This window comes from Ranitomeya imitator, chromosome 2 (genome assembly GCF_032444005.1).
Source record: "Ranitomeya imitator isolate aRanImi1 chromosome 2, aRanImi1.pri, whole genome shotgun sequence".
Taxonomy (NCBI): Eukaryota; Metazoa; Chordata; class Amphibia; order Anura; family Dendrobatidae; genus Ranitomeya; species Ranitomeya imitator.
The window spans coordinates 490541839-490613927 of record NC_091283.1 but is presented as its reverse complement, the minus strand read 5'-3'; the positions used below and the strand labels follow the sequence as shown (position 1 = coordinate 490613927).

At 42.7% G+C, this 72089-nt stretch overlaps 1 protein-coding gene across 1 annotated transcript; it reads right to left on the bottom strand.

Moving 5' to 3' along the window:
* Window positions 1-17711: 17711 nt before the first annotated feature.
* DLX4 (distal-less homeobox 4) lies at window positions 17712-42750 on the bottom strand. The gene is made up of 3 exons (XM_069751442.1): window positions 42305-42750; window positions 19867-20060; window positions 17712-19405 (listed from the first exon to the last, which is right to left on the bottom strand). The coding sequence occupies exons 1-3, from the start codon at window positions 42627-42629 to the stop codon at window positions 19163-19165; spliced, it is 762 nt and encodes a 253-aa protein (XP_069607543.1). The 5' UTR covers window positions 42630-42750; the 3' UTR covers window positions 17712-19162.
* Between the last annotated feature and the right edge of the window lie 29339 nt (window positions 42751-72089).

The following is a 72089-nucleotide window of genomic DNA, read 5'->3' as shown; positions in this document are numbered from 1 at the left end:
GTTACTCCGAGGCAACGGATTTCCAGGACAGTGGAAAGTGTGATTTAATTTCTTGTGATAGATAGATCAGGTAAGGAAGGTATGTGAGATGGAGGAAAGATAATTAGTTTGGATTTGTCTGCATTGAGCTTGAGGAAGCGAGAGGAGAAGTAGGAAGATAAGGCTGATAGACACTCTGGGATTCTGGACAGCAGAGCGGTGACATCTGGGCCAGAGAGGTAGATCTGAGTGTCATCAGCATATAGATGTACTGGAAGCCATAGGACTTTATGAGTTGTCCCAGGCCAAGGGTATAGATTGAGAAGAGAAGGGGTCCTAAGACAGAGCCTTGAGGGACACCAACAGAGAGAGGTTGAGATGAGGAGGTAGTGTGGGAGTAGGAAACGCTAAATATGCAGTTGGTAAGGTATGACGAGATCCAAGATAGGGCAAGGTCTTTGACACCAAAGGAATAGAGGATCTGTAGTAGGAGGCAGTGGTCGACTGTGTCGAAGGCAGATGACAGGTCTAGAAGGAGGAGTATAAAGAATTGTCTGTTAGCTTTGGCTGTAAGTATGTCGTTAGTAAGTTTGGTCAGGGCTAGGGTTGAGCGACCTTCACTTTTATAGGATCGGGTCGGGTTTCACGAAACCCGACTTTTGGAAAAGTGGGGTCGAGTGAAATCGGCCGATCCTATAAAAAAGTCGGGGTCGGGGTCGGCCGAAACTCGAAACCCAATGCAGTGCATTGGGTTTCCATGGTTCCCAGGGTCTGAAGGAGCGGAAACTCTCCTTCAGGCCCTGGGATCCATATTTAAGTGTAAAATATAGAATTAAAATAAAAAATATTGCAATACTTACCCTCTGACGCGCCCTGGTACTAACCGGCAGCCTTCCTCCTTCGAATCCGCGCTTCTAGGACCTTGCCGTGACGTCGCGGTGACGTCGCGGCTTGTGATTGGCCGCGCGGCCGCCCATGTGACCGCTCGCGCGGCCAATCACAAGCCGCGACGTCACCCGCGACGTCACCGAAGGTCCTGGAAGGGCTGATTCTTAGGAAGGAAGGCTGTCTGAAGGAAGCAGGGCGCTTCCGAGGGTGAGTATATTCCTATTAGGTATATACTCACCCTCGGAAGCGCCCTGCTTCCTTCCGACAGCCTTCCTTCCTAAGAATCAGCCCTTCCAGGACCTTCGGTGACGTCGCGGGTGACGTCGCGGCTTGTGATTGGCCGCGCGAGCGGTCACATGGGCGGCCGCGCGGCCAATCACAAGCCGCGACGTCACCGCGACGTCACGGCAAGGTCCTAGAAGCGCGGATTCGAAGGAGGAAGGCTGCCGGTTAGTACCAGGGCGCGTCAGAGGGTAAGTATTGCAATATTTTTTATTTTAATTCTATATTTTACACTTTAATCTGAATTCCGATACCAATTCCCGATATCTTAAACATATCGGGAATCGGGATCGGAATTCCGATTCCAGATTCAAAAGATCGCCGACTTCATGGCCGACCCCCCACTGGGGTCGGGTCGGGTTTCATGAAACCCGACCTTGCCAAAAGTCGGCGACTTTTGAACAATTTCGACCCGTTTCGCTCAACCCTAGTCAGGGCAGTCTCAGTGGAATGGTGGAGATGAAAGCCAGATTGTAGGTTGTTGAAGAGCGCGTTAGATGCAAAGTGAGAGGAAAGTTCAGCGTGGACGTGCTGCTCAAGGAGTTTGGAAGCAAATAGGAGCAAAGGTATGGGGCAATAGCTGGACAGAATGCTCGAGTCAAGGGATGGCTTTTTGAGGATAGGTGTGATTGTAGCATGCTTGAAAGCAGAGGGTAAGGTACTAGAAGCTAATGATAGGTTGAAGAGATGGGTTAGAGATGCGATAAGTGTAGTGGTGAGGTTGGGGAGGAGGTAGGATGGGATGGGGTCAAGCACACAAGTGGGGAGGTGTGATTTGGAGAGAAGATGAACGAGCTCTCCTCCAGTAATTTTGGAGAGGGAAGTTATGGGGTTAGGGCATTGGTCTGGTATACAAAGGGGTTGTGGTGGTCGCAAAACAAAGACTTGCCTTGTTTGGTCTCTTATTTTTGAAGTGCATGACAAAGTTATCGGCAGAGATTAGGGAAGTTGGAGGGGGCAGTGGTGGGAGGAGGAGGGGGTTAAAAGTGTTGAACAACTGTTTGGGGTTGTGGGATAAGGAAGATACAAGGGATGTAAAGTAGGCCTGTTTAGCAGAGGTGAGAACTGATTTGAATGTGAGTGTTGCTTGTTTGAACGAGGTGACGTCGCCTTGCGAGTGCATTTTCTTCCAACGCCGCTCTGCAATTCTGGATACTTGCCGAAGCTTTTTAGTGATGTTATTGTGCCAGGGGTGCCTATTGATTTGTCGCACTCTGCTATGCATGACAGGGGCTACCGAGTCAAAGGCTGATGCAAGAGTGGCATTGTATAACTAGTGGCAGTGTCTGTGTGGTGGAGAGAAGCTATGGAGGACAGTGGTAGTCAGAGAGTGTGAGAGTGTCTAGATGTGTGAGGTTTCTGCGGGGGTACGCAAGTTGGTGTACATGGGTAACAGGTGGAGAGGACAGTGATGAAAACGTGAGTAGATGGTGGTTAGATAGAGGGAGAGGAGAGGTTGTGAAGTTGAATAGGGAGCAGGGACAGGTGAAGACTACAATGTACAGTTAGGGCCAGAAATATTTGGACAGTGACACAATTTTCGCGAGTTTGGCTCTGCATGCCACCACATTGGATTTGAAATGAAACCTCTACAACAGAATTCAAGTGCAGATTGTAACGTTTAATTTGAAGGGTTGAACAAAAATATCTGATAGAAAATGTAGGAATTGTACACATTTCTTTACAAACACTCCACATTTTAGGAGGTCAAAAGTAATTGGACAAATAAACATAACCCAAACAAAATATTTTTATTTTCAATATTTTGTTGCAAATCCTTTGGAGGCAATCACTGCCTTAAGTCTGGAACCCATGGACATCACCAAACGCTGGGTTTCCTCCTCCTTAATGCTTTGCCAGGCCTTTACAGCCGCAGCCTTCAGGTCTTGCTTGTTTGTGGGTCTTTCCGTCTTAAGTCTGGATTTGAGCAAGTAAAATGCATGCTCAATTGGGTTTAGATCTGGAGATTGACTTGGCCATTGCAGAATGTTCCACTTTTTGGCACTCATGAACTCCTGGGTAGCTTTGGATGTATGCTTGGGGTCATTGTCCATCTGTACTATGAAGCGCCGTCCAATCAACTTTGCAGCATTTGGCTGAATCTGGGCTGAAAGTATATCCCGGTACACTTCAGAATTCATCCGGCTACTCTTGTCTGCTCTTATGTCATCAATAAACACAAGTGACCAGTGCCATTGAAAGCCATGCATGCCCATGCCATCACGTTGCCTCCACCATGTTTTACAGAGGATATGGTGTGCCTTGGATCATGTGCCGTTCCCTTTCTTCTCCAAACTTTTTTCTTCCCATCATTCTGGTACAGGTTGATCTTTGTCTTATCTGTCCATAGAATACTTTTCCAGAACTGAGCTGGCTTCTTGAGGTGTTTTTCTGCAAATTTAACTCTGGCCTGTCTATTTTTGGTATTGATGAATGGTTTGCATCTAGATGTGAACCCTTTGTATTTACTGTCATGGAGTCTTGTCTTTACTGTTGACTTAGAGACAGATACACCTACTTCACTGAGAGTGTTCTGGACTTCAGTTGATGTTGTGAACGGGTTCTTCTTCACCAAATTAAGTATGCGGCGATCATCCACCACTGTTGTCATCCGTGGACGCCCAGGCCTTTTTGAGTTCCCAAGCTCACCAGTCAATTCCTTTTTTCTCAGAATGTATCCAACTGTTGATTTTGCTACTCCAAGCATGTCTGCTATCTCTCTGATGGATTTTTTCTTTTTTTTCAGCCTCAGGATGTTCTGCTTCACCTCAATTGAGAGTTCCTTTGACCGCATGTTGTCTGCTCACAGCAACAGCTTCCAAATACAAAACCACACACCTGGAATCCACCCCTGACCTTTTAACTACTTCATTGATTACAGGTTAACGAGGGAGACGCCTTCAGAGTTAATTGCAGCCCTTAGAGTCCATTGTCCAATTACTTTTGGTCCCTTGAAAAAGAGGACGCTATGCATTACAGAGCTATGATTCCTAAACCCTTTCTCCGATTTGGATGTGGAAACTATCATATTGCAGCTGGGAGTGTGCACTTTCAGCCCATATTGTATATATAATTGTATTTCTGAACATGTTTTTGTAAACAGCTAAAATAACAAAACTTGTGTCACTGTCCAAATATTTCTGGCCCTAACTGTATGTCCGTCTGTGTGGGTGGCTGAGGAGAACCACTGAATAAGTTCAAAAGATGAAGTAAGAGACAGGAGTTTGGAGGCTGCTGACTGGTGGGTATCAATGGGGATATTGAAGTCACCCATGATACTGGTGGGAATGTCAGCAGAGAGAAAGTGAAGAAGCCAGGTGGTGAAGTGGTCAATAAAGGCAGCAGTCGAGCCCGGAGGTCGGTATATGATGGCCACTTGGAGATGCGGACAGTGTGGACTTCAAAAGAGGGAAGGATAAGGGAGGGTTGAGGTAGGATTGGGTTAAAGGTACAGTTGGAAGAAAGGATAAGGCCCACTCCACCACCATGTCTGTTGCCAGAGTGAGGAGTGTGTGTGAAGTGGAGGCCGCCATAACATATCGCAGTAGGGAAGGCTGTGTTCGAGGGTGTCAGCCATGTTTCTGTGTTTTGGTGAGGCTCAGGAGGGAAACATTACAAGAGGTAAAGAGGTTGTGAATCACATGGAGTTCATTGCAGATGGAGTGGGCATTCCAGAATGATCCAGAGAGAAGGAGCAGAATGGTTGGCGTCAAAGGCACGGATTTGAAGTGGATGAGATTTCGGGAGTTTATATTGGATTGGGAGGGAGAAATAATGGAAGGGATGAGCTGTGGGGGTCCAGGATTGGGAGATATGTCGCCAGCAGTGAGGAGAAGCAGAGAGAGGGAGAGCAGGTGGGAGAAGGAGAAGGGCCAGCTTGTTTTATGTTTTAGTAGGAGAGATGTGATGTTGAGGAGGAGATCAGCAGAGGGGGTCAGGTGGGGAGGTAAGAGGGAAAGAGAGATTATTATTTGGTTTGATGGTTCTGGGTTATGCGGACAGCGAAGGAGAGTGAGGAGTAATGGAGCCAAAACTGTTAGAGCTTATGACAGCATGATGAGAGTAAGTGTGGAGGAAGGAGAAATAAATTAGTACATTTAATAGCAGTGGTTAGTCGTACCTTCTGTTCACTTTTGGCTCAATTCTGGCATATTTCTGTATATCCTAATAGGGCCATCCTTATAGGGAGGTTATATGGAGTAATAGGAGGAGATATACAATAGGAAGGTTATATGGAGTAATAGGAGGAAATAAAGGGAGGTTATACGGAATAATGGGAGTAGATATAGGGAGGATATACGGAGTAAAAGGAGGAAATATAGGAAGGTTATATGGGGTAATAGGAGGAGATATAGGGAGGTTATATGGAGTAAAAGGAGGAAATATAGGGAGGTTATATGGAGTAATAGGAGGAGATATAGGGAGGTTAGATGGAGTAATATGATGAGATATTATTATTTTATTATTATTATACATTTTTATAGCGCCATTTATTCCATGGCGCTTTACATGTGAGAAAGGGGGCTAATATAGTCAAATACATTAAACATGAGCAAAAAACAAGGCACAAAGGTACATAAGTAGGGAGGACCCTGCCCGCGAGGGCTCACAGTCTGCAGGGGATGGGTGAGGATACACTAGCAGAGGGTAGAGCTGGTTGTGTGGCAGTTCAGTAGGTTGAGGATCACTGCAGGCTGTAGGCTTGTCGGAAGAGGTGAGCCTTCAGGTTCTTTTTGAAGGTTTAAATGGTAGGCGAGAGTCTGATGTGTTGGGGTAGAGAGTTCCAGAGTATGGGGGAAGCACGGGAGAAGTCTTGGATGCGGTTGTGGGAAGAAGAGATGTGAGGGGAGTAGAGAAGGAGATCTTGAGAGGATCAGAGGTTGCTTGTGGGTAAGTACCAGGAGACTATGTCATAGATGGAGACAGGTTGTGGATGGCTTTGTATGTCATTGTAAGGGTTTTGAACTGGAGTCTCTGGGCGATAGTAAGCCAGTGAAGGGCTTGGCATAGGGGAGAGGCTGGGGAATAGCAGGGAGACAGGTAGATTAGTCGAGTAGCAGAGTGTAGGATGGATTGGAGTGGTGCCAGAGTGCTAGAGGGGAGGCAAGAGAAAAGGAGGTTGCAGTAGTCAAGACGGGAGATGATAAGCGCATGCACTAGTGTTTTTGTAATGCCGCAGTCAAGGAATGCTCGGATCCTGGAAATATTTTTGAGTTTGAGACGGCAGGAGGAGGCAAGGGCTTGGATATGTGGCTTGAAAGAGAGGGCTGAGTCAAGGATCACCCCGAGGCACCGAGCATGTGGGACTAGGGAAAGTGATCAGCCATTGACATTGATGGATAGGTCTGGTGGAGGGGTAGAGTGAGATGGGGGAAAGATGATGAATTCTGTTTTGTCCATGTTCAGTTTTAGAAAGCGAGCAGAAAAGAAGCCCGAGATAGCAGACAGACAGTGTGGGATTTTGTTAAGTAAGGAGGTAAGGTCAAGTCCAGATAGGTAGATCTCCGTGTCATTGGCGTAGAGATGATAGGGCCAAGTCTGTGATGCCAAGAGATGAGAGGATCTGTAGCAGAAGGGAATGGTCCACAGTGTCTATCACAATTCACACCGTGACTGCCAACAATAGGTCGCAGGTCCCACCAATATGTCAGGGATCCTGGGGAGGATATCTTTATCGTCCCCACTACTCACACCAATTTGTCAAGAACCGGGGTTGTTTGGTTGCCCCTGGTTCCTTCTGAAGGGTATTTATCTATATCCCATTTCCCAGTTCCAGTTTGGCACTTGCAGCTCTATGGCGCCCCCTTTACCTCAGGTCAGACTTGGTACTGCACCTAGGGTAATTAGTCACCAGAAAAGCTGCCTGCGATGTTCGGGCTATTGGGCACGATGCAGCGAGGGCGATACAACTACTCCCACTCAGGCAGGTACAATAATTATCAACGCCATCCGTAGCTACAACGATTCCCAATTGCATAGAACAAGTATGCTGCCACCAGCTCCGATTAAACGGGTTCGAAGCCAACCCAAATCAGTAGCACAATTCACTTCAGAGGACACAGTTCGTTTATAGAGCAGAAGAGACAAGCTTAGTAAAATTATATATTTTACCCATTAAAAAGATGGCAGTGTTTACAAAAAGATTAAAAAGGTATTATAAAGGAGACGATCATATGTACATTACAGATTACAAAATAAAATAGGGATTAAAATAGAAGATTACGCTCACATTTTGCTTAAGTCCTTGCCGGCTAACCATGCTGGCTGAGGATCCAGACATCACAGTGCATGACCAAGGCTCTTCATGGATTAAGCAAGAATGAAAGCTGGGCTAAGGGTAGGAACCTACACCTCTGAGCTAGTAACATCACTAAAGGGCCTGGTTAATAATATGCACTGATGGGACAGTTCTTTACATTTTCCAAGGTCTGAGACAAAATAAATTCCTGAGTGAGAAGGGAGGGACAACAGGTGGCTTTGCAGGATTGGTCACCTGCAGTTTAAAGCCACATCCTGCTCACACACTAGCTTCAAGTTACCCAGTGTCTGCCATAGGCTTTGTTTTGAGTAGGAGTGAAGCAGAGGGGGGGAAGAAGAACAAGGGGGGTCACAGCTGCCTTGTGAGTGTGTATGTAGAAAGCCATGTCTTTCAAACTAACCTCGCAATATGACATATTTTGGCATTATAGTGACAGTGTCAAAGGCAGAAGTCAGGTCCAGGAGAAGGAGGACAGAGTAGTGTCGCTTGCTCTTGGCGGTTAGTAGGTCACTGGTGACTTTAGTTAGGGCAGTTTCAGTTGAGTGATGGGTTCGGAAGCCAGATTGTAACCGGTCAAAGAGGGAGCAGGAGGAGAGGTGGGAGGACAGTTCAAGGTGGACGTTTTGTTCCAGTAATTTTGAGGCATAAGAGAGAATAGATATTGGGCGATAGCTAGACACAGAGGATGGGTCGAGGGAGGTCTTTTTGAGGATGGGTGTGATCTTGGCATGTTTGAAGGCTGAGGGGAAGACACCTGTTGTGAGTGAGAGGTTGAAGAGGTGTGTTAGGGTTGGAAGGAAGACCGTGGCAACGTTAGGAATGAGTTGGGATGGGAGCGGGTAAAGCGTGCAGGTGGGGAGGTGTGATCTTGACAGGAGGGTGGAAAGCTGATCTTCTGCCATGGTGGAGAAGCTGATTTTGGAGTAACAGGGTTGAGCAGCTAAGAGGAGCATTGGGCACTGTGGGCCAAAGCTTTCTCTGATCGTATCGATCTTCTGTTTAAAGAAGGAGGCAAAGGGCAAAGTCTTCAGCAGAAATGAGAGGGGAGGGGGTGCAGAGGGATGGAGTAGAGAATTAAAAGTGTTGAAAAGCTGTTTAGGGTTGTGAGACATGGAGGATATGAGAGATGAGAAGTAAGTTTGTTTTGAACGTGGACTTGAAGCTGGCGAGGGACTGCTTGTATGCAGTGAAGTGGTCGGCAGAGCGGGATCGCTTCCATCTCCGCTCAGCGATCCTGGAAGCCCATCTCAGTTCTATGGTCAGGCTGGTCAGCCAGGGCTGCCTGTTGAGTGTACGAGTTTTGCTATGCATGAGCGGGGCGGCCAAATCGAGTGTTGCTGTTATTGTGGTGTTATAAAAAGTGGCAGCAACACCTGTGTCATGAAGGGATGCTATGTCTGTAAGAGGGAGAAGGGACTCCGAGTGTGATTGTAAGTTGAGGTGTTTGAGATTTCTGGAGGGTGAGTGAGTTTGTGGAGTGGGGGTTGCACACTAGGAGAGGAGAGGGAAGAGAATGTCAGTAGGTTGTGGTCAGACAGGGGGAGGGGTGAGTTAGTGAGAAAAGTAAGGGAGCAGAGGTGGGTGAAGATGAGGTCAAATGTGTGGCCATCTTTGTGAGTGGCCTCAGAGGACCATTGAGTGAGGCCGAAGGAGGCAGTGAGTGATAAAAGTTTAGAGGCAGCTGAGGTGGAAGTGTCAATGGGGATATTGAAGTCACCCATGATGATAGTGGGGATGTCAGCAGAGAGGAAATGAAGTAGCCAGGTGGTGAAGTGGCTAAGAAAGGTGGAGATAGCTAGTTCTGGGGGGTGGTAGATGACAGCCACCTGGAGGTTGGAGGGGGAATAGATGTGGACAGAGTGCACCTCAAACAAGGGAAGATTAGCGGAGGGTGGTAGCGGGATTGGAGTAAAGGAGCAGGTGTCAGACAGGAGCAAGCCAACCCCTTCACCACATATAGGGAGGTTATATGGAGTAATAGGAGGAGATATCGGGGAGGTTATATGGAGTAATAGGAGGAGATATAGGGAGGTTATATGGAATAGTAGGAGGAGATATAGGGAGGTTATATGGAGTAATAGGAGGAGATATAGGGAGATTATATGGAGTAATAGGAGGAGATATAGGGAGGTTATATGGAGTAATGGGAGGAGATATAGGGAGGTTATATGGAATAGTAGGAGGAGATATAGGGAGGATATATGGAGTAATAGGAGGAGATATAGGGAGGTTATATGAAGTAATAGGAGGAGGTATAGGGAGGTTATATGAAGTTATAGGAGGAGATATAGGGAGGTTATATGAAGTAATAGGAGGAGATATATGGGAGGTTATATGGAGTAATAGAAGTCATTATTTGGGAGAGACAGTATTATAATCAATGCCTTGGTTACGTTGTGAATGAACCACCATGATGCTGTAACTAGACATTAGCATTACAAACATCATTTATTTTGATACTTTATCAGATATAGAGCTCATTTGAATTGAATTGAATTAAATTGAACTCACATCATCATAAGCAACCTATGAGTGAATGGTCCTCCATACTCAAAGGTACCTTCAAGAGAAGAAAAGAAACCTAGAAAGCCCACACCTGGTTGTGTGCACTTTGTTTTATGAGAGATAAGAGATGTTCACTGTCAGACATTCCACCTCCAGATGTGAGACAAGACTCCACTCATCTCTCTGTTGTTCCTGCTGATGAGAAGCTTTTGATGTGTTGACATCTAAGAGGGAGACTTGTGTTGCTATTCTCAGATCTTTTGTCTCGTGCAGTCTGTTAACTCTGTCTAATGTGATGACATTTATCACCCCAACATTTACCGATAGTCCTTTACTTTCACATAGTAAATTTTCACAGCGTTAAACTTGAGAAAATATGTTTCCCCTACTAGAATGTTGTATAATATGCCACGACTAATCTAGATTATGATGTTGACAACTTTCTTGTCTATTACTTTTCAACCATAATCTACACCATATCCCAAAGGCAACAAACCCAGTTATCTTATCCATACTCCTAGGAAAGAAGAGGAATACATAAATTGGGAAGGGTTGTGTGGTGGTCTTAAAAAAGACATTAATTCTAGAAGTCCCGGAAGAAGCTCATTAGGCTATTATGTTGTGTAGTCTACCATGTTTGTCCTTGTTGCCTACAGACAAAGCAATACTTGAGTTAAAGTTTTGAGAGGGTTCTCTGGTTTAAAAAAAAATATTTAAGGTTCAGTTGGTCATATTTCATGGCCTGCATATGGATCGGAATGTCCAGACTGATCGCAGGTCTCCTGATCTATGGGAATATAAGTTTGGGTTAGGAGACCCGAGATCAGCCCTATGATGGAGGTCTATGTATGTACTGTGAAATATGGTGATTTGAGCCTGGCATAACTAGCGGAATAAGGTTGTGCAGACATTAAAAGAGCACTTTATGCAAAGTATCGGGCCTGTGGAACAAAGCAAGATACATGGATGTAAAGTACAGCAAAAAAAAACAACCTACACTGTTGACAAGTACTCCATGCATTGATATTTCTGCCACCACTTCTCGTGTTCAGTTAAATTGTAAAATTTGACATGCCTACTTGCTTGCAGCTGGATCCCAACCTAATGTCATGTGAACAAGTCTATAATGATAGAATCTATAAAAATGTACTGAAACATTTAAAATAAAAATATACAGTACCCACCTATTATATAGTAACATAAAGGCATAGAAACTAATTTATAATCGAGAAATAGTTATTTAATAACAAATTTATTAAACCGTAAGTCATTCCATGCACACTAATGAAAACATAAAATAAAATTGTAGGGCAAACAAACAAAAAAATTATATATATACTGTGTATATTTATTTTGTATATACAGTATATACAGTATATATATATTTAAATATATATATATATATATATATATATATATATATATATATATATAACTCAGGAATGGATCTTCGTAAAGAATAGCAAATTTTGCTGATATGATTCATACATTATTAACATCTCTTTATAAATAAAATATTTTGACATTGTAACCATAATAAATTGGTTCATTAATAGTTATAATAAAAAAAGAATCATTTCAAAAGGACATGTACACATATCTGAGGCCATCAAATATCCCTGAAAAGATCTGTAAACATTTCATAGTCATAGTAAGAAAGAGTTAAAGGCATATGATAATATTGGGGATTTCAAATATTGGTAACATAGTTCTCTTAAAGCTGAGACTATGAGCTGAGACTTTGGGGCTTTTTTTTTAAGGGAATCTGTCGCCAGGTTTTTACTGTGTAATCTGAAAGTGTCATAATGTAGGGGGAGATCCTAATTCCAGCGATGTGTCACTTGTTAGTCTGCTTGCTATCATTTTGATGCAATCACTGTTTTCTCTGCTGCAGATCTAGCGGTGCACTGAATGCTGAGCCCTGTATAACCCTGCCCACACCACTGATCGGCAGCTTTCTTTGTACATTGTACATTGATAGAAATCTGCTAATCAGTGGTTGAGGCGGGATTACACAGAGCAGTTGAGGGGGAAAGAGACAGCTAGTCCTGTAATGATATTCTCCTGCTGATAAAACACTGATTTTATTGCAATGGCAACACACAGCATAGTAAGTGATACATCACTGGAATCAGGCTCACAGCTTCTACATCATGCTGCTCTAAGATTACATAGAAAAAATTCCCTTTAAGAGTAGAGTTTAGTCTTCAACTTGCTAAACTTTAAGAAAGCAGACAAGAAATAAAATCAATCTGTACATTATCATTAGTGACTGAACCTCTTGGTGTGTTAAGACCACAATACTGTTAGCTAAAACCTGAAAGCCCCACATAAAATTTTTGAGCACATTTCCTCAAGTAGCTCATAGACAAGTGATAGTCACAAAGGACAAAGAACGATGGAGGATAGGAGAGGGCTTTCTCTTACATGGGAGTCGGTGGATGGGCGAGAAACAAGTGGTGGTAGCCATTGACAGTATTAGAACATACCAGACGTTCATGGAACAAAATTTATAGAAATACACTCAATAAGTATATAAAAGTATAGAAGTAACTGACATCGTAACTGATATGTCAGCTATCAAGGTTTGACCAAAGGATCAAGGTTGGTTTTATATTAAGGCAGAACCTCTAGGAAATTTACAATTAATCACTTCACCATCGTAGACCGCCAGAGATACAACTTTGATGGGTCGACGGTCTGGAGTGACGTTGTGACTCCTCAATAAAAGAGGTTCATCATGTTTTCACGGTTAATGGACACTTACTGATCTGACTTTGCAATATAGCTTCTGTGTACCAAGGACCCCAAATTCTTGATTCTGAGACTGGCAGCTTCTGCAGTGCCCACCACCATTTACAACTGATCAACAATCAAAATGAATAATGCAGCAACGTGTTGGCTTATGAATAATGAAGGGAACAGAGGCAAAATGAACATGGGACCAAGGAAAGAAGAATGAAGTCCAAGATAATAAAATACGTGTTGGACGATCGCTTGTTAGACCAACAGCGACTTCTCTCAAAACCTCCCCATACACATGAATGCTTGCTTCGGTCAAGAATAAATGTGTTTTCAATGGAAGACTGGAGTGAGCCACCGCCAGACATCTCTGATGACTGTTCATCCTCCTAAAAGAACACAAGACTCTAAAAGTCAACATACCCACAACATCATCATCTCCTAAAATAGGATGCCAATTTTTATGGACACTAGTAGGAGGCAGCGGTTTCTTTATATGTACCCAAACATGATTCATAGTGACTGAAAAGTGATAAAGTGATGTAATTTGCCACCCAAAAAAACATGGTGAAGTTCCATGGACCAAATTATAATCTTTGGTCATACATGAAGGACAGACAGGTGCCATTAGACACCTGAAATTAAACTGTCCAATGCCTTGCGGATAGGGCAGCTGCCACCACTTGACCCCTTTTTAGGCAAAAGGTGGAAACTTAATAACTCATCCCTTCACTTCATGGATCATTTGTTCCATATAAGCAATTTTCCATGGCTAAGCCATTGTAAACTAGCAAAAAAAAAAGTTTAGTTTAGCTACAATTGTTTTTTGTGAAACTGGAACCATTTCAATGGTACTTATTGCTTAGATGTAGTGGAGGAAGCCATTTCATTCCGCCATAATGCCTCAAATATGAACTCTGTCTTCTTTACTGTGAATGTGGGCCGAAGATAAATTGTCATCATGACCCTATAATTTAAGATGCCCTATATATTTGCACATCCATCGATTGTGCCTGCTCATTACATAATCATAGGGTTGGTGACTGATGGACGTAGTCACCTACTGTAGATCTCATGCTGGCAACAAAATGTTAACGACGATTTTTAGGCGGATTGACTGTGTCTCCTAATATGTTTTTCAAAAGTTCTGAAAAAAAAAAGATCTAAAATGTCAAACAAATCTTACATATTAATTGGAGATGGTTTATACTATAGATTCGATTTAAAAAAAATGAATTTCCAGTTCGTAATTTGAGCCAATGTTCTGTGGTGATTTATTCCTTCATTTGTGGGCACTTGAGCTCTGAACAACAGTATTAAAAGGGGTTGTCCGGGACTTTTATATTGATGGATTATCATTAGGATAGGTCATGAATATCTGATCGGTGGGGGTGCACCACCCACCACCCCTACCAATCATTAGTTTATGATGCCGGCAGTGGCCAAATGTTTCTCAATTGCGGAGCTACACAGCTCCGTCAACTGTATAGTGGCCAGAGGCAGGTACTGCGCATCCACTGCCTATATGAATCACTGAGAACAGCTGATTAGCAGAGGGTGCTGAGTGTCGCACCCCCTCTGATCAGATATTAATGACTTATCCTAAGGATAGGCCATCAATATAAAAATTCCCCAGACAATCCTTTTAACGAGGCTTTGTGTCCACTCCACCTAATATTGTACCTTGGACATGCACAGCCTGTATTTTGTACAGATGCAGCACTGTAGCTGTCCTATGCACATGACATCATCAGCACCATTACATACATAAGGGGTGGAAATCACCCAGGACTGATCACATTTCAGATATACAGCATGTGCTTTGCGAAGGAATGGAAAGCAGACAAACATGGTCACAAAGGAGCCACCCAGTCGGCAGAAATGGTATGAAATACTTTAGATTTTTCACATATTTTTGTATGTATGTACTTTTTAACGTTATGGCTTTCCAATGAGGTCATGCAGGTTTCTGGGGGAAATTTAATCTTTAAATATTTATTTTTCTATTTTGCAGTTTTTACTCCTTAAGAGCCCAAGTTAGAAGGGGAAAGAGTCCACTGCCATGATATCAGTCTGCTAAACGCCGGCTGCTGTGATGTGACCGGAGGTGCTTGGCCATCATGATTGCCAGTTACAATAGAGACTGTGCCTGGTTTCTCTCCATGGATCTCATTGAGCTCTATCTATGCTGGAAAAGATACGCCAAAAGTGGTTATAATAAACCACTCCACTTCTGTCTTCTTCTCAACTCCCCAGCTGTCTCTGCCAGCCAGGCACCCAGTCTGCTCCTGCTAAATCTCAGGATCTTTACTCCTGCAACATATATTTATAATGGAGTTGAATTAAAGGCTACAACTGAACCTCATAATGAATGGCGCCAGGTCATTATTACGTTACTCTATGGACAGTATACTATCAGCTCCTTCGCTCCCTTTAGTGGTAGATGTAGGCAGTCACAATTTTTTTTTTTTAACGTAGTGTATAAAGATTATTCAGGACTCGGTATGAATTAAATACAGTGGGGCAAAAAAGTATTTAGTCAGTCAGCAATAGTGCAAGTTCCACCACTTAAAAAGATGAGAGGCGTCTGTAATTTACATCATAGGTAGACCTCAACTATGGGAGACAAACTGAGAAAAAAAAATCCAGAAAATCACATTGTCTGTTTTTTTAACATTTTATTTGCATATTATGGTGGAAAATAAGTATTTGGTCAGAAACAAAATTTCATCTCAATACTTTGTAATATATCCTTTGTTGGCAATGACAGAGGTCAAACGTTTTCTGTAAGTCTTCACAAGGTTGCCACACACTGTTGTTGGTATGTTGGCCCATTCCTCCATGCAGATCTCCTCTAGAGCAGTGATGTTTTTGGCTTTTCGCTTGGCAACACGGACTTTCAACTCCCTCCAAAGGTTTTCTATAGGGTTGAGATCTGGAGACTGGCTAGGCCACTCCAGGACCTTGAAATGCTTCTTACGAAGCCACTCCTTCGTTGCCCTGGCGGTGTGCTTTGGATCATTGTCATGTTGAAAGACCCAGCCACGTTTCATCTTCAATGCCCTTGCTGATGGAAGGAGGTTTGCACTCAAAATCTCACGATACATGGCCCCATTCATTCTTTCATGTACCCGGATCAGTCGTCCTGGCCCCTTTGCAGAGAAACAGCCCCAATCATGATGTTTCCACCACCATGCTTTACAGTAGGTATGGTGTTTGATGGATGCAACTCAGTATTCTTTTTCCTCCAAACACAACAAATTGTGTTTCTACCAAACAGTTCCAGTTTGGTTTCATCAGACCATAGGACATTCTCCCAAAACTCCTCTGGATCATCCAAATGCTCTCTAGCAAACTTCAGACGGGCCCGGACATGTACTGGCTTAAGCAGTGGGACATGTCTGGCACTGCAGGATCTGAGTCCATGGTGGCGTAGTGTGTTACTTATGGTAGGCCTTGTTACATTGGTCCCAGCTCTCTGCAGTTCATTCACTAGGTCCCCCCGCGTGGTTCTGGGATTTTTGCTCACCGTTCTTGTGATCATTCTGACCCCACGGGGTGGGATTTTGCGTGGAGCCCCAGATCGAGGGAGATTATCAGTGGTCTTGTATGTCTTCCATTTTCTAATTATTGCTCCCACTGTTGATTTCTTCACTCCAAGCTGGTTGGCTATTGCAGATTCAGTCTTCCCAGCCTGGTGCAGGGCTACAATTTTGTTTCTGGTGTCCTTTGACAGCTCTTTGGTCTTCACCATAGTGGAGTTTGGAGTCAGACTGTTTGAGGATGTGCACAGGTGTCTTTTTATACTGATAACAAGTTTAAACAGGTGCCATTACTACAGGTAATGAGTGGAGGAAAGAGGAGACTCTTAAAGAAGAAGTTACAGGTCTGTGAGAGCCAGAAATCTTGATTGTTTGTTTCTGACCAAATACTTATTTTCCACCATAATATGCAAAAAAAAATGATAAAAAAAACACAATGTGATTTTCTAGATTTTTTTTTCTCAGTTTGTTTCCAATAGTTGAGGTCTACCTATGATGTAAATTACAGACGCCTCTCATCTTTTTAAGTGGTGGAACTTGCACTATTGCCGACTGACTAAATACTTTTTTGCCCCACTGTACATTTATGATCAAGGATGAATATTCACAATAAAGGGAACCTGAAGCTGATTCATTCTGGTAGCATGAATCAGAGTCCAGCTCTGTCATTTCATCTGGTCCTCACCCCAGCCCCTCGAGTGACAGGTCACTCCCTAAGGACTCATGCAGACTACCGTATTTTTGCTCCAGGTAAGATCCGGAAAAAAAACCCATCAGATAGCACTCAGACCAATGTTAAGGTACCTTCACACTGAGCGACTTTAGAACGATAACGATAGCGATCTGTGACGTTGCAGCATCCTGGATAGCGATATCGTTGTGTTTGACACGCAGCAGCGATCAGGATCCTGCTGTGACATCGCTGGTCAGAGCTAGAAGGCCAGCACCTTATTTCGTCGCTGGATCACACGCTGACATCGCTGAATCGGCGTGTGTAACGCCGATCCAGCGATGTGTTCACTGGTAACCAGGGTAAACATCGGGTTACTAAGTGCAGGGCCGCGCTTAGTAACCCGATATTTACCCTGGTTACAATTGTAAATGTAAAAAAAAAACACTACATACTTACATTCCGGTGTCTGTCACGTCCCCCGGCGTTCTGCTTCCCTGCACTGTGTCAGCGCCGGCCGGCCGTAAAGCAGAGCACAGCGGTGACGTCACCGCTGTGTTTTACGGCCGGCGCTTACGCAGTGCAGTGAAGCTGATGCCAGGGGATGCGACAGACACCGGAATGTAAGTATGTAATGTTTTTTTTTTTTACATTTACAATGGTAACCAGGGTAAACATTGGGTTACTAAGCGCGGCCCTGCGCTTAGTAACCCGATGTTTACCCTGGTTACCCGGGGACTTCGGCATCGTTGGTCGCTGGAGAGCTGTCTGTGTGACAGCTCCCCAGCGACCACACAACAACTAAACAGCGACGCTGCAGCGATCGGCATCGTTGTCTATATCGCTGCAGCGTCGCTTAATGTGACGGTACCTTTACTCTATGGAGCCATGCACATGTCCGATTTTTCAATTGACCAAGTCTGTCTGAGGAAAAAAATCGCAGCATGCTGGAGTTGCACCCATAAATCAGATCCCATTCAGCCATGCAAGGCAATGAGTCCGTGGAAAAAATCAGAGCGCCCTCGGATGACGTGCAGTGTGGGCTGAACGGAGTTGGAATCTGATTCATGCTCACCGTGGATAGGGCAGCATGAATCAGCTGTATGGTTCCCTTTAAGCTTGGTTACATGTACCTTATGTATGGTTTGCCCATATTGAAGTCTACCTGTTACAATGAAGATGGCAATTTTAATTTATCATTTATGGCAATGTAACCAGTCACCAAGGATTGAGTATCCCTTATACATCTATATCTCTGTGCTGAACAAAGGTACACCAGAACCGTCACTCGTTTTTGTGAAACTTTACGGTATGTAATGGAACAAAGAAATTAAATTATTTACCTAGACATTATTCATGTATACAGATATATCATTAATATACTTAGCGCTGAATATGGAGGATGGGTGCATTCTTCATAGCAGAGATACAAAATAGTGTAATCTAACAAAGAAAAAAAAAATGAAAGCGGCACTCACCACCAAAGCTTATCTTGTTTATTTATTCGTTAATAAGATTAAAAGGCTGATAGGATCAAAATTAGCAGGAGTGGACACAAACAGGACATGGCCTTTTTGCACTCTCTCTTGTGCTTGATCAACCTGATAAATTTTATTTGAATTCTTGGAAAAATAAAGAAGTTAAGCTCTGGTGGTGAGTGCTGCTTTCATTTTTCCTATTTTTGATCACAATGATAGATTGTTTATACTAGCTGCACACCACACATTTGAGCTAATATGATATCCTCTCCAACACTCCACATCTTGTAAAAATACGATAAGGATTTAGGTCTTGTAGGCTCTGCTAGTGATTTTTGAATTTATTAGAAGATTTAAATTAGACGTTTCAGATTTTGCTTGGGTCAAAATGTTTACTTATCCCCTACACATTTTCAGGATTCATTTTCACTTTTTTTGATAACATTATATTATTTATGGAGTCCAAATCCCTGTGAAAAGTCTTGTGATCCATTAAAAATGGCCAACCTGTTATGTGCGTCCTCTCATTAGGTGACCGAGCGTAGCCACATAAATTGCCTCTTTGATATATTTGCTGTATTTCATAGAGTAAATAAATGTTAATTTAACATTGATTCCTCTACTTTCCTCACATCACATGTGTATCAAGGCATTTTAGCTCCTTCTCCAGACAATGGATGGGTCCACAGCAGTCATTATTAGAGAAGAGAGCACGTTCAAGAGAACTTGTCATATCCCCCTTTTTCCGATGACCCATATTGACTGGTATCATCTGATATGACAGTAAGACCATATTACAAATCTTCATTAGGTCCCATTACATCATTGGGGGTCTTGAAAAAGTATCTGGAGCCTGATACCAGGGATTATAACTATTCAAGTAAGAGGAAGGAATTGGGGTAGTCTTTGTAGTTGAAGAAAAGTCCCAACTCGGGGGAACATTGGGAGAAGAAGGAGAAAGTGAAGATGAGGTGAGCGCTTGGTCTCCATCCTGAATACTAGAACCTTGTTTTATGATCTTCTTGTACTTGGACCTCTTATTCTGAAACCATATTTTCACCTATAATAAAGGGAAGACAGATAAACATCAGTTGACATAAAACATTTGGAGCATCATCATCATAGGCGATAGGAGTCTGCATGTGATGTCCAATTATAGATTAAGAAAATCAGACCACACTTCTAAAGATATATCAGAAGTGCTCATTTTAAAAACGGCTATCCATAGCTGAAACTTCATGTCCCCAGTTATATTTTGAGTAGACGCAACTGAGATGATTAACAATCTATATGACCCTACTGATATTTCTTGTCTACCACAACGTAGATTGCAATGCAACTAAAAGTGGACACATGTTCTTAACACATGCAGAGGACCTCAGAATCACCTCCACTGGTGGGTCCAAGGACCTCAGTCCAACACCTGTGCAGCCCTGTCACCATCTCTAATTCTAACAACCACTGGATCTTTCATTGTTTTTAGACACCTTTAAATATTATCTAGAAACCTTTGCTCCTCACCTGTGTCTGTGTTAGGCCAAGCTGTGCCGCCAGCTCTGCCCTCTCTGGTAGCGCCAAATACTGAGTTTGTTGAAACCTCTGATTTAATGCCTGTAGTTGTAAACTGGAATATATTGTGCGAGGTTTTCTAATTTTCTTCCCTTTTCCATTGATCCGGATTTCTCCATTTTCTATGACCGTTGATTTCTCCAGCTCTGAGAAGACAATTGACAAATGATAAAATTATGTACAAGTAATATGATTTGTGCTTAGTCAAAAAGGAGAACATTTTCAAATTGATGGATCTTATTCTTTAAAGCACAAGGAAAGAAATAGTAACTTAAGATGGCGGGTCAAAATACGGACAGTGAAGTTGAATCTGAGGACATATTGAAAATCGACCAAGATGGTATCAGTCATGACCTCAGGCTTTAATACTAAAGAAAGGTGCCTTTCCACAGAATGGAGAGTGAAATAACAGATACAATTACCCCCAGCCTGACTGGCAATGACTATAGCTATTCATACATGAAAAGTAATCCAAAACCAAAGTAATTTTAAAAAATGGAGTTCTCAATAAACATCTGAGACTGGTCTATGTGGATGAGGGGTGGATAGAGGCATCTCTATCTGGTCACTGAAGTTTTAAATGTTTATATCCATCTTTCGAAGTTGTAAATAGATTACTGATTGGAGGGTCCAACAGCTGGGACCCCTGAGAACTGGGATCACATCTAAATGGAGTGTTAGCCAGACATGAGCACCAACTCTTCATTCATTGCCTGTAGGACTATCTCCACCAATCCTATAAAGAATGACTGGCATAGTGATGCACATGTCCACCCATCACTCCATTCAGATTCTTGTGATCGGTGGGGATCTGGGACCCTGTCTGCAAATTCTAAACATGGGAATAACACACCCTCTGGGAACCAAAACACAGCTACTTATACCTGGTCCATTCATGTACATGAATGGTCATTCTTTTAGTGGCTACAGAAGGCGAATTTATGCCTAGCTAGATCTTCCACTTATAACAACAGCTGATGATCCCTGATAGAGATTTCTGAAGCTGAAACACTAAAATTCAGCAGAAAAATTGGGTAGTAGTGATGAGATAAGTTGTTATGAGATTTCTTGGCTCATCTGACAATGTCTACCATAATTAATGTCATAAAATTAAGAGTTTCTGTAATGACGGATGTATTTCTTCTGATAACCTGTAATTATAATTCACATAAAATGTAGTATCAATATTATTTCAGCGGGTCATGGAATTTACTGTACGATGAAAAGATTGTAATTGTAAGGTAAAACAAATAGTGATTGCTTTGAATGACAATCCTATAACCAATTCTGGTTACCGTATACACTCGAGTGTAAGCCGAGATTTTCAGCCATTTTTTTAGGTTGAAAGTGCCCCTTTCAGCTTATACTTGAGTCATTACCAGGGGGTCGGCGGGGGAGGGGGAGCGGCGGCTGTCACATCATACTCACCTGCTCCCGGTGCTATCCCTGCTTCTCCGATGTGATGCAATGGTCTCTGGGCGCCGGCAGCTCTTCCTGTGTTGAGTGGTCACATGGTACTGCTCAATAAAGTAATGAATATGGAAGTGACTCCACTCCCATAGGGGTGGAGCGCATATTCAGTACTTTAATGAGCGGTACCAGTGACCGCTGAACACAGGAACAAGCTGCCGGCCCGGGACGACGGAGAAGCAGGGACCGCGCCGGGAGGGTGAGTAAAACGGTGGAGGGTGAGCATTGCGATATTCACCTTTCCCCGTTCCACCGCCGGGCTCCGTCTCCGCATCCTCTGGCTGTGACATTCACGTCAGAGGGCGTGATGATGTGTTTAGTGCACGCCCTCTGCCTGAACAGAGAGCCGGAAGACGGAGCAGCGCACGACGGTGGAACGGGGACAGGTGAATATTGCAAGTGCCGAGGCCTGAGCGACGAGAGGTATGTCATTTTTTTTCATCGCAGAAGCAGCATATGGGGCATAATCTATGGAGCTTCTTATGGGGTCATTAACCTTTGTGCAGCATTATATGGGGTATAATATTCTATGGAGCATCTTATGGGGCCATCAACCTTCGTGCAGCATTATATGGGGCATAATATTCTATGGAGCATCTTATGGGGCCATCAACCTTTGTGCAGCATTATATGGGGCATAATATTCTATGGAGCATCTTATGGGGCCATCAACCTTTGTGCAGCATTATATGGGGCATAATATTCTATAGAGCATCTTATGGGGCCATCAACCTTTGTGCAGCATTATATCGGGCATAATATTCTATGGAGCATCTTATGGGGCCATCAACCTTTGTGCAGCATTATATGGGGCATAATATTCTATGGAGCATCTTATGGGGCCATCAACCTTTGTGCAACATTATATGGGGCATAATATTCTATGGAGCATCTTATGGGGCCATCAACCTTTGTGTAGCATTATATGGGGCATAATCTATGGAGCATCTTATGGGGCCATCAACCTTTGTGCAGCAGCATATGGGGCATAATCTATGGAGCATCTTATGGGGCCATCAACCGTTGTGCAGCATTATATGGGGCATAATATTCTAAGGAGCATCTTATGGGGCCCGCATTAGCCTTTTGTGCAGCATTGTATGGGGCATATTTTAATATGGAGCATTTTATGGGGCCCATTATGAACTGTATGGAGCATTATATGCTTCAATATGGATATTCAAAAACACTGATGTCTCAATCAATTTTACTTTTATTGGTATCTATTTTTATTTTTGAAATTTACCAGTAGCTGCTGCATTTCCTACCCTAGGCTTTTACTCGAGTCAATAAGTTTTCCCAGTTTTTTGTGGCAAAATTAGGGGTCTCGGCTTATACTCGCGTCGGCATATATTCGAGTATATACGGTAATTACTATTTATAATCATATAATTTTTTTAAATAAAATATCTACCTAGGGATAAAATTAAAGATGAACATTTCTTCACTTGAATCACAAAAATTTACAGGATTTAGCACTAATTGCAATGCCTCTTCAGTTATTTTCATTACAAATGTGACTATGCATATTAACAGAGCACTGAAAAAGTTTGCTAGGCTGGGAGGGCGCTGTTGCATTAAATTCTATGGAAAGTGTTTTCCATCCACAGTGGTGAAAAATCGTACTGCAAGTTTAGTAAATATTTGAAAGAAAAATCAGATGCAGCTTAGGCCTCAAGTAATAATAATCTTTATTTCTATATAGCGCTAACATAGTCCACAGCACTTTACAGTTTTGCGCACATTATCATCACTGTCCCGATGGGGCTCACAATCTAAATTCCCTATCAGTATGTCTTTGGAATGTGGGAGGAAACCGGAGAACCCAGAGGGAACCCACGCAAACACAGGGAGAACGTACAAACTCCTTGCAGATGTTGTCCTTGAAGGGATTTGAACCCAGGACTCCAGCGCTGCAAGGCTGCAGTGTTATCCACTGAGCCACCGTGCTGCAACACTTAAGTTAGAAATATACAGCCATTTATAATTGTATTCCTTCTAATACTTTAAAGGGTTAGCTTTTACATTACTTTAAAGGGAACCTGTTAGGTCCCACATGCCCTCCAACCCAGCAGCATTCACATACAAGTGCTTTTAGCTAAATTAGAATATCATCAAAAAGCTAATTTATTTCAGTTCTTCAATACAACATTTGAAACTCATATATTACATGGAGTCATTACAAACAGAGTGATCTATTTCAAGTTTTTATTTCTGTTAATGTTGATGATTATGGCTTACAGCCAATGAAACCCAAAAGTCATTATCTCAGCAAATTAGAATACTTTATAACACCAGCTTGAAAAATTATTTTAAAATCTGGAATGTTGGCCTACTGAAATGTATGGTCAGTAAATGAACTCAATACTTGGTCGGGGCTCCTTTTGTATCAATTACTACATCAATGCGGCATGGCATGGAGGCGATTAGCCTGTGGCACTGCTGAGGTGTTATGGAAGCCCAGGTTGCTGTGATAGCAGCCTTTAGCTCATCTGCATTGTTGGGTCTGGTGTCTCTCATCTTCCTCTTGACAATAAACCATAGATTCTCTATAGGGTTAAGGTCAGATGAGTTTGGTGGTCAATCAAGCTCAATGATACTGTTGTCTTTAAACCAGGTATTGGTACTTTTGGCAGTGTGGACAGGTGCCAAGTCCTGCTGGAGAATGAAATTTCCATCTCCAAAAAGCTTGTCGGCAGAGTGAAGCATGAAGTGCTCTAAAATGTCCTGGTAGAGGGCTGTGCTCACTATGGTCTTGATAAAACACAGTGGACCTACACCAGCAGATGACATGGCTCCCCAAACCATCACTGATTGTAGAAACTTTACACTAGACCTCAAGCAGCTTGGATTGTGGCCTCTCCACTCTTCCTCCTGACTCTGGGACCTCGATTTCCAAATGAAATGCAAAATTTACTTTCATCTGAAAACAACACCTTGGACCACGGAGCAACAGTCCAAACAGAGTGATCTATTTCAAGTGTTTATTTCTGTTAATGTTGATGATTATGGCTTACAGCCAATGACAACCCAAAAGCCATTATCTCAGTAAATTAGAATAATTAACAAAAACACCTGCAAAAACTTCCTAAGTGTTTAAAAAGGTCCCTTAGTCTGTTTCATTAGGCTCCACAATCATGGGGAAGATTGCTAACTAGACAGATGTTCAGAAGGCAGTCATTGACACACTCCACACGGAGGGTAAGCCACAAAAGGTCATTGCTAAAGAAGCTGGCTGTTCACAGAGTGCTGAATCCAAGCATATTAATGGAAAGTTGAGAGGAAGAAAAAAGTGTGGTAGAAAAAGGTGCACAAGCAACTGTAATGACTCTATATAATATATGAGTTTTACTTTTTGTATTGAAGAACTGAAATAAATGAACTTTTCGATGATATTCTAATTTTGTTAGAAGCACTTGTATGTATTACTAAAATCCCTACCTAAACAGCACTGTATAATGGCATTCAATTAAATCCATATTTAAAAAGAGAATTTATAATCTCTGTTTTTCTTATGCTAATTAAGCCTTTGACTAGTGGATGGGACATTAGAGTCCCCAGACTAGTTGGCCCTCTTTGAATATTTTCACACTTTTGTGGGCCTGATTACATGATTTGCAAGAGGCGGCCTCATTGCTAGCTCCCTGCAATTCTCGGAGGGAGCGCATGGGGGACAGGTGACAGGTTTGCTTTAATAATTGCATTGACAAAATGACTGTGTGACACCTTCTAATATATAAATATTACAAATTCACCTCCAGCACTTGCTAATTATACCTTCCTCTTGGTCCTTACATGTTCTTATAGGGAATCAGTCAGCAGGTTTGTGCTATGTAATCTCGCAGCAACATGATGTAGGGACAAATAACCTGATTCCAGTTATGCATCACTTAGTTTACTGGGTGAAGAAGTTGTGACAGTTTTTCTCTGCTTCAGATCTAGCAGATCTCAGAATGCTGAGCTCTGTATAACTCCGCCCACACCACTGATTGGCCGCTTTACACACTATATATTGCCAGAAAGCTCTCAAACTACATAGTATCAACCTGGTGACATATTCCTTTTAAAATTAATTGCAATAAATGCCTAAATACTTAACCCATCTGTCGGAAAGACCCAAAGATCTTAGTGATCTGCTATCAACTCTCCCAGAGCCAGCAAGATGCAAGCAGAGGATTACTATGTGATGATGTGATGACCATGTGATCATTTTTTTTTTATTTAAATAGATTTTTATTGACAATATAAAGAAGAACATCAGAATGCCATTTACATTACAATATGTTACATACACATTTTCTTATTTTAATAAACCCCAACATTACCCCTACAGCCCCCCTCCCCCATAAGACAGCTCATTCCCAATCTGCACTCCTCTGAGGCCATCTCTGCCTCGGGTAATTTACCCTTATCCAGGTCTTAAGAAACCCGACTTTTATTACTGACCATGTGATCATTATTATACATTATTATCCAATATATGATTATGCTGCTCCACAGTAAGCAGAGGTAGGCAATCACCTATGGCATTACCCCCACTGGGGGTTGAAGGCAGCTTGAAAAAAAATCATTAATTTTGCGGTACGCAGCACTAAGATATTGGCAAGTCTTTGAAAGGTCAGTACTCACATCTCAGCACCTTCTTTACAATAAAGGCGGTTTGATGAAGTAATTGTCCCGCTTGTATCAATCAGAAAAACCCTGGTCCAGTAGATGCCAAGGCAGCTAGTAGACAGGGCCTTGCGGGATCGTCAGAAGAAATGTATGTAGAGTTGATTTACAGTACTCAGCCCATTAGCTATGATGGTAATCTGTGGTTGCTGGACGGGAACCCTGAGAACCACCTCCTACCTGATGGCATCCAAGGCTCTTCTTCTGCTGGCTTGGCGAATCACAACATATTCATCACACCACAACGATCACATCACGCTCTGGCATCTAATTAAAAGAAGAGCCATGGATGCCGGGAGGAAGGAGGTGGTTTTCAGGTCTCCCATCCAATGGCCATAGATCCCTGGCATGCTTGATGAACCAGGTCTTGCAAAATGATTTGCATCAACTCGTACTCGGGGTACAGTTGCTAATTTGAGGTTGGGGGAACAGTTGCTAATTTTATATTCAGGGGCACATTAGTTAATTATGTATATTTATGGGGCATATCATTTACCTTGGTGGTGCATTGTGGTTCAAGCTTGAGGGGTATTTGTGTATTCAAAGGAACATACCTTATGTGACAATATGTGACAATATTATTTTAAGGAGTGTGGTATGCGGATTAGCTGTAGTGGTGACAAACCAAAGGCACTTGGACAGTAAACTTTGCAGAAACAAGTTGTGGCTGGCAGAAGTAATTATGAGGGTCAGGAGCCGGTGGAGAACAGAAATAGAGTGATACTAGAGTTGGTGTTACCTGTAAAGTTCTGCCTCTGCTCAATGTAAGGTCTGAAAACTGATGATGAGTGATAACATTCTTGTTTCTTGTTTTTGATACAACGTCCAGCATAGCCTTACATTTGTAGAGGTTATACTGGGAGATATAGTTTTGCTTGGTTCAGTCTTATTTGGCAAGTATACACACGTCTGTATAAACCTGGATTTTGGCGATCACTTGGATATTTTCCTTCCTACCCCTACACCCCTTATTACACAAACAGTCAGCCCTTCATATTATTTTATATATGATATACATTGTAGTTCCTTAATATTATAAGCAGTGTTCTCCTTTATTATATAAAGTGTAGTACCATAATGTTGTATATGGTTTAGTCCCTAATTACCACATACGACAGGTGACTTCACTGTGTCATTTTTATTTGGGCCTGGACTGTCGTATGAATATATTTTTGGGTGTAATGAATTGGGTCATATACTGTGAGTGAAAAGGTGGATGTTGAAGGGAAGCATTTTGTTCAGTGCATCATATGCGCCACTTTTTCTTCTGAAGATGGGGAGTGCACATCATCTCATCAGCCTAGGGCACCAAAATACCTAATCCCAGTCCTGTGCTGTTTCCAGTATTGTGAGGTGGAGCAATGATAGATTTGTTTGTCTGACCTTTAATGTCTCCAGTACAAGGTAAATTGATTTATGGCTACAGTAAAAAGGAGCTATGAAGAAGTCTGTAGAAGTCCAGGTCATAAAGGCCACCACAATAGGAGGGAGCAGGAATGTAGAAATTCTGCATTGATCAAGGTAGCAGTTACTGTTGGACGGAGACGTGACCTATCGTAGGTGATGCGTCCAGTGATCAAGAACATATACTTGTCACCTGAGCACAGGTGTAGCTGTAAGACATGCGGTGGTAGCAGCCCACCTAAGCCATAGTGCTATGTAGGGGCCTATTGGCTCTCTACCAATAAGATACCAATACTACCAATATCATAGTTGGGGTGATTACAGATTTTTCATCATGGCTCAGGAACACTCAAGGCCATTCAATAGCATTCTCGGATCTTGGCGTGACCAGTTTGGTTGTGGCCAATATTTTTTTTTTTCAACAGCTTTCTACAGTTCACATTTAGTAGCGGGAAGCTGGAAATGTGATAATGTTAGTAATTAATCTTATAATTTTACTGATAAGTTGGGAAAACCCTGTTTATGGTTTTCCTACTTTTCAAATAGCACATTCCGCAAACAATATACATCTGAACCGCATCCTAATAAGAGGCACTCCTGTAGCACAACCTCCACTTCTGACATTCCCACAATTACGGTATACACGCTATATAAAAATAAAGTCCTCTTAGGCCCTGTGCAGATATATATATATGGCCCACCCTATAGATAATTCACATATTAAGCCGCACTCCCAGCGGCTTCATCCAGGGTGAAGAAGCCAGATGAAGCCACTGGCGAAACGTGCAATGGATAAAGCTCTGTAATCCAACTGGCTTTCTTTATTTGGGTACATGTTCTGCATACTTTTTACTTTTATTTTTATCGGCCATTATGCTCTCTATTGTACATGTTATTGGTGAATTGCACTTGCACTTTTGCAGTATGATGACTTATTGATATGTCTGCACAGTATGCTATTTTTCTTTACTTATTTCGACAGCACATTTGGTTCATCCATTATTTCTTCTTGTTCTTTTGAAGGTGTAGTTGTTCTGTTTGTAATGCATATTTGATGTGTTTTCCTGTATTAATAAAGCACTGTGCCCTGCATTTGGAGGAGACAAACCCTTAGCTTATGCAAGTTTTGGAGGTTAAGCTGTCTATTGAGAGTCACTGGTCAGAGAAGTGTGCTTGTTGGATAGCCCAGTTACGCACGATAAATATGGTTAAAGTTGCTTTTTGGCCAGCTTCCCGCTACCTAGGGTCAGTCGCAGAGGGCATGAGCAGCAGGCGGAGCTTTACGTCTGACGCAAAACCTATGACTTGTAAGTGAGGGATGGACATATCACACTATACAGTATGTTGCCTCAAGCATAGTAAGAGAGGGAGATTGCCTCTGTGACTGTCTTATACAGGGTTGCCTGTAAGAGGAGGAGGACGTAGGACCCTTTTAGTGAGTTTCCCCCGTAATGAGACAGGGGAGGTGTAGTATGCCGACCAAGTTGTCTCGGTGGCATCAGAGAACCGAAGTCACAAGAGAAGGTGAAGAGAAGCTGATTCCAGTGAGTGTGATGTGTCACCAGCTTGGGCAGGTGATGGACACCTGAAGTGTGCTAATGAACAAAAAGGCCAGACAAGCAACAATGGACCCAAGAGAGACTACACTGAGAGTCTGAAATATGGGATGAGGAAGTCATCCATGAGGTGGGCCGGTATGTGTGTGGGTTCTGTGACCAGTGTCTAGCCAAGAAGAGATCCAAGGTTAAGATCAGAAATATTTTTTGCAATGTTTAATTAATCAAGCCTTAAGAAGAATAAAGTTTAGCCACTGTTTTAAAGATTATCTATTGTCTGTCCTTCCACACTAGCCAAAAAGGAAAATACTAGGTTCGACCTACACAGTGTACACTGGGACCACCACACTCCATTCAGCGGTCCCATAAAACCACCATCAGTAATGTGCTATTTATAAGCTTGTTATCTTCTCACATAATAGAGAAGCCGTTATATATTAGAGCTTTTGTGTGGCTGTTACCTCTACATCCCATATAGCTACACGCCTGACTCCAGTCAAGCACAAGGCATTGTAAAAAATGAGGACTGAGCTGAGATGTAGTTCTTAGTGGTGGCCACTATACGGTGTAAGGAGCTATGGTGTTCTGACCCATACACCACCGCTGCAGCCATTAACAGTTGATCAGTGGGGGTGCTAGGTGATGGACCCCCACAGATCTGATATTGATGACCTGGTATAGTTGAGAACTACTTTATCTGAAACGTAATGCAAGAATTTTTTTTAAAATTGTGTATCAGTGATAATACCAGGAGAGTTATGTGAAGAAACACTGACTCTATTTTTATGGTGTTTGGTAGTAGACTTCACAATCCGCTGAGTATTGAACAACAGCTTTGGGAATTGATAGGCTCTTGTTAAACCTGTAAAGATTGCAAGAATTATGAAACCTCCTTCCACTCTTAGGGTACCGTCACACTATACGATTTACCTACGATCACGACCAGCGATACGACCTGGCCGTGATCATAGGTAAATCGTAGTGTGGTCGCTGGGGAGCTGTCACACAGACAGCTCTCCAGCGACCAACGATGCCGAGGTCCCCGGGTAACCAGGGTAAACATCGGGTTACTAAGCGCAGGACCGCGCTTAGTAACCCGATGTTTACCCTGGTTACCAGTGTAAAAACAAACAAACAGCACATACTTACATTCCGGTGTCTGTCCCTTGCCGTCTGCTTCCCGCACTCAGTGACTGCCGGCCGTAAAGTGAAAGCACAGCACAGCGGTGACGTCACCGCTGTGCTCTGCTTTCACTTTACGGCCGGCAGTCACTGAGTGCGGGAAGCAGACGGCAAGGGACCTGACGGACACCGGAATGTAAGTATGTACTGTTTGTTTGTTTGTTTTTTTTACATTTACGCTGGTAACCAGGGTAAACATCGGGTTACTAAGCGCGGCCCTGCGCTTAGTAACCCGATGTTTACCCTGGTTACAAGCGAACGCATCGCTAGATCGCATCGCTAGATCGGTGTCACACACACCGATCTAGCGATGACAGTGCGAGATCCAGCGACGAAAGAAAGTTCCAAACGATCTGCTACGACGTACGATTCTCAGCAGGATCCCTGATCGCTGCTGCGTGTCAGACACAGCGATATCGTAACGATATCGCTGGAACGTCACGAATCGTACCGTCGTAGCGATCGAAATGGCAGTGTGTGACGGTACCCTTAGCCATCTTCATCTTAAAGACATTGTCTCGTCTTAAGCTACAAGCCTGCAGTGACTTTATGTGACTGCAAATTGCCTCTTCTGAGAAAAAGAGGACTTAAACTCTATAGCGCCAACTGTTGGAAGTAGTGATCCTACAAGTCACAATCAACTCTTTAACGAGTCGTGAAATATGACTTAGGATAAAAGCCAAATCAGTATCTCAATTCGCAGACACGGTGTTTCGGGCTGTTGGCCCTCGTCAGTGTGAAGCATGAGAACTGATTTGGCTAGGTGAGAGGCTCTGGACTGGGGTCTAAGGGGTATCGTTTCTCCTTATGGAGAGTGACATACCATCTCTGGCTTGTCAAGGTAAGGAGGCTTATTCACCCTGCAATACTCCTCTGGGAAATATAATATGCAAATTGCCTCTTCTGAGAAAAAGAGGACTTAAACTCTATAAGATTTGTGAATCCTCACGTCTTGCTCATTGTGAGGATTCTCCGGTGTCAACATGGGAAAGTATGTGATAGGCATACTCCAGGCCATAATGCGGATTCACAATCAATCCATCAGGCAAAAAGAAAGCAAGCAATAAAAACTAAAATGAAAATAACAAACAAGCTACTATATATAAATATGTTTAAAACATAAACCATTATAATTATAGGCTATTTCATTGGCAAAAATAATGATAACCTTTCAGCTGTCATTCCCTATTCCATATTTTTATGTAACTGGAGTCTAGTGACATTCTCTCTCCCAAGTCACACTTTATTAGAAGTGAATGGAAAAAGTAATAAAAAAAACATTTATGCAAAGTTTGACTATTACACAACAGTTCAAATTTTTACTAAAAGTGTTGTCACATCCAACTTCTGAGGTTCTTCAGCAGCTAAAGTTCATATTATGCACTGATTTGTAATGTCATATTAATGCACACCTCAGCTGCTGCAGCTCTTCTTTTTTGAAAATAATAGATCAATCAGGGAAGAATAGATCTCTCCTTGCTCTCAAAAGGAGTTTCTCAGAATTGTGAGGACTTGTATAGTCATGAAACTCCTTAGTGGCTTCTAATAAAGTCTTATTATTTACAGTCAATATCACATATAATATACTTATAGATTGAAATACAGTGTGTCCATAAAGTCATGGTGCACTTTTGACCAGTCACTGGAAAGCAACAAAAAACAATAGACATGTGAAATCTGCTCCAAATAAAAGAAAAACTCTCCCAGTTTCATACCTATTCAGTGCAGTTCGATGTGGGCTCCATTTGTTGCCCTACACACATCCAAACGATAGTGAAGTTCTTGCCACACACGGGTAAGGATGTCTGGTGTAACAGAGTGAATAACGTCTGTGATTCTCTGTTTTATGGAAGGTCGCCTCATCGCTAAACACAATCTTCCTCAAAAATCTTGCATCATTGTCGATCTCATGAAGCATATCTGTAGCAAACACGCATCATTTAGGTCTATCCGCCAGTTTGATATTGTGCAACAGCCGCAATTTGATGATGGCCTACCAGAACGGGGTTTCTCCATCAAACTGCCAGTTTCCTTCAACTGCTTATCCCACCGAGTAATGTTATTCCTATGTGGTGGCGCTTCGTTATAAATGCGCCGATATTCACATAGCACTTTAGTCACAGATTCGAATTTAGGGAGCCACAGAACACACTGAACTTTCCTCTGTACCTGTTGTGAATTCTGTTGTCGGGCTCCCTCCTGTGGTCATGAATGGTACTTCGGCTGGTTCTGTCCATGGACTTCCTCTGGTGGGTGTTTCTGAGTTTCCTTCCACAGGTGACGAGGTTAATTCGTTAGCTAGCTGCTCTATTTAACTCCACTTAGATCTTTGCTCCATGCCACCTGTCAATGTTCCAGTATTGGTCTAGTTCACTCCTGGATCGTTCTTGTGACCTGTCTTCCCAGCAGAAGCTAAGTTTCAGCTTGTATTTCTTTGGTTTGCTGTTTTTCTGTCCAGCTTGCTATTTTTTATTGTTGTCTTGCTTGCTGGAAGCTCTGGGACGCAGAGGGAGCGCCTCCGCACCGTGAGTCGGTGCGGAGGGTCTTTTTGCGCCCTCTGCGTGGTCTTTTTGTAGGTTTTTGTGCTGACCGCAAAGTAACCTTTCCTATCCTCGGTCTGTTCAGTTAATCGGGCCTCACTGTGCTAAATCTATTTCATCTCTGTGTTTGTATTTTCATCTTTACTCACAGTCATTATATGTGGGGGGCTGCCTTTTCCTTTGGGGAATTTCTCTGAGGCAAGGTAGGCTTATTTTTCTATCTTCAGGGCTAGCTAGTTCCTTAGGCTGTGCCGAGTTGCATAGGGAGCGTTAGGCGCAATCCACGGCTATTTCTAGTGTGTTTGATAGGATTAGGGATTGCGGTCAGCAGAGTTCCCACGTCCCAGAGCTCGTCCTTTATTATCAGTAACTATCAGGTAATTCCGTGTGCTCTTAACCACCAGGTCCATTATTGTCCTGACCACCAGGTCATAACAGTACAGGTGGCCCAAAGTACTAATGCATCTCAATAGAGGGATAAGAGAAGTTCTGAGACCATTTCTTTTTCTTTGCAGTGTGTTTTGTCTCTCTTTTCCCCTTTACCTCTGGGTGGTTCAGGACACTGGTGTAAACATGGACATTCAAGGTCTGTCCTCTTGGATGGATAATCTCACTACAAGGGTACAAAACATTCAAGATTTTGTGGTTCAGAATCCGATGTCAGAGCCTAGGATTCCAATTCCTGATTTGTTTTTTGGTGATAGATCTAAGTTCTTGAATTTCAAAAATAATTGTAAATTGTTTCTTGCCTTGAAACCTCGCTCCTCAGGTGACCCTGTTCAACAAGTAAGGATCATTATTTCTTTGTTACGTGGTGACCCTCAAGACTGGGCATTTTCCCTTGCGCCAGGAGATCCGACATTGCGTGATGTTGATGCGTTTTTCCTGGCGCTTGGATTGCTTTATAACGAACCTAATTCAGTGGATCAGGCAGAGAAAATCTTGCTGGCTCTGTGTCAGGGTCAGGATGAAGCGGAGATATATTGTCAGAAGTTTAGAAAGTGGTCTGTGCTCACTCAGTGGAATGAATGTGCCCTGGCAGCAATCTTCAGAAAGGGTCTCTCTGAAGCCCTTAAGGATGTCATGGTGGGGTTTCCCATGCCTGCTGGTCTGAATGAGTCTATGTCCTTGGCCATTCAGATCGATCGACGCTTGCGTGAGCGTAAAGCTGTGCACCATTTGGCGGTACTATCTGAGCATGGGCCTGAGCCTATGCAATGTGATAGGACTTTGACCAGAGCTGAACGGCAAGAACACAGACGTCGGAATGGGCTATATTTTTACTGTGGTGATTCCACTCATGCTATCTCCGATTGTCCTAAGCGCACTAAGCGGTTCGCTAGGTCTGCCACCATTGATACGGTACAGTCAAAATTTTTATTATCTGTTACTCTGATTTGCTCTTTGTCATCCTATTCTGTTATGGCATTTGTGGATTCAGGCGCTGCCCTGAATTTGATGGACTTGGAGTATGCTAGGCGCTGTGGTTTTTTCTTGGAGCCCTTGCAGTATCCTATTCCATTGAGAGGAATTGATGCTACGCCTTTGGCCAAGAATAAGCCTCAGTACTGGACCCAATTGACCATGTGCATGGCTCCTGCACATCAGGAGGATATCCGCTTTCTGGTGTTGCATAATCTGCATGATGTGGTTGTTTTGGGGTTGCCATGGCTACAGGTTCATAATCCAGTATTGGACTGGAAATCTATGTCTGTGTCCAGCTGGGGTTGCCAGGGGGTACTTGGTGATGTTCCATTTTTGTCTATTTCGTCTTCCACTCCTTCTGAAGTTCCAGAGTTTTTGTCGGATTATCGGGATGTATTTGATGAGCCCAAAGCCAGTGCCCTACCTCCTCATAGGGATTGCGATTGTGCAATTAATTTGATTCCTGGTAGTAAGTTTCCTAAGGGCCGATTGTACAATTTATCTGTGCCAGAGCACGCCGCTATGCGGAGTTATATAAAGGAGTCCTTGGAGAAAGGCCATATTCGCCCGTCGTCATCACCGTTAGGAGCAGGGTTCTTTTTTGTGGCCAAGAAGGATGGTTCTTTGAGACCTTGTATTGATTACCGCCTTCTTAATAAAATTACAGTCAAATTTCAGTATCCTTTGCCGTTGCTGTCTGATTTGTTTGCTCGTATTAAAGGGGCTAGTTGGTTCACCAAGATAGATCTTCGAGGGGCGTATAATCTTGTGCGTATTAAACAAGGCGATGAATGGAAAACAGCATTTAATACGCCCGAGGGCCATTTTGAGTACCTGGTTATGCCATTCGGGCTTTCTAATGCTCCATCTGTGTTTCAGTCCTTTATGCATGACATCTTCCGAGAGTACCTGGATAAATTCCTGATTGTGTATTTGGATGATATTTTGGTCTTTTCGGATGATTGGGAGTCTCATGTGAAGCAGGTCAGAATGGTGTTCCAGGTCCTTCATGCGAATTCCTTGTTTGTGAAGGGGTCAAAGTGTCTCTTTGGAGTCCAGAAGGTTTCATTTTTGGGGTTCATTTTTTCCCCTTCTACTATCGAGATGGACCCTGCTAAAGTCCAGGCCATTTACGATTGGACTCAGCCGACATCTGTGAAGAGCCTGCAAAAGTTCCTGGGCTTTGCTAATTTTTATCGGCGCTTCATCGCTAATTTTTCTACTGTTGCTAAACCGTTGACTGATTTGACCAAGAAGGTTGCTGATGTGGTCAATTGGTCTTCTGCAGCTGTAGAGGCTTTTCAGGAGTTGAAGCGTCGTTTTTCTTCTGCCCCTGTGTTGTGCCAGCCAGATGTTTCGCTCCCGTTTCAGGTTGAGGTTGATGCTTCTGAGATTGGAGCAGGGGCTGTTTTGTTGCAAAGAAGTTCTGATGGCTCGGTGATGAAGCCATGTGCTTTCTTTTCTAGAAAGTTTTCACCTGCTGAGCGTAACTATGATGTTGGTAATCGTGAGTTGTTGGCCATGAAGTGGGCATTCGAGGAGTGGCGTCATTGGCTGGAAGGAGCCAAGCATCGCGTGGTGGTCTTGACAGATCACAAGAATTTGACTTATCTTGAGTCTGCCAAACGGTTGAATCCGAGACAGGCTCGATGGTCGTTATTTTTCTCCCGTTTTGATTTTGTGGTTTCGTACCTTCCGGGCTATAAGACTGTGAAGGCTGATGCCCTGTCAAGGAGTTTTGTGCCTGACTCTCCGGGTGTTCCTGAGCCGGTGGGTAATCTCAAAGAGGGGGTCATTTTGTCTGCCATCTCCCCTGATTTGCGGCGGGTGCTGCAAAAATTTCAGGCTGATAGACCTGACCGTTGCCCAGCGGAGAAACTGTTTGTCCCTGATAGATGGACTAGTAGAGTTATCTCTTAGATTCATTGTTCAGTGTTGGATGGGCATCCTGGAATCTTTGGTACCAGAGATTTGGTGGCTAGATCATTCTGGTGGCCGTCTTTGTCACGGGATGTGCGTTCTTTTGTGCAGTCCTGTGGGACTTGTGCTCGGGTTAAGCCCTGCTGTTCTCGTGCCAGTGGGTTGCTTTTGCCCTTGATGCATATTTCTATGGATTTTATTTCGGATCTCCCCATCTCTCAAAAGATGTCGGTCATTTGGGTGGTTTGTGATCGCTTTTCTAAGATGGTCCATTTGGTACCTTTGTCTAAATTGCCTTCCTCCTCTGATTTGGTGCCATTATTTTTCCAGCATGTGGTTCGTTTACATGGTATCCCGGAGAACATCGTTTCTGACAGAGGTTCCCAGTTTGTTTCGAGGGTTTGGCGATCCTTTTGTGCTAGGATGGGCATTGATTTGTCTTTTTCCTCGGCTTTCCATCCTCAGACAAATGGCCAAACCGAACGAACTAATCAAACTTTGGAAACATATCTGAGATGCTTTGTTTCTGCTGATCAGGATGATTGGGTGTCCTTTTTGCCGTTGGCTGAGTTCGCCCTTAATAATCGGGCCAGCTCGGCTACTTTGGTTTCGCCGTTTTTCTGCAATTCTGGTTTCCATCCTCGTTTCTCTTCAGGACAGGTTGAGTCTTTTGACTGTCCTGGTGTAGATACTGTGGTGGATAGGTTGCAGCAGATTTGGACTCATGTGGTGGACAATTTGACATTGTCCCAGGAGAAGGCTCAACGTTTCGCTAACCGCCGGCACTGTGTGGGTCCCCGACTTCGTGTTGGGGATTTGGTTTGGTTGTCGTCTCGTTATGTTCCTATGAAGGTTTCCTCTCCTAAGTTTAAGCCTCGTTTCATTGGTCCGTATAAGATTTCTGAGGTTATCAATCTTGTGTCATTTCGTTTGGCCCTTCCTGCTTCTTTTGCCATCCATAATGTGTTCCATAGGTCGTTATTGCGGAGATACGTGGCGCCTGTGGTTCCATCCGTTGATCCTCCTGCCCCGGTGTTGGTTGAGGGGGAATTGGAGTATGTGGTGGAGAAGATTTTGGATTCTCGTGTTTCGAGACGGAAACTCCAGTACCTGGTCAAGTGGAAGGGTTATGGTCAGGAAGATAATTCCTGGGTTTTTGCCTCTGATGTTTATGCTGCCGATCTGGTTCGTGCCTTTCATTTGGCTCATCCTGGTCGGCCTGGGGGCTCTGGTGAGGGTTCGGTGACCCCTCCTCAAGGGGGGGGGGTACTGTTGTGAATTCTGTTGTCGGGCTCCCTCCTGTGGTCATGAATGGTACTTCGGCTGGTTCTGTCCATGGACTTCCTCTGGTGGGTGTTTCTGAGTTTCCTTCCACAGGTGACGAGGTTAATTCGTTAGCTGGCTGCTCTATTTATCTCCACTTAGATCTTTGCTGCATGCCACCTGTCAATGTTCCAGTATTGGTCTAGTTCACTCCTGGATCGTTCTTGTGACCTGTCTTCCCAGCAGAAGCTAAGTTTCAGCTTGTATTTCTTTGGTTTGCTGTTTTTCTGTCCAGCTTGCTATTTTTTATTGTTGTCTTGCTTGCTGGAAGCTCTGGGACGCAGAGGAAGCGCCTCCGCACCGTGAGTCGGTGCGGAGGGTCTTTTTGCGCCCTCTGCGTGGTCTTTTTGTAGGTTTTTGTGCTGACCGCAAAGTAACCTTTCCTATCCTCGGTCTGTTCAGTTAGTCGGGCCTCACTTTGCTAAATCTATTTCATCTCTGTGTTTGTATTTTCATCTTTACTCACAGTCATTATATGTGGGGGGCTGCCTTTTCCTTTGGGGAATTTCTCTGAGGCAAGGTAGGCTTATTTTTCTATCTTCAGGGCTAGCTAGTTCCTTAGGCTGTGCCGAGTTGCATAGGGAGCGTTAGGCGCAATCCACGGCTATTTCTAGTGTGTTTGATAGGATTAGGGATTGCGGTCAGCAGAGTTCCCACGTCCCAGAGCTCGTCCTTTATTATCAGTAACTATCAGGTCATTCCGTGTGCTCTTAACCACCAGGTCCATTATTGTCCTGACCACCAGGTCATAACAGTACCGTCCACATCTCCACTCTCATGGAAAACCACACAGCTGGCATAAGCTTGTTGTTGCATGCTGTCACAGACCTGGCAGTGTATTAATCAGAGTTCAGTTTATAAGGGGTTAATCTGACTGGGGCTCAGCAACAGCTTAGGCCTCTTTCACTCTTCCGTTGGTACAAGTCTGTCGCAATGCGTCGGGCCGACGTACCGACGGACGTTGTGAAAGTTTTGCACGACGTGGGCAACGGATGCAGTTTTTCGACACATCCGCTGCCCATTCTGTAGTCCGGGGAGGAGGGGCGGAGTTTCGGACGCGCATGACACGACAGACAAAAAAAGTTCACTTGAACTTTTTTGTGACGACAGTCTGCCAAAACACGATGGATCCGTCGCACGACGGACGCGACGTGTGGCCATCCGTCGTGATCTGTCGCTAATACAAGTCTATGGGCAAAAAACGCATCCTGCAAGCACATTTGCAGGATCCGTTTTTTGCCCAAAACAACGGATTGCGACGGATGCCAAACGACGGAAGTGTGAAAGAGACCTAAAATGAGTTTGTGTTATTTGATTGGTTCCTGTTATCTCTCCTCATGAACAGGTCTGATATGATTGGGCCAGAGAAAGGGCGCCAAAATGTAAACTATAAATAGATCCTGTGACTGGTCAAAAGTGCACCATGACTTTACGGGCACACTGTATAAGAGATAGTAAATATATAAAATATATTCGTGTATTCATATATATGTACACAAGTGCCAGGTGTAAAATATTCCAGCTCTAAACACTCCTGACTAGTTAGTACTACATTTCCATAATCTCATCTTAATTATACTTTTGCCCGTTATCCAAGAAGTTTGTTTTCTAATGCAAATTAAATTCTCAGAAATCCAGTGAACTGTCAATGCGCTAAACCACGCAACATGCACAGGACAGAGCAAGAAATGTCAAGATAAGTCATTACTATACTGTGACTGGAAGGATAAAGCTACATGGAAAAACAGTAGATATATAGACAGACAAACAGACAGATAGATAGATAGATAGATAGATAGATAGATAGATAGATAGATAGATAGATAGATAGATAGATAGATAGATAGATAGATAGATTATGGATAGATAGATAGATAATGGACATATAGATAATAGATAGATTATAGATAGATAGATAATAGATAGATGATAGATAACAGATAGATCATAGATAGATAATAAATAATAGATAGATAGATAGATAGATAGATAACAGATAGATAGATAATAGATGGATAATAGATAGATGATAGATAGATAGATAATAGATAGATAGATAGATAATAGATAGATAGATGAATATATAGATAGATAATAGATGATAGATAGAAAGATAGATAGATAGATAGATAGATAGATAGATAGATAGATAGATAGATAGATAGATAGATAGATAGATAGATAATAGACATATAGATAATAGATAGATTAGCTCACAGGGGAACAATTTGAAAAACATTTTCTGTTGAGTTAGGTTTTTGAGCTGATTTATACTAAAATTGGCATGCTGATTCCAAAAATGTAGTCAGTTTTTTTCTAGCACGTCAAGTTTTTCCTACACAACTTACCTGCTAGAGAAGCACAATTGCACTGATATCTGTAATAAGACTTCTTATCTGATTACAATTCGACTCATATAGAGCTACGTGGCAACTTGTAAGAGTAGTCACAACTTTGTCATGCCTATTTCTTATATATTTCATTTTTTGTTCATATTTGTACTATTTAAAAAAACAACAACATTTTTTAGGTACAGTAGTTTACATAGTTTTGAGAAGACAAAAATCCTATAGTTCAAAAACTTGACGTGATAGAGAAAAACTGAGATCATTTCTGGATTCAGCATCCAAAAATTAATTAAGAACAGTTGTCTGACCTAACTCTTAAAAAATTGTGTTCCCCAGTGAGATAGATAGATAATAGATATATAGATGATAGATAACAGATAGATCATAGATAGATAATAAATAATAGATAGATAGATAGATAGATAGATAGATAGATAGATAATAGATGGATAATAGATATATGATAGATAGATAGATAGATAGATAGATAGATAGATAGATAGATAGATAGATAATATATAGAGAGATGGATAGATAGTTAGATAGATGAATATACAGATAGATAGATAATATATAGATAGTAAATAGATGATTGATAGATAGACAGATAGATAGATAGATAGATAGATAGATAGATAATAGACAGATTGATAGATGATAGATAGATTGATTGATAGATAATAGATAAATAGATGATAGATAGAGAGATAGATAATAGATAGATGAATATACAGATAGACCGATAATAAATATATGATAGATAGATAGATAGATAGATAGATAGATAGATAGATAGATAGATAGATAGATAGATGATGGATAGATAGATAGATAGATAGATAGATAATAGATTAAAAGATAGATAGATAGAATGAATAGATAGATAGATGATAGATAGATAGATATATAATAGATGGATAATAGATAGATGATAGATAGATAGATAAATAATAGATAGAGACATGGATAGATAGAGAGACAGATAGATAGATAGATGAATATACAGATAGATAATATATAGATAGTAAATAGATGATAGATAGATATATAGATAGATAGATAGATAGATAGATAGATAGATAGATAGATAGATAGATAATAGATAGAAAAATAGATGAATATATAAATAGATAATAGATAGATGATAGATAGATAGATAGATAGATAGATAATAGATAGATTGATATATAGATAATAGATAAATACATGATAGATAGCTAGATAGTTAATAGATAGATAGATATGAGATAGCTAGATAGATAGATGATACATAGATTGATAGATAGATGATAGATGATAGCTAGATGATAGATAGATAGATAGATAGATAGATAGATAGATAGATAGATAGATAGATAGATAGATAGATAGATAGATAGATAGATACCGTAGATAATATATTAATAGATAGATATATAGATAGATGATAAATAGTTAGATAGATAATACATAGATAGATAGATAGATATAAGATAGATAGATAGATAATAGATAGATAATAGATAGATAGATAATAGATATAAGATAGATAGATAGATAGATGATAGATAGGACACATATGGTATTACTTAAGCTCACAGAATAATTATTGGTCCAGTGTAACAAGTAACAAGCAATAGTAATGGAAATCAACCTATATAAGCATCATAAATTTCATAAACATGAATTTATCACCTGGTAAATCACTTCTGCATACAAAACAATATTAACAATCTCCAGGCCATCATATTTGTTTCAGGGCATAACCCACAGTGCTGCCATTGTTCTGTGCCATACTGAGTGAACATTTATTGGCAATCACTCTGTGTAAACAGGCTATTACTATGTTGCATCACAGAGAGTAAGGTATAAATACTTTACTCATTTTCATACACAACCAAATTTCTTCATATAAGTTGAATTAAAGTACGATTTAAAGATCTTAAGGACTACAACTCACAGCAATACTTTTAGGTCCTGTCCTGCCAGTATAGACATTTACAAATCGTGCATAGTCTGAGGGACTACACAACACAGTGCACACATGGCAGGCAGAAGTCACATCTATGCAGACCTCTGCAAAGGACATATGTTCTGGAGGGGACTTTGTTCGTCTCCTATGGTGAATAATATCGCTCTATTGTGCCAAGGTACTGTAACTTCAATAAGTGAGCACATAGAATCGTAACAAAGTGCTATACAATGAACATGTATATGCATAACAGTACCATACAGTAATTAAATAACAGCTATAAGTATAATTAACACTTGGTTTCTCCCTGCAAAAGTTTTAATAAATGCCCCCCTTGCCCTTACAATACTTTACTCACACCAAATAGCTGACATTGCAATTATAGTCCTTTCATAAATAGTTTTACAGAAAGTAAAAAAAATCAGATTAAATCTCACCAAATAATTTATAATGTGTTATTATTACCCCATAGTAATTAGAATAATGTGTTATTGTAATGTGAGTATATAGGGCACACTTAGTTACTCATGTATTTAGCTGTAATTTATACTATATTATTGCCAATGTGTGATGTATTTTAATAAAATGGTGTCCACCAACCTGGGTCTTCATGAAGTCTTCCGCCTTGACTAATTGTGCCACTGTAGTGCTGGTAGCTAAGATAGGGGTTCCCATTATGATGCCCATGAGGATTAGGTACAGGTGATGTTGGGTATGGGTAAGGGAATGATCTTCCTCCATAGGCCGACACCCCTGAAGAGAAGAGTCCCTCATGTCCAGTAGAGTGGAAGCCATGTAATGATGCGTAATGTCCATGTGCCAAGATTGGAGAATGTTGTGGTTGAGGAGAGGATGTTGGTCCATGGCCGTAGTCTAGAAAGGCTGACTTTGATGGATCCAGGAACGTATCAGTAATAGAGGTCATTTCTGATAGAAGAGGTCACTTGATCCAGGTTCATGTCAAACCATGTGGTGGTGGTGACCCAGGATGATCAACCTCCATCTCATACCTTCTCCAGTCATCAAGCTTTACTTCCCTGTCAATAGTCAAGCACTGTACCTCTAGCAAGTCAGCTCTGCCAAACTCCAGGAGCCGCCTCCAACATTGTAATTGGTAGGTACTTCTCTTGATGTCACCGATTCTTCCCCAGGGAAGCCCTCATTAATATAATTAGCTCTGTGTGCAAGCAGCTGGTTGAATGAAAGCTGCTCACAACCTGGTCTGTTGTTCTGCAGGTTGTAACTTGCTCCAACTGTCTGATCAACAAGAGAAGACGAGGGGAGGAAGGAGAGAGCTGCTCTGCAAAACAACCAAGTGTACATACAAATCTATAGGGTTAGGGAATCAAGTCATATGGATGTTCGTGTCATCCGTAAGGGACATAAGAAATAAAGACTCCAGTAGTCAACTCTTCCCATAGGTGCAAAATTCAACTGAAATGTGGCTAGTCAGACATCATTAAGCTCAGACTAGCCGCATTAAATCTACAACACTCAGCATAGTTACCTAGCCTCAGTAATGTGTAATGAATTTTGAAAGACAAGAAACAATGGCACAAATATATCAGTTGATTTTGTGAGTCTATGGATACATATAGTTGAAAAAGACCTGAGAGTTTCATTAGGCACTCCCTGTGCCACCATTTGGTGCCACTATAGTTTTACCCCAGAAGCAATGTCTCCACTGGAGAATACCATCCAAATGGACATGACTCTTTTTCCTCTATGTATAGTTCTTAAAGAAAAGTTTCTCAGTAACAACAGTAACTACCATTGGTCACAAATACTTGTAGTCTACTAAAAACCATGTGTGAAAAGTAAGACTTATAATCACAGTGTATTGTAGCCATCACTACTCTGTGGAATAGAACCATTGGCAGAGGTAAATCTGAATTCTCATGAGGGCAACACGTTAGGAAATAATTGATCTGTGATCTTCAGACAGAAAGCTTACTAAACAAATTGTGCTGGTGAAAATAGTCCTGGGCTTTGCCACATAAGCAACTCAATATCTTTGTCCTAGTTGCTATCACAGTTCCTTATGACAGAGACAATTGAACCAAGTGATAGCATTAGTATGAGTAGCCTTTGAGTGCTTGTAAGAAGAGGGACCAGACCGGGGATACCTCTCTTGTGCCGGGTCCGGAACTGTCGGGGCTGTCTCTTCTGTTGTCTGGGGGAAAGTTTAACAACCCGGACCGACCTTTGCACTTGACAGCAGGGGGCGTGACTAAGCTATAAAGGCCAGAGCGTGCGCGGAAGCAGTCAGTCCTGGCGGGAACAAGCAGCACGCAGCAGGGAACAGTTTGTGGTCCGTCCTCTGAGCACCGTGACATTGCAGGCCCATGCGATAGACCCCCTGTGACCAGATACAGAGACTTTGACAAGAAATGTGCCATTTGCCTGGTGGCTCCTCCAGCTGAAGGTGCTAATTGCTCCAGGCCAGTAAATTCTGCGCACGTACCGCCTAGGAAGGACAGGGTGATACTCATCGGGAACTGTGCCTCATCTCACCCGCTTATATCTGTCGAGCTACATTAAGCTCCGATGGAGTTGGAGATTGTATTTCATACCGCACAATGAACCCTGGACCCAGGACCCTGTCCAAGGCGCCAAGGACCCGCCATCACCACTGGAAATCGGATCATCAACACCTTCAGGACGACACTGGACTCATCAAGCTCTAACTGCGCTGGCGCCACCATTTGAACCTAAGACTCTACAGTCAGGAAGCCGCTGGACTGATAAGTTAACCCTTAAAGAACTGCTTCATTACTTATTGTTGTTGTTTAACTCACCCTGCACATTATTTGTGTTAATACCACCTGCTGTACTCCTATTACCCCTTCCTCTCCCTGCGTGGAGTAACCTCTTGTTCAAGTAAAATATAGTTAACCCTTGCTCTGCCTCCTGTCCATTACGGCATCCCCCAACCTGCTCACATGCTCATGGGTACAGAGTAGCTATGCGTATAATAGAAAAAGTACCCAATAGGATATTGACTATTTGACCATTTGGACCATACAAGAAAATCCATAGCACTATTGGGCTCTTGGGCACACATTGTAAGTGCTGCGTTCTCCTCAAATCAAGTTACCTCCAACTTCAAGCATAGCAGTTGGTAAGAAGACCATAATTACCAACCTGCATCACTCTTAGAATGAACCCTTCTCAAAACACGTACAAGTTCCAGAGATTTGACTCTCATCTAGCATACACAGACAAAGTATCCTGTGGATATTCCATACATGTCTGAGTTCAATGGGAGCAGCGTAATTCTTAATTTCCCCAGTGGAGGCACTGCATGGAAATTACTCTTTTTCTTTCGGTTCATTCAGATTAAAAATGTCTGCTTCTTGTCTCAAAAGCAAACCAGGATCTTCACATGTCATTGGTATTTGTTGTGCTAGAGATCCAAAGCTACACCACGTGAGTCTCACATAGTTTCCTTTCTTACATACTTTTCATAGGGGCATTTGTCCATTCCTTACAAGGATCCTCCTGGAAGTGGTTGTCAATGCCCATTCTTCTAAAAACATGACTCCGCTGCCTAAGAGGTGAGCTGGCCAAAGCCATATGGGAAATACTTTTCTGGCTAGTACATATTTTTCCACCATCAACATGGGAAGCCTGGGTTGGCTAAGCATGCTACGAGTCGACCTTTTAAACTGTCATGAGGTCACTTGGCTGCCCGGATGGATGAACCTTTCATGCCTTCGTTTTGGGCAAACACATTAATAAATTCTGCCCTTTTGCAGCTGTTTGCATCGGAAAGACAGTATGATCCACCCCAATGTTAAACACCATTCCAGTCCTCCCTCGCATGGAAAATACAGTTGGCTAAATAATCATGAAATTAGGTTTATAAATAACTACTAAAATATCTGTGGGACTTTCACGGCTCTTTATATATTTTATACACAACCCCGTTTGGCTATAAATAGAAACTTAGATCAATAAATGTCCTGCCCACAGAAGAATTAAGACCTCATAAATATGACAGAAAAATTAGCCAAGGCCATTTTTAATAAACCGTCGACTTTCCAACTGTTGTACACTACACTCCCTGCTCCAATAGAAGGAGAGCCCAGTGCTGAAATGGGTGCTTGACGGGAACCAGACAGCTGCCCCAACCTCCTAAAACATCACCCTATTTTTGCATTATTACAACTACCTTCTTGTGGCTTTGTGATAACTATAAAAATCGAGTTTTAAAATCGAGTTTTAGTCTATGCTCATGTTATGTGATGACTCAGGACAAGTTCAGAGGTGCATTGATTGACCCATTCTAGTCCTGCCTCCCCTCTTGTAAGCACGCCCCTCTATGTGATTGATGTGATTTGCAAGAACGACATCACCATTAACTTTTTGTTAATATTGTCAAAGTGGTCAGAGTTCTGCTTCCTAGGTAATGTGCAATGAAGTCATGTGTATGCTCCCCTTCTGCATTCGTGCATTGCGCATGACCAAGGTGGAGCACCATGTGCATGCAAGAGATTTACAAAAAGACACCAGTCATGTAGTTTTACAAATTATGTCAATTAAGCACAGAGGGATGTGTTTACAAGATGGTACGTAGTCCAAAGGGAATCAGCGCCAAGCAGGTCTAGCCTTGAATGATTTACATAATGAGAGCACAGAATAAAACTTGATTTTAAAAGTGTACAGGTATCATATTGCAAAACCTCAGGTAGGAGATTGTAAGAATGCAGAAATAGTGTGGGGAAGAAATATTCTGATGATTTAGGAGGGGCTAGATCAACTGTTAGGTTCCCGTTAAGTGTTTTGGGATGAGCAGGGTTGTATCTATGATAGGTGAAGAGGTTGCAATGATACCCAGGCCCAGGAGACTAGGAGGGCCCAAAAGGTCCCTTTGTCCCATATGAAAAGATTATTAAGATTATTACTAATTTAAGATTTGTGATAGTTGGGGCATTGTTGGAGATTTTGCATTAGGGCCCACAAGCTTTAAGTTTTGACATTGGGAATGAGTATGACACTCGGGATTCACATTTGGATGAAGATTCTATTTTCATTTTGCTATGGTGTTCTTATTCCACAAGATATGTAGTGACCCATGATGACCGACCTCCATTCTACACCTTCTCCAGTTATCAAGCTTTACTTTCCTGTCAATAGCAGAGTACTTTACCTCTAGCAAGTAAGTTCTGCCTGAAGGTCGCCTCCAACATTGTAATTAATAGGTTCTTCTCTTGATGTCATTAATGACCACATCCAAGAGCAGTGGAACACCTCAAGGAGGAACAGGTTTGTTGCATGCTGCCACCCAATAATGTACATATCATTGATAATAAGAAGAAACAGGGCTGAACCAAGACTACATAACTGATACATGGTCTACTTCGCTTTACTTACTCGAAAGCAAGAAATCATTTTTTTTCTAAAATAACTTAAAGATGTGAGGTCAAGTCAATGGACATTTAAGAGCAACACAACTGGGAAAACAAACCAAAGTTTGCCGAATTCTTCATCTGTTAGATTAAATGTTCATTAATGTCAGCATTATATGTGTAGTACAGCAGTGTATAACATACATCACCGTCTGCACCTCTCCGCAACTCCAAGATAAACAGAACACCTCACACTCATAAAGCCATGTTCACTATTCACTTCAACTTTTATTTGATAGTGAGATCAGAGGATATATAAGAGGAGATGACTGAGAAGGAATAAACATGTAATCCAGGAGGTGCTGAAATAACCAAAGAGGAGCTTACGGTACATCTCATTGTAGCCATGCTTATTTCTGTATTCTCTGCTTCACCAGTGGAGAAAATTCAGATTTTAGAACAGTGCAAACATAGATTAGAAACTGTTAACCCCTTAGTGACCGAGCTAATTTTGACCTTAATGACCAGGCCAAATTTTTGAAATCTGACCTGTGTCACTTTATGTAGTAATAACTCTGGAACACTTGAATGAATTCCACTGATTCTTAGACTGTTTTCTCAAGCATATTGTACTTCATAATAGTGGAAAAATTTGATCAACATGACTTGCATTTAATTGTGAAAATAACAAAAACGTGGAGAAAATTTAGCAATTTTCAAACTGTTAATTCTTATGCCCTTAAATAAGAAATTTGTTACAAAAAACAGATAATAAATAACATTTCACACATGTCTTTGTTAGGAATTTAAAAGGGTTACGGTAGTTGATTAGCAATTTCTTATTTTTCCAACAAAATTTACAAAACTATTTTTTTAGGGACCATTTGAAGTGCTTTGTGAAGCCTACAAGACAGAAAATGCCCAAAAGTGACATTATTCTTAATACTGCACCCCTGAAAGTACTCAAAACCACATACAAGAAGTTTATAACCCTTCCGGTGCCTCACAGGAACTAAAGCATTATGAAAGGAAAAAATGTAATTTTTTTCACAAAAATTTAACTTTAGCTCCAAATTTGTTACTTTCACAAGGGTAACAGGGGAAAATGCACCCTAATATTTGTTGTGCAATTTCTCCTGCCGATGCCACATATATAGAGGAATACTACTATTTGGGCAGCACGGTGGCGCAGTGGTTAGCACAGCAGCCTTGGAGTCCTGGGTTCAAGCCCCACTAAGGACAACATCTGCAAAGAGTTTGTATGTTCTCTCCGTGTTTGCGTGGGTTTCCTCCGGGCACTCCGGTTTCCTCCCACATTCCAAAGACATACTGACAGGGAATTTAGGTTGTGAGCCCCAATGGGGACAGCAATGATAATGTGTGGAAAGCGCTGCGGAATATGTTAGCGCTATATAAAAATAAAGATTATTATTATTATTATTATTTGGGTGCACGGCAGGTCTCGTAAGGGAAGGAACACCATTTGACTTTTTGAACTCAAAAATGGCTGGAATCGAGAGCAGACCCCATGTCACATTTGGAGAGCCCCTGATGTACCTAAACAGTTGAGACCCCCCCACAAGGGACCCCATTTTGGAAACTAAATCCCTCAATGAATGTAACTATATGTGTGGGTAGTACCTTTAACTCCCCTGTGCTTCACAGAAGTTTAAAAAGTAGAGATGTGAAAATAAAAAAATCACATTTTACCCACAAAATACTTGTACTTTTAGCCGCAATTTTTTATTTTCACAAGGGTAGCAGGAGAAAATGATCTAAAAAATTGTTGTGCAGTTTCTCCGGAGTATACCGGTATCCCATATGTGGAGGAAAACTACTGTTTTGGAGCACAGCAGGAAAGGAAAGAGTGATGTTTTGGACTTTGATGGAATGGTCTGAGGGCATCATGTCACATTTGCTGAGCCCCTGATGTGCCTAAATAGTAAAAAAAAAACACAACTTACCGCGTTTTGGAAACTACACCTCTCAAGAACTTTATACAGGGATATACTAAGCATTTTTAACCCACAGGTACTACACAGAATTTGATAACATTAAGTCATCATATTGAAAATTTTCATTTTTTTCATGAAAATGTTGTTTTCGCCCCAAATTTGTAACGTTGACAATGGATAATAGGAGAAAACAGACCCCATTTGGGAAGGATTTGCACTTACCATAGTTAATAGCCTTTATGAGTCTTGAGTACCACTACATGACAATTTGAACAATCTAATACAGGGTGTGTCTGAGCCCCTAATATTTGACACTTCTTGCTTACTTCATTAATTACTTTCATGACATTTTCAATTTAAAAAAAAAATAATTCTATTTTGGTTTACTTAAATTATAATTTTTTGAAAAATCCTTTTTGAGTTTATCTTTATATACATGTGATTATACAGGAAAAAAACGTTTCTTAACATTTTTTTTCCTGTAAACTCATATTTCCAATTTGAAATGTTTTATTGTCAGTCCCTAAAGTACAGCTTAAGTGTGACACCATTGTTCTCAGCAGCAATCTGGGAGTCAGAGATGCTTTCAGGGGGTCTTCCCCATCCTGTTATCCTTCCACTTAGCATCCATTTCAAAATTTTCACTGCTCCCCAGACCTCTTTGTAGGGTCTATCGGAAAAAAAGCTTGGCTTTCCCATTGACTCCCATTATACTTGTTACTGGAACGAGCATTCAGCATTTAGAATTGCTTGGTTCGAGTAACAAGCATCAAGGCGTTCAACTGTAATACAAAGTCATCAAGATGTGATTGAAGTGTAGATTTTCAGATTTACTTACAGAGGTTTTACAAAAATATTGAATTAACTGTTTAGGATTGGTGTTAGTAACCTGGTCTTCATTGAAGGGGTTATTTATTTGTCAGACTGTAAAACTCTTAGGTGCTATAAATCAGCTTACATTACCACTCCCACACACTTTCAAAGCCTTCCCTATATTGCGAGGTATTTTATTTGGCAGAGGCCGTGAAAAGTTTTGGAGCACGGATTCCTCCCTCACTGATTTCCAAATTTCAATATCAAAATATTTATCATGGAAATACATTTTGTTTCTCTGGTTGGTTATTTAAATGAAAACTTTTTTGTTGTTATGGAACAAAAGGGTATTAATGATTAAGACATATATCTATATGTGTATATATATATATATATATATATATATATATATATATAGTATATATGTGTGTAAATATATATATATATTTATAAACACACACACCTACACACGTGGTCAAAATTGTTTGTACCCTCATTTAATGACAGAAAAACCCACAATTGTCACAGAAATAACTTGAATCTCACAAAAGTAATAATAAATTAAAAATCTATGAAGATGAACAAATGAAAGTCAGACATTGCTTTTCAACCATGCTTCCACAGAATTAAAAAAAAAAAAACCTCATGAAATAGGCCTGGACAAAAATGATGGTACCCCTGAAAACAATCTGACAAAAGGGACATGTTAAATCATGGTGTGTCCACTAATTAGCATCACAATCTTGGAATCAGTGAGTGTGCCTATATATAAGGCTACATATACTTACTGTGCTGTTTGGTGACATGGTGTGTATCACATTCAATATGGACCAGAGGAAGCGAAGGAAAGAGTTGTCTCAAGAGATTAGAAAGAAAATTATAGACAAACATGTTAAAGGTAAAAGTTATAAGACCATCTCCAAGCAGCTTGATGTTCCTGTGACTACAGTTGCACATATTATTCAGAAATTTAAGATCCATGGGACTGTAGCCAACCTCCCTGGACGTGGCCGCAGGAGGAAAATTGTCAGTGTCAGATAGCATCATCTGTCGTTGTCTGAGCCAAAGTGGACTTCATGGGAGATGACCAAGGAGGACACCATTGTTGAAAAAAATTATAGAAAAGCCAGACTGGAATTTGCCAAACTTCATGTTGACAAGCCACTAAGCTTTAGGGAGAATGTCCTTAGGACAGATGAGACATAAATGTAACTTTTTGGCAAGGCATATCAGCTCTATGTTCACAGACGTAAAAATGAAGCATATCAAGAAAAGAACACTGTCCCTATTGTGAAACATGGAGGAGGCTCTGTTATGTTCTGGGGCTGCTTTGCTGCATCTAGCACATGGTGTCTAGAATCTGTAAAATCGAACAAAGTCCAGCTCACCATGATCGACATCCTTGGAAACTCGGAGCACGAAACCACTGTGTCAAGGAGTGGAGAAGTCAGGGAAGAAATGAGGAATCCAGCTCAGCGAGATAGTGAAAAAACTATTTTCTTTATTCACTTGGAAAATGTGTTCAGTAGAAGACCCTCTACTGAACACATTTTCCAAGTGAATAAAGAAAAGAGTTTTTTTCACTATCTCGTTGAGCTGGATTCCTCATTTCTTCCCTGTCTAGAATCTGTGCAGGGCACAATGAAATCTCAAGACTATCAAGGGATTCTAAAGAGAAATGTGCTGCTCAGTGTCAGAAAGCTTGGTCTCAGTCGCAGGTCATGGGTCTTGCAACAGGATAATAACCCAAAACGTACAGCTAAAAACACCCAAGAATGGCTAAGGCTATGTTCACATTAGCGTCTTGCGGAGGTGCGTCGGGCGCCACCGCGGCGACGCATGCGTCATGCGCCCCTATATTTAACATGGGGGTGCATGGACATGCGTTTGCATGCGTTTTGTGATGCATGCGTCTTTTTTGCCGCAAGCGTTAGGGCGCAGAGGACGCAGCAAGATGCATTTTTTTTGCGTCAAAAATCGGGCAAAAAAAGGACGCATGCGTCGCAAAACTATGCGTTTTGCATGCGTTCTTGTTTGCGTTGTGCGTTGCGTCGCCGCCACAGCAGCGCACAATGCAAATGTGAACGTAGCCTAAGAGGAAAACATTGGACTATTTTTAAGTGGCCTTCTTTGAACCCTGACCTTAATCCTATAGAGCATCTTTGGAAAGAGCTGAAGCATGCTATCTGGAAAAGGCAACCTTCAAACACAAAATCCCTGGAGCAGTTTGCATTTGAGGGGTGGGCCAAAACTCCTGTCGAGAGGTGCAGAACTCTCATTGACAGTTAAAGGAATCGATTGACTGCAGTGATTGCCTCAAAAGGTTGTGCACCAAAATATTAAGTTAAGTGTACCATCATTTTTTTTCAGGCCTATTTCATGAGTTCTATTTTTTTTTTTAATTATGTGGAAGCATGGTTGTAAAGCAATGTCTGACTTTCATGTGCTCATTTTCATAGATTTTTAATTTATTATTACTTTTGTCAGATTCAAGTTATTTCATTGAATTGTGGGTTTTTGCTGTCATTAAACGAGGGTGTTCTGTCCTCACTAGCTGAGGCAGGCTCATACGTAGCTATACAGTCAGCTAAACCGCTATACCGGGGTCCAATAAGGAGACTGTGGTTGAGTCTGTGCTTTATTAAACGTAGTGGTATATTGATGCGGTGAAACTGTGAACAATGATATACATAGAATCAGTGCATGGCATAGAACAGATACATAATACACATGATATACATTATGCATAACATTTAGAAAGCTAGTGACTAAACTGGGAGTACAACTGGTTAAACTAAGCTAATATAGAGCAGGAATATCTATAGGAAGCATAAAGACCTACCGGCAATGCAATCGCAAGGGGGATGAAGTGAAGCGTCTTTCCTTGAAGGCAGACTGAGGAAAGTGAAAGGAAAAATGGAGGGAAATGGAGGCTGAGCTACCATAATGCATTGCAAAGGAGGAGGAGAATCAGACATGGATAATACAAAAACAAGATTGAACTGCCAACATAACTCTGACCGCTAGAGGGAGCCAAAGCATCACAGATGAATAAAGGCATGAATATATCAATACTGTATACTGAGGAAACTGCAATTATGCAAGCAAATAATCAGGGTAACAATATTAGATGGCGGAGACAGAACACTCCCCGTCTGGCATCAACGAATGTCACTACTCCTTTCTTCCGAAGGCAACAATAGGACCAGTTCAGATACCGGTCTGGAAAATGTCTTAGGTTCATTCCCTTTGGTCATCCTTAGCTCAACTTTGCGGACGTTGCCGTCCTTGCTCGGGAACGTTGCGGTAACTAGACCAAGTGGCCACTGGTTCCGGTGAATCTGACAGTCTTTCACAAGAACAAGGTCACCTATGTTCAGATTAGGTTTAGTAGATTGCCACTTCGTCCGTGGCTGCAGGGTAGACAAATATTGTTTGCGCCACCTGTCCCAGAAAGTATTTGCAAGACTTTGTACCTGTCTCCATTGGCGCTTGTAGAGGTCCTTCGCGTCGAATCTTCCTGGAGGGGCACTGGACAGTCCTGTTTTCTGGGTAAGTAAAGTAGCTGGAGTCAATAACAAGGGCTCCTCAGGGTCGTTAGGAACTGGAACCAGGGGTCTTGCATTGATTATAGCTGCAGCTTCAGCCATGAAGGTGATTAGGCTTTCGTGGGTAAGCCTCGCTGCTCCTTTAGATTTTTCCATGTCACGAGTTCTGGTGGTCCCGAATAAGCGAGCTATATGAGTCAGGCAGGTAATGGCTCGAGTAAGTGACTTCCAACTTGAGAATCTGTGGAACCTGCAAGATCCAAGCTGGATAACAGAGGTCATTGTATGTAGTGTAGACACCTGAGGGTGGATTTCAGCATCTGAGTCCTCTCCTACAAGTTCGAAGGTGTCTGGAAAACATTCCTCAATGTACAATAGTTTTGGTCCAGAGAGCCACGTTGTGCTTCCTAGTCGACTTGCGTCAACTGCTCTAGTTGCATGATCTGCGGGATTCTGGTCTGTGGGTATGTAATGCCACTGCTGTGGGTGAACTGGTCTCCTGATTCGTAGCACTCTGTTATTGACATAAACGTAGAATCGCCTGGTTTCGTTGTGGATATATCCCAGGACTACTTTGCTGTCTGAGTAGAACTTGGCTTGTGTCAGGTCGATATCCATTTCGGATGCGATGAACTCCGCTAACTCAACGGCTAAGACTGCGGCACAAAGCTCTAACCTGGGTATAGTGTGCTCTGGTTGTGGTGCGAGTTTGGCCTTTCCCATGACGAAACCAATGTGGCACTGACATTTGGAGTCTACAGTTTTGAGGTAGGCAACAGCGGCAATTGCTTTGACAGAAGCATCTGCAAATACGTACAGTCTTTGGCTCTGTATCTCAGTAGATGGCACAGGGGTGTATGGTCTTGGCATATGCAAGTTGGAGAGTGCCGCTAACGAGTTCTTCCACTCTTCCCACTGGATCCTCTTATCAGGTGGCAGAGGTGCATCCCAGAAACAAAGCAGAGTCTATGTACTGACTACAGGTCACATAGACGATACCACTATAAATAATATATAATAAAGCATAAGTGGAAAAAATAAAACGTAACTTTTATTAGAACTAAAGCCACACAAAAAAAACAAAACCAAACACCCAAGTGGATAAAAAACTGGGGTGTAGTCCCCAACAAATGGTATGGTGACCACGGAGACTAATTATCCCCAGATAGGACAAAATGATACCCTCCGCAACAAATTGGAGGTATCATAGTAAACTAGTTTCTGACATATGAAGCTGGAGTAGAATCACCTCCACAGCACACAGCGTCAAACTAGATACACGAACAAACAATTAAAAGACCATCAATAATTGCAGATAGACAGTGCCACTGATGGCTATATAGATAATGCAAAAAGGAACAATCTCACCAGTTCCAAGATGAGGGCTCAGGAGCGCCGGATAGCTTCTGGTCAGAAGATGATCCAGAAAAAATGGTGCATCCCAGTCAGATGTTTCCCTAGTTAAGTCTCTTAGTAGGGCCTTGCCTTGTATAGTAACAGGAGCTGCGAAACCCAAGGGGTCGTACAGACTGTTGATGTTAGACAGGACGCCTCTACGTGTGAAAGGCCTTTCTTCCTGGCTGACCTGAAAGGTGAAAGTGTCTGATTGTAGATTCCAGAGAAGCCCGAGGCTGCGTTGCATTGGTGCGGGGTCTGACCCCAGGTCCAGGTCTCTGAGACCATTACATAGGTCCTGAGAAGGGAACGCTTCCATGAGTTCTTGGCTGTTTGAGGCTATTTTATGAAGCCTAAGGTTCGAGCAGGCAAGCATGTCCTGAGCTCTCCTGAGAAGACTGATGGCAGTCTCATTTGAAGGTATGGCTTTTAGACAGTCGTCGACATAAAAGTCCTTTTCTATGAATTGTCTGACATCTGCTCCGTATTCTGCTTCTCCTTCCTGAGCTGACCTTTTGAGTCCGTAAATGGCGACTGCAGGTGAAGGACTGTTGCCAAAGATGTGCACTCTCATGCGATACTCTGTGACTTCTTTAGTAGGATCATTGTCTCTGTACCAGAAGAATCTTAGGAAGTTCCTGTCTCTCTCTCTCACAAGGAAACAATGGAACATTTGCTGGATGTCAGCGATGAAGGCAATGGAATCCTTACGGAAGCGCATAAGTACACCCAGTAGTTTGTTATTGAGGTCTGGTCCTGTCAGCAGAACGTCATTCAGGGAGACATCATTAAATTTAGCACTGGAATCAAACACGACTCTGATCTGGCCTGGTTTCTTAGGGTGGTATACTCCGAACATGGGTAGGAACCAGCATTCTTCAGAGTCTTTGAGAGTGGGAGCTAGTTCTGCGTGACGGTTTTCAAAAATCTTTGACATGAAGGAGAAAAAGTGATCTTTCATCTCTGGTTTCTTTTGCAGATTACGAATGAGAGAGGAGAAACATTGTAATGCCTGATTTCTGTTGTTTGGTAGACGTGGTCTGTGGGTTTTGAAGGGAAGAGGTGCGACCCAGCTGTTGGTCTCATCTTTAACGAGTCCCTTGTCCATTACCTCTAAGAACAACTTGTCCTCTACCAACATTGCCACTTGGTTGTCCTGCTTAGTTCTCTGGAAGACTGTGCCCCCTAACTGATCCTCATAGCTTCCCGACACTATACTGCTGTCGTGAGTAAAGTCTATTAAATGATCATGTAGTTGGATGCTGTGTGGCAGTTCCCTGACATGGAACTCATTGTTACAAGGTTGAAACAGAGATGGACGTCCTTTCTCCAATGTATTTGTCAGCATGCTTGTCACAGAAGATGGGGCGTGCATGCGTCCCAAGCATACGTTGCCAATTATGACCCATCCTAGGTCTAGCCTTTGGGCATAGGGAGCATTGTGGAGTCCGTTGATATGACGTCTCACTTTATGAACCTGTAGGATATCTCTCCCCAACAGCAGAATTATCTGGGCCTGATGGTCGAGTTCCGGTATGAGGTGTGCTATTTGTTTTAAGTGAGCGTGATGGATTGCTACATCTGGCGTAGGGATTTCAGATCTGTTGTCTGGGATCTGGTTACATTCGATGATCGTAGGTAGTGGTAGGCAGAATTGTCCGTCTAAAGACTCCATCTGGTAGTCAGTAGCTTTCCTGCCTGCTGTTGTCACAGTACCTGCACACGTCTTTAAGGAGTAGGGAGTGCTTGGCCCTTTGATGTTGAATAGGTCAAAGAACGTTGATCTAGCCAAGGATCGATTACTTTGGTCATCTAAGATAGCATACAGTCTTACAGCTTGGTCTCTATGGCCCTTCGGGTATACTTTGACGAGGCATATTTTTGAACAGGACCTACTGTCTATTGTCCCTTTGCAGACCTCGGTGCATTGTGAAGTGATCTCTGGCGTAGCTGTATCAGTGTTCCTTTCCTCCCCGCCATGCTCACTGTCAGCTGGCGTGTTTTGTGTACTCCATGGAGCTGGGCCAGGGTGTAGAGCGGTGTTATGATCTGTGGTGCCACATTCTGTGCATTTTACACTGACCTTGCAATCCTTGGCGAGATGAGCTGTGGACGAGCAGCACTTGTAGCAGATACCGTTTTCTTTCAGGAAGCTTCTGCGATCTGGCATAGATTTTCCTCCGAAGGCTCTGCATTTCAGGAGAGGATGAGGCTTCTGATGAAGTGGGCACTGCTTGTCAGGGTCCTGCACCTTTGTCTCTGATTGGGAGCAGCCAGCAGACCTGTAATTAGAACCTGGAGAAGAAACATAAGTCTTGTGTACTTCCACAGATGTTCTGCGTGGATTTGCAGGTGGTGACGGTGTGGCATATGGTATTGCAAAGTCAAAGCTGGGATCGTTTCTAATTCTTGCTTGTTGGTGTATGAAGTCAACAAAAACGGAGAAGGGAGGGAATGGAACGCTGTGTTTGTATTTGTACGTGGAACCATGTGTGAGCCACCTCTCCTGTAGATTGTAGGGCAACTTCTGGACTATAGGGTTAACACCTCTGGCTGTGTCGAGAAATGCAAGTCCCTGTAGATCGTCCTCGTATTTGGCAACTTGGACTTCCTTTAGCAAGTCGCTTAGCTCTCTAAGTTTCTGGAGACCTTTGTTAGATATTTTAGGAAAGTCATCGATTCTTTTGAACAAGGCTCTTTCTATTACTTCTGCTGAGCCGTAACACTCATCCAGCCTTTTCCAGATCTCTTTGAGGCCAGTCTCAGGGCGGTTTATATTAATGTCTCTGATCCTTACTGCGTGTTTGACTGACTCTTCTCCCAGGTATTTGACTAACAGGTCTATCTCTTCTCTGTGTTGTAGCCCCAAGTCTCTAATGACATTTTGGAAGGAAGCTTTCCAAGCTCTGTAACCTTCAGCTCGGTCAGTGAATTTCATGAGTCCCTTGGCAACCAGTTCACGTCGTGTGAAGAACTTGGCAAATTCTGTCGTGAACCGGTTGTCAGCAGAGTATACTGGTGATGGGTCGCCCTGATAGTGATATGAGGTGCGTTCATACCTGTTAGAGTCCTCATGGTGGCGCCAGCCGGTGTCGTATTGCTTCGGCCTGATGTACGGTGCGTCAGCAGGGTGATCCACGTTGGTTACCTGATGAGGGGCAAGGTAGTCATTAGCAGAGTTGTTTTGCCTCACATTTTCGAGTTTGTTTCTGTCCTGAGCCTCGTGACGACTCTCGCTCACTTCGCTGGAGGTGTCGTATTCTGGTTTTGGTACTGGTTCAGGGTTATAGTTTGGATCAGGAAGGTCATTAACATACTGAGATGTGCATTGTGGTGAGTCTTGCAGTGGAAACTCCAGACACGACGTACTGCTTTGGCTATGCAGCTTGGGATTTTGCGCGGCTTCTAGCGATTCTGCTTCGGCGAGGGCTGCGGCAGCTTCCCTTTTTGCTGCTAGGCTTTCTAAGGCGGCATCCACACGTGCCTTCTCTAACTGCGACCTTCTCTTTTGATCGGCTCTCTCTAAGCGCAACCTTCTCTCTTGATCGGCTCTCTCTTCATCTATGCGTGCTTTTTCTAATTTAAGTTGCATCTCTTGGTCAGCAAAGCTCGCTCGTATTTTGGCAGCTTCAGCATTTGCGCGGGCAATGGCGACAGCGCTGCTGATGGATGTTGTCTTTGAGGAGACGGAAGTAACAGATCTTGTCCTATGCGATTTGTGAGACATGGTGTCTTGGGAAAGTGCTTGGCTGTGCAGAGATTGCTGTAGCTGTATTTAGTCTCTGAGTAGGCGGTGACTTGAATCCCACTAGTTGGATGGCTGCCGTTTCACTGTTCTGTCCTCACTAGCTGAGGCAGGCTCATACGTAGCTATACAGTCAGCTAAACCGCTATACCGGGGTCCAATAAGGAGACTGTGGTTGAGTCTGTGCTTTATTAAACGTAGTGGTATATTGATGCGGTGAAACTGTGAACAATGATATACATAGAATCAGTGCATGGCATAGAACAGATACATAATACACATGATATACATTATGCATAACATTTAGAAAGCTAGTGACTAAACTGGGAGTACAACTGGTTAAACTAAGCTAATATAGAGCAGGAATATCTATAGGAAGCATAAAGACCTACCGGCAATGCAATCGCAAGGGGGATGAAGTGAAGCGTCTTTCCTTGAAGGCAGACTGAGGAAAGTGAAAGGAAAAATGGAGGGAAATGGAGGCTGAGCTACCATAATGCATTGCAAAGGAGGAGGAGAATCAGACATGGATAATACAAAAACAAGATTGAACTGCCAACATAACTCTGACCACTAGAGGGAGCCAAAGCATCACAGATGAATAAAGGCATGAATATATCAATACTGTATACTGAGGAAACTGCAATTATGCAAGCAAATAATCAGGGTAACAATATTAGATGGCGGAGACAGAACAGAGGGGTAGCAATAATTTTGACCACATGTGTGTTTGCGTGTGTGTATGTATATATATATATATATATATATATACTAGATGGTGGCCCGATTCTAACGCATCGGGTATTCTAGAATATGCATGTCCACGTAGTATATTGCACAGTCACGTAGTATATTGCCCAACCACGTAGTATATTGCCCAGCCATGTAGTATATTGCCCAGCCGCATAATATATTGCCCAGCCACGTAGTATATTGCCCAGTCACGTAGTATATTGCCCAGTCACGTAGTATATTGCCCAGCCACGTAGTATATTGCCCAGTCATGTAGTATATTGCCCAGCTACGTAGTATATTGCCCAGCCACGTAGTATATTGCCCAGCCACGTAGTATATTGCCCAGTCACGTAGTATATTGCCCAGCTACGTAGTATATTGCCCAGCCACGTAGTATATTGTCCAGTTACGTAGTATATTGCCCAGCTAGGTAGTATATTGCCCAGTCACGAAGAATATTGCCCAGCTATGTAGTACATTGCCCAGCCACGTAGTATACTGCCCAGCCACGTAGTATATTGCCCAGCTACATAGTATATTGCCCAGCCACGTAGTATACTGCCCAGCCACGTAGTATATTGCAGTCACGTAGTATATTGTTCAGCGACGTAGTATATTGCACAGCGACGTAGTATACAGCACAGAGCCACGTAGTATACAGCACAGCCACGTAGTGTACTGTGTTGTGGATTCTGTTTTTGGGCTCCCTCTGGTGGTTACTGATGGTACTGGGTGACTTGTGTTCTCTGCGGTCTCTGGTGTCCACCTGTTCCATCAGGTTATGGGAGTTTCCTATTTAACCTGGCTTTTTTGTCATTTCCTCGCCGGCTATCAATGTAATCAGCGTGTCCTTTTACCTCTGCTCCCTGCGTCTGTTATCTTCAGGACTAGCTAAGTTTTGATTTTCCTGTTCCACGTTTTGCTTTATTTTTGTCTTAGTCCAGCTTGCAGATATGTGATTCCTTGCTGCTGGTTGCTCTAGTGGGCTGAAATTACTCCTCATGTTCCATGAGTTGGCACATGAGTTCAAGTAATTTCAGGATGGTTTTTTGAAGGGTTTTTCGCTGACCGCGCAGTTCACTTTTGTATCCTCTGCTATCTAGCTTTAGCGGGCCTCATTTTTGCTGATTCTATTTTCATAACTACGTATGTGCTTTCCTCTCATTTCACCGTTATTACATGTGGGGGGCTGCTATTTCTGTGGGGTGTTTCTCTGGAGGCAAGTGAGGTCTGTGTTTCTTCTAATAGGGGAAGTTAATCCTTCGGCTGGCGCGAGACATCTAGGAATCATCGTAGGCACGTTCCCCGGCTACTGCTAGTTGTGTGTTTAGGTTCAGGATCGCGGTCAGCTCAGGTTCCATCAGGCAAGTGAGGTCTGTGTTTCTTCTAATAGGGGAAGTTAATCCTTCGGCTGGCGCGAGACGTCTAGGAATCATCGTAGGCACGTTCCCCGGCTACTGCTAGTTGTGTGTTTAGGTTCAGGATCGCGGTCAGCTCAGGTTCCATCACCCTAGAGCTTGTTTTGTTTTTGTGCTTGTCCTTTTGTGATCCCCTGCCATTGGGATCATGACAGTATAGCTGGCCAGAAAAAAGTTTTTTGTTTTTTTTCCCCCCTCCTCAGTGTTTGCTGCCTAGCCTTAATTGCAGCTTGGCTGCTTCTTTCCTCCTCTTAATCCTTGAATGGCTCTGACCTCAGCTGTTTATCATGGACGTCCAGAGTTTGGCTTCCAGCCTGAATAATCTTGCTGCTAAGGTTCAAAATATACAAGATTTTGTTGTACATACGCCTATGTCTGAACCTAGAATTCCTATCCCAGAGTTTTTTTCTGGAGATAGATCTAGTTTTCTGAATTTTAGGAACAATTGCAAGTTGTTTCTTTCCTTGAAATCTCGCTCCTCTGGAGACCCTGCTCAGCAGGTCAAGATTGTTATATCTTTCCTGCGGGGTGACCCTCAGAATTGGGCATTTGCATTGGCACCAGGGGATCCTGCGTTGCTCAATGTGGATGCGTTTTTTCTGGCATTGGGTTTGCTCTATGAGGAACCTAACCTAGAGATTCAGGCTGAAAAAGCTTTATTGGCTCTCTATCAGGGGCAAGATGAAGCAGAAATATATTGTCAGAAATTTTGGAAATGGTCGGTGCTTACTCAGTGGAATGAATGCGCTGTGGCTGCAAAATTCAGAGATGGCCTTTCTGAGGCCATTAAAGATGTTATGGTGGGGTTCCCGGCGCCTACAGGTCTGAATGAGTCCATGACTATGGCTATTCAGATTGATCGGCGTTTACGGGAGCGCAAACCTGTGCACCATTTGGCGGTGTCTTCTGAACAGGCACCTGAGATAATGCAATGTGATAGAATTCAGTCCAGAAGTGAACGGCAAAATTATAGGCGGAAAAATGGATTGTGTTTTTATTGTGGTGATTCAGCTCATGTTATATCAGCATGCTCTAAACGCACAAAAAAGGTTGATAAGTCTGTTGCCATTGGTACTTTACAGTCTAAGTTCATTCTGTCTGTGACTCTGATTTGTTCATTATCATCCATTTCCGTCGATGCCTATGTGGATTCAGGCGCTGCCCTGAGTCTTATGGATTGGTCATTTGCCAATCGCTGTGGGTTTAGTCTGGAACCTCTGGAAGTTCCCATTCCTTTGAAAGGAATTGACTCTACACCTTTGGCTATGAATAAACCTCAGTACTGGACACAAGTGACCATGCGTATGACTCCCGTTCATCAGGAGGTGATTCGCTTCCTGGTACTGTATAATTTACATGATGTCTTAGTGCTTGGTCTGCCATGGTTACAAACTCATAACCCAGTCCTGGACTGGAAAACAATGTCTGTGTTAAGCTGGGGATGTCAGGGGGTTCATGATGATGCATCTCCGATTTCTATCGCTTCATCTACTCCTTCTGAGGTTCCGGTATTTTTGTCTGATTATCGGGAGGTTTTTGAGGAGCCTAAGCTCAGTTCGCTTCCTCCTCACAGGGATTGCGATTGTGCTATAGATTTGATTCCTGGCAGTAAATTCCCTAAAGGTCGTTTGTTCAATCTGTCAGTGCCAGAGCATACTGCTATGCGGAATTATGTTAAGGAGTCCTTGGAAAAGGGACATTTCCGTCCATCTTCGTCCCCTTTGGGAGCAGGTTTTTTTTTCGTGGCCAAAAAAGATGGTTCCTTGAGGCCTTGCATAGATTATCGTCTTTTGAATAAGATTACAGTCAAATATCAGTATCCTTTGCCATTGTTGACTGATTTGTTCGCTCGCATTAAGGGGGCTAAATGGTTCACTAAGGTTGATCTTCGGGGTGCGTATAATCTTGTGCGGATAAGGCGGGGTGATGAGTGGAAAACCGCATTTAATACGCCTGAGGGCCATTTCCAGTATTTGGTGATGCCTTTTGGACTTTCTAATGCTCCTTCTGTCTTCCAGTCTTTTATGCACGATATTTTCCGTGAATATCTGGATAAATTTATTATCGTGTATTTGGATGATGTTTTGGTTTTTTCTGATGACTGGGAGTCTCATGTTCAGCAGGTCAGGAAGGTGTTTCAGGTCCTGCGGGCCAATTCTTTGTTTGTAAAGGGTTCTAAATGTCTCTTTGGAGTCCAGAAGATTTCTTTTTTGGGGTATATTTTTTCCCCTTCTACTATTGAGATGGATCCCGTCAAGGTTCAGGCTATTTGTGACTGGACGCAGCCTACATCTCTTAAGAGTCTACAGAAGTTCTTGGGCTTTGCTAATTTTTATCGTCGCTTCATAACTAATTTTTCTAGTGTTGTTAAGCCTTTGACGGATTTGACTAAGAAGGGTGCTGATGTTACTGATTGGTCTCCTGCGGCTGTGGAGGCCTTTCAGGAACTTAACCGCCGGTTTTCTTCTGCTCCTGTGTTGCGTCAGCCAGATATGTCGCTTCCTTTTCAGGTTGAGGTTGATGCTTCCGAGATCGGAGCGGGGGAGGTTTTGTCACAGAGAAGCTCCGATGGCTCAGTGATGAAGCCATGTGCGTTCTTTTCTAGAAAATTTTCGCCCGCTGAACGGAATTATGATGTTGGTAATCGGGAGCTTTTGGCCATGAAGTGGGCATTTGAGGAGTGGCGTCATTGGCTTGAGGGTGCTAGACATCGTCTGCTGGTCTTGACTGATCACAAAAATCTGATGTACCTTGAGTCTGCCAAGCGTCTGAATCCTAGACAGGCTCGTTGGTCACTGTTTTTCTCCCGTTTCAATTTTGTGGTTTCATACCTGCCAGGTTCAAAGAATGTGAAGGCGGATGCTCTTTCTAGGAGTTTTGTGCCTGACTCCCCTGGAAATTCTGAGCCCACTGGTATCCTTAGGGATGGGGTGATTTTGTCGGCTGTCTCCCCAGACTTGCGACGTGCTTTGCAGGAGTTTCAGGCGGATAAACCTGATCGTTGTCCGCCGGAAAGACTGTTTGTTCCGGATAATTGGACCAGTAGAGTCATCTCCGAGGTCCATTCTTCTGTGTTGGCAGGTCATCCTGGAATATTTGGTACTAGAGACTTGGTGGCCAGGTCTTTTTGGTGGCCTTCCTTGTCGAGGGATGTGCGTTCTTTCGTGCAGTCTTGTGGAGTTTGCGCTCGGGCTAAGCCTTGCTGTTCTCGGGCCAGTGGATTGTTGTCACCTTTGCCTATCCCGAAGAGGCCTTGGACGCACATTTCCATGGACTTTATTTCGGATCTCCCTGTCTCTCAAAAAATGTCCGTCATATGGGTTGTGTGTGACCGCTTTTCTAAGATGGTTCATCTGGTACCCTTGCCTAAGTTACCTTCCTCCTCTGAGTTGGTCCCTCTGTTTTTTCAAAACGTGGTCCGTTTGCATGGCATTCCGGAGAACATCGTTTCTGACAGGGGATCCCAGTTTGTGTCTAGATTTTGGCGGACGTTCTGTGCTAAGATGGGCATTGATTTGTCCTTTTCGTCTGCATTCCATCCCCAGACGAATGGCCAGACGGAACGAACTAATCAGACTTTAGAAACTTATTTAAGGTGTTTTGTTTCTGCTGATCAAGATGACTGGGTTTCCTTTTTGCCGCTTGCCGAGTTTGCCCTTAATAATCGGGCTAGTTCTGCTACCTTGGTTTCTCCTTTCTTTTGTAATTCGGGGTTTCATCCTCGTTTTTCCTCTGGTCAGGTGGAGCCTTCTGATTGTCCTGGAGTGGACATGGTGGTGGATAGGTTGCATCAGATTTGGAGTCATGTGGTGGACAATTTGAAGTTGTCCCAGGAGAGGGCTCAGCAGTTTGCTAATCGCCGTCGCCGCGTGGGTCCTCGACTTCTTGTTGGGGACTTGGTGTGGTTGTCTTCTCGTTTTGTTCCTATGAAGGTCTCTTCTCCTAAGTTCAAGCCTCGGTTCATCGGTCCCTATAGGATCTTGGAAATTCTTAACCCTGTGTCGTTTCGTTTGGATCTCCCGGCATCGTTTGCTATTCATAATGTGTTCCATCGGTCGTTGTTGCAGAAGTATGAGGTACCTGTTGTTCCTTCGCTTGAGCCTCCTGCTCCGGTGCTGGTGGAGGGTGAATTGGAGTATGTTGTGGAGAAGATCTTGGATTCTCGTGTTTCCAGACGGAAACTCCAGTATTTGGTCAAGTGGAAGGGTTATGGTCAGGAGGATAATTCTTGGGTGATTGCCTCTGATGTTCATGCTGCCGATTTGGTCCGTGCTTTTCATAGGGCTCATCCTGGTCGCCCTGGTGGTTCTCGTGAGGGTTCGGTGACCCCTCCTCAAGGGGGGGTACTGTTGTGGGTTCTGTTTTTGGGCTCCCTCTGGTGGTTACTGATGGTACTGGGTGACTTGTGTTCTCTGCGGTCTCTGGTGTCCACCTGTTCCATCAGGTTATGGGAGTTTCCTATTTAACCTGGCTTTTTTGTCATTTCCTCGCCGGCTATCAATGTAATCAGCGTGTCCTTTTACCTCTGCTCCCTGCGTCTGTTATCTTCAGGACTAGCTAAGTTTTGATTTTCCTGTTCCACGTTTTGCTTTATTTTTGTCTTAGTCCAGCTTGCAGATATGTGATTCCTTGCTGCTGGTTGCTCTAGTGGGCTGAAATTACTCCTCATGTTCCATGAGTTGGCACATGAGTTCAAGTAATTTCAGGATGTTTTTTTGAAGGGTTTTTCGCTGACCGCGCAGTTCACTTTTGTATCCTCTGCTATCTAGCTTTAGCGGGCCTCATTTTTGCTGATTCTATTTTCATAACTACGTATGTGCTTTCCTCTCATTTCACCATTATTACATGTGGGGGGCTGCTATTTCTGTGGGGTGTTTCTCTGGAGGCAAGTGAGGTCTGTGTTTCTTCTAATAGGGGAAGTTAATCCTTCGGCTGGCGCGAGATGTCTAGGAATCATCGTAGGCACGTTCCCCGGCTACTGCTAGTTGTGTGTTTAGGTTCAGGATCGCGGTCAGCTCAGGTTCCATCACCCTAGAGCTTGTTTTGTTTTTGTGCTTGTCCTTTTGTGATCCCCTGCCATTGGGATCATGACAGTACTGCCCAGTCACGTAGTATATTGGCCAGTCACATAGTATATTGCCCAGACACGTATGTAACAGGTTAAAAAGAGTTAAAATAAAAAATAAACATATACTCACCTTCCGAGGGAGCCCTTGTAGTCCTGTCGCCTGTGTGCGGTGCACACGGCAGCTTCAGGTCCCAGGGTCGGATGAGCGCAGGACCTGTGATGACGCTGCGGTCACATGACTGTGACATCAAGGAAGGTCCTTCTCGCATACCATCTTTGGCCCCGGAACCTGCCGCTTTCACTGCCGAGGAGAGGACGCGACGACGGAGGGTGAGAATAGCAGGTTTTTGTTTTTTTTAATTATTTTTAACATTACATTTTTTTACTATTGATGCCGCATAGGCAGCATCAATAGTAAAAAGTTGGGGACACACAGGGTTAATAGCAGCAGTTACGGAGTGCGTTACCCACGGCATAACGTGGACCGTTACCGCCGGCATTAACCCTGTGTGAGCGGTGACACTGACTGCGGGGAGTAAGGAGCGGCCATTTTCTTCCGGACTGTGCCCGTCGCTGATTGGTCAGGTCTGTTTTGCCGCGACTAATCAGCGACTTGTATTTCCATGACAGACAGAGGCCGCGACAAATGAATATCCGTGACAGACAGACAGAAGGACAGACAGAAAGATGGAAGTGACCCTTAGACAATTATATAGTAGATATATATATATACAGTATATATATATATATATATATATATATATATACACATTATACACTGCTCAAAAAAATAAAGGGAACACTAAAACCCCACATCCTAGATATCACTGAACGAAATATTCCAGTTGTAAATATTTATTCATTACATAGTGGAATGTGTTGAGAACAAGAAAACCTAAAAATTATCAACATAAATCACAACTAATATCCCATGGAGGTCTGGAGTTGGAATGATGCTCAAAATCAAAGTGGAAAATGAAGTTACAGGCTGATCCAACTTCAGAGGAAATGCCTCAAGGCAAGGAAATGATGCTCTGTAGTGTGTGTGGCCTCCACATGCCTGTATGACCTCCCTACGATGCCTGGGCATGCTCCTGAGGAGGCAGCAGATGGTCTCCTGAGGGATCTCTTCCCAGACCTGGACTAAAGCATCCGCCAACTCATGGACAGTCTGTGGTGCAACGTGACGTTGGTGGATGGTGCGAGACATGATGTCCCAGATGTGTTCAATCGGATTCAGGTCTGGGGAATGGGCGGGCCAGTCCATAGAGGAGGCTGGGTTTTTATAAGGCTGGAAATTCATCACCTGGCCTTTCCTACAGATGATAGTGAACAAGCCATCGCCCTAACAGGTTAATTAAGGTCTGAAACCTTTGTCAAAGTTATCTAAGCATACAAATCCCCAAGTCTGCCCAAACTTTTGCATTGGCTCATTATCCTTTTCCATTAATTTTGACCATGGGTGCCCAAACTTTTCACATGCCACTGTACTTGGGTATATATGTTTACCTATGATACTCACTAAATCTAATCAGTCCTGTGGTTTTTGTGTAGTTCACAGCATGCTGATGGCTGGTAACAACAACTCTCAACATTGACTTACCATTGTTAAGGACTTACTGGGAGTTGTAGGTTCATGTGATACAACTGTATATGGTGAGAGCTGACCTTACATTGCAATTGATCAATGTAGTAAGATTTGTGCTGTATTTCTACACTAATGGTAGTTTTGGTGGTATAAAGAGAAAACCATGGCACTCAATTTTGCAGTGAGTGAAAGAAAATTTTTTAAAGGTAATCCAAACTATTTAACGTTTTGGTCTTAATCCGAACCTTCGTCAGAACTAATTGACGCAGAATAGGGGATCATGTGCATAATGGCAGTGCAATGGAAGTGCGTCCTAAGTCGCCTGTTGCAATCAGTTTCTGACAAAGGTCTAGATTAGGGCCGAAAGGTTAAATATTTTGAATTGCCATTAAAAATTTTTCTTTCACTCACTGCAAAAGTGAGTGTCAAGCTTTTCTCATTAAGCTTATGCACTGGATCCCTACTTGAGCTCCATGTACTTTCTGACAGAGTGCTGTACAGTTCTACAGCATACTTGGGTTTGGTGATATGTTCATGTTCTGATGATAGTTCTGATGATGCATTTAAAGGGAACCTGTCAACCCCAAAATCGAAGGTGAGCTAAGCCCACCAGCATCAGGGGCTTATCTACAGCATTCTGTAATGCTGTAGATAAGCCCCCGATGTATCCTGAATGATGAGAAAAAGAGGTTATATTATACTCACCCAGGGGTGGTCCTGCTGTGGTCCGGTCCAATGGGCGTCGCAGTCCAGTCTGGGGCCTCCCATCTTCATAGGATGATGTCCTTTTCTTGTCTTCATGCTGCAGCTCCGGCGCAGGTGTCATTTGTCTCCCCTGTTGAGGGCAGAGCAAAGTTGTGCAGTGCGCAGGCGCCGGGCCTCTCTGACCTTTCCTGGCGCCTGCGCACTGCAGTACTTTGCTCTGTCCTCAACAGGGCAGACAAAGTGCACCTGCGCCGGAGCTGCGGCGTGAAGGCAAGAAGAGGATGTGATCGTAAGAAGATGGAAGGCCCTGGACTGGACCGCGACGCCCACCGCAGCGGGACTGCCCCTGGGTGAGTATAATCTAACCTCTTTTTCTCATCTTTCAGGTTACATCGGGGGCTTATCCACAGCCTTCCAGAATGCTGTAGATGAGCCCCTGATGCCAGGGGGCTTAGCTGAACTTCCATTTTGGGGGTGTATTAATATACTGCTGATGGTTTTGGTGCTGTATTTATGTACTGATGGTTGTTTTAGTGCTGTATTCATGCAGTTATGATGGTTCCTGTGCTGATGTTGTCTCTGCTGCTGTGTTCATATACTGATGTTGGTTGTGAGTCTGTACTCTTGTAGTTTTATTAGTTCTGATCCTCTACACATGTGCAATCCATAACTTGGCAGATGATGTGTTACGTGGCTATATTAATAAAGTATTGTGCCATCTGACAAGTTTAGGAAAATTACATCTGTATTTATGATATTCTGAGCTTCATAGAAGAATGTGATTTGTCCTATATAGTGCAATAGTACAGTAAATAGTATACGGGATCAGGCAATCGCAAGTTCAAGTCCTATAACTGGACTAAAAAATTAATTTTTTTTTTAGATTTTTTAATTATTTCTAAAAACTAAAAATATAAAAGCATTAAACCAATGACTAAAGGTATGGAAAACTCCAGGTTAGGGTCCCTGTCTCCAAGGACCCATAATAGCGGCACAGTTTGCCTCAGTGGTACATATGCCTTTGTGAAAGCACATAAGTATGTAGCTAAGATGTAGCCCAAGTAGCCGCTATTGAGACTTTGGTAATAAGGTGCCTAGCCCTGGATAGACCTGGATGAGAGGCCCTACAACCACTGATTTTACTTATGAAAAAAATCATAAATATAAATAGCAATTTAAACTTTCAGCCATTACAATGACTTTTGTAATACTCTATTTCACAGCATGGTGGTGATCCATAGATAATTACAATGCTGTCATTTGTTAATTATATACGATTTCTCTCCGCTGATAAGACAACGCTGTCTTGTTCTACCAGCTGATAGCACGTCTCATCTCTATCTGTAAATGACTGTATTAAACTCACTTCTTCCTTCCATTGATCATTAATATGCGCCGTGTATCAGATTGTCCATACAAGAGCCAATATTCATTATTACCTCCTCAGAGTGTATGTGTGGCTTAAGTTCAATGTACTTAAGCCACACATACAGATCAGACTAATGTTGGCCAACCCCATCGATATCAACGGGTTTGACCGACATGTGTTTGGGTGTCTCTGACAGATTATTGTCGGGGGAGATAAGGATCCAGCATATTCGATTTCGGATTGCTGATCTTTTTGTTCTCTCAAAGATAAGCCACCTCCAGAGATGTTTAATAGCGGCTCTCTCATAGGGAACACAGGATCAGACAGCTGTGTATGGGAAAGATGGCAGAGATAGATGTCGGCTCATCAATCGTCCAACAGTTACTTCTAGTGCATGGGAGACCTTACTCACCTCTAACCCAACATGGCTATTACAGTGAGATATCAAGGTTTTCAAAAGAATTAGACAATATAAATTAATGAGGTCCTTAGAGATAATAGAAACATAGCTGCATTTTTCAAGAAACAGCACAACTCTTGCCCATGGTCTATGCCTGGTACTGCAGGTCAGCATCATTATCTTGAATGATGAAATGCAATATCAAACACAGCCCATGAATAAGGCTCCATTTCTAAAAGTAGGAAGTTTTTTTTTATTATCTATATAAAACTTTTATAACCTCTGCTACTTTTTTGACAATATCCAGTATATAAGAGTATACACAAATTGTCCCACGAAAACAATGTCCATATGTTAGGGCAATTGGACAATTGAGAAAGAGGTTCTTTGGTGTAGCATGTCAGCAGAGCACACTCAATCTCAGATGCATCCTGGCAATGTATTACACAATAGCAATTAATTAGAATGGATGTCATGTAATACTGAATTTCACCTGTAGTGGCGCTATTTCCACACACAGTAAATTACGTTTCATCATGTAAAATATTGTAATCACGGTATACATATCAGCATGATTTTTTTTCATTTTATATATAGATGTCTCTATACTGAGGAGGTGGTGATGGCGAACTCAGTCGAGGGGTTCAATAGAGGCCTGGATGTCTTCCTGGAGCAGAACAATATTGTATCATACAATTATTAGGTTCTGTAGAAGGACGTAGATCTGGGGATTTATTATGATGGAATATAGGCTGAACTGGATGGACAAATGTCTTTTTTCGGCCTTACTAACTATGTTACTATGTTACTATGTTACTCCCCCACTTTGTATTCCTTCTTACATATTATAGTCTGTAATTATCTGACATGGTGGAGGAGGGTAAGGCGCATACGGCACACACTGAATCAATTACTCCCTTTACATTTCTTAACCTCATCAAATGCATAGAATAACATTGAATTCCATGTACAAACCAGGGGAGGCCTGAAGAGTGATACAGAATGGGAAATGAAGATCAAACACATTTCATGGAGATCCTGTGGTTGGACTAAAAGAGTAGCAAAGGTTTTGAGCCCCAAACTACCAAAAAAAGATGTAGGAACACTTACATGGTGTAGTATCACACAACGTTTTGGGCTTTGCAAAGATGCAACCTGCAGTAACCTTTGTTCCACCGCTGCAGGACCAACTCTACCTTCACTTACTGTGTCCTCACCCATCCCTGGTAGATTGTGAGCCCTTGTAACGGAGGCCAGGGCTGCAGTCGTGGCTATCAATGGTGGCTGCTTTAGCACACCCTGGCCTTCCGTCACATACACACAATGTCCCAGTGGTAGCATACCTGTCACGATCCATTTTTGGATCTCTGGCAGATTTGGTCTCCCTCAGTTTAAGACCTATTTTCCTTTCTGGTGATAGGGGGTTAATGCCTCCCCCCCCCCCCCAGTGGCCGCTGGCGTTATTGCATTGCTGCTGGGTCAGCTGATGTTGGTGGTGACCACTCCCACCATCCTTTAAGAGGTCACCTGATGCATCAGCTGACTGTCGGTGTTAGTTCATTCTGCAGCGACCAAGCTGGGAGAAGGAGCTTGGTGGGAATAGTTGTTCTTCTGCTGAGTCCGGTGAATCTGGTGTTTCTTCCTGCTGTGCTGAGCTTTGCAGCAATAAGCTAAGTGTTGTTTTCCTATACCTTGTCTGTCTTACCTTACCCCTTGTTGTATTAGTGCTCTCATCTACCAGTTCTCTACAAAAGGGATAGGTGCAGGGCAAGTGAGGGACTAGGCATCCTGGTCGGCGTCGGGGTGAAAAAACCCATATAGGGACGATAGCAAGATCAGGGCACATCTGCAGGCCAGTGCAGGAGGTACCCATTTCCCCAGTCCCTACAGACAGGGCCCACCATTGTAATTGTGTCCCCAGTGTTCCCTTGGTTGTTGTGCTGTTTGTGACAGACCTACAGTTGGGTTGTTTCATACCGGGTCAGTCACATCGTGACAGTACCTTTTTGTCCACTTTCCTGTCCATCTGGGTCCTCTCTGATTCGCTGGGGATTTCTTTCTTGAGGTTCCACATAAAGAGACAGAGTGAAGTTCCAACTTAAAACAAATAATTCTCCTCAGTTCCTTTCTCAGCTCATCCAGTTCACATTTAGGTACAGCACAAGATACTTCACAAGACATGACATTTTCTGTCCCTGTGCTGTCCCTCTCCTCTTTAGGAATATCACCGGGTCGCACCGTTGTTCTCGGAACCGCAGCATTTGGTGTGACTAGTCTGCCTAACCATAGGAGTTC

Coding starts and splice junctions, on each gene's coding strand:
- DLX4 (XM_069751442.1), bottom strand. CDS start 42,629: ATGACCTCTATTACTGATACGTTCCTGGATCCATCAAAGTCAGCCTTT. Junction 20,061..42,304: donor AAGACTTCATGAAGACCCAG/GTTGGTGGACAC, acceptor TTGTCTTCTCAG/AGCTGGAGAAATCAACGGTC. Junction 19,406..19,866: donor TTGGCCTAACACAGACACAG/GTGAGGAGCAAA, acceptor CCTTTATTATAG/GTGAAAATATGGTTTCAGAA.